We start from the raw sequence: 70,686 nt of genomic DNA, 5'->3' as shown, positions 1-70,686 counted from the left end.
TGCTGTTTATTTTGACACTTTAGCGCAAATAAAAGGGGGACGATCGATTCGCTTTCGGTAACATTCGGTTTCGATGGTATTTTCGAACGCTCGCGAAATCCCCGATAAGAACGGTGACCGAACGCTAATATCAATATTATTTCCCCCGAAAAATGACCACTTGTGTGGATCGGGTTTGCGACGGTTGGACGGTTGTTGTGTGACTTTATAACTTTCAAGATAAAATTTCAATTTAAAACCAATCCAATCCACCCGTTGGTCACACGCACCGATGTCCTTGGGCCGAAGAAGGATTGGGCACGAAAAAGAAACCCCCTTCAAGAGCCCAGCCTTAGCACATCAGTGCCACATGGTGGAGGAACTCGGGGCAGAAAAGGATCAAAACGTTCATTTTTACGACGTTAATTGATATTGATAGGAAAAAAGAACAGGGGAATATTGTTCTTTATCCCATTTTGAAAAGGGTGGCTCTGATTTAAAGAAACAGAAGCAACGGAAGTTCCTTTTCTTCGAGGCGAAAACACCAACAAGCAACGAAACACGAAACGAAAAAGTACGGTATATAGCGGAAAACCATAAAAGATTCCCTAATTTAGTTGCCGGAAATGAAGCAGCAAGAAAAGCAGTTAAAAGAATGGCCCAAAAAACTCTTCTGAATCTAAGGAAAAGAAAAGCAAAATCAATCGAACGGAGTGTGGTAAGGATTTTCTGGATCAATGCAACGATTTGGGGAGCCGGTGCGGTAGTCATTTTCAAAAAACGATTAAGGCTGAGGCTACGTGGAAAGGTATTGCAGACAAAAAAAGGTTTCCCATATTGTGCCCTTTTTTATCTCTCCTTGAATGTGGACTATCTTCTTGAATACTTAACCATCCCAGTTCATCACGATTGAAGGATGCTTCAAACTTCAGCAAAAGCTGGCCAATGTTAATGGCTTACTTAGGGAAAAAGGGTTCGCTTTTGATGCCAACCGAAGCGTTGTTTATGGATCTAATTCGATGCCTTATAGATATTCATTAAGTGCAAATAACATTATTGGAACCGTACTGGAGCGCTATTATGGTCATTACGAGGGTTGGAATCAAATTACGATGGTATACAAGAGCTCTTTCGCTTTCCTTTAAACAGTTTCCTTCGATTTTTTTTCGATTCCTTTCTTTTTCTTTCATTTCTTTTAGATAATGTATAAAAAATACAGCTCAATTAAATTAAAAAGAAAAAGGGGCCTTCAAAACTCTCTTGAACAATAAATTCATAAATATTTAATATTATGTTAAACATAAGCACCAACTTTTGCTTCTATATCACGCTGTCCCTGTGAAAATTCAGTCAAAATATGACTATAAATATTGTATAGAGTTCATGCCCAATCAAACAATGATACAGTGTTCGCATCTCCTTGAAAGGATCTTTCGCAAGGCAAAAAGAAACAAAAATATCTCCTTTAACAAATGCCGCCACACAGCAACATCCTAGTTTTCCAACGTCGTGAAAAGTCAACCTCCCATAACGACGGCAATAAAATTCCAAAATCAAAAGACGCTGAAACAACCCGCCAGCGCTGGTTCTTTACCGTTCCCTTCCGAGCAATTTTTGCAACAACCTGGCGTTACTTTGCTAAATTATTCATTAACAGACTGCCACCGGTGAACGCGTTCGAAAAGGGGGGAAAAAAACTCATCCACAAGCATAAGGCGCCCGGTAAGTGGCTGTCCCAGAAATCACCGCGTGCTACGCACGATGCCTTTGAAATGGTAATAACAATCATGAGCCTCTACCGCGAGGACTCGTAAGGGTCTCGCTAAAGGCCAGGAGAGTAAATGACGCCAACGATGCGTGCGCTCGTGAAAAACGAATGAAGCGAAACCAGGAGTCTGGAAGAAAAAATCCGTAACACGAAAGGAGGCTCGGTGGGGTTTGGATAAGTGCTAAAGTGGGTGGAGGAATTCTACAACCACCACCAGCAGATTCAGGCACTGGCCGCATCCTTTTATTGGAACAGCATCAGCATGGGCAGCAGCACCACATACTTGTACACACACTAAGCGAAGGAGAGATTTTGCCTTCTTTGAACCAACGAAGTGAAACAACAGTTGGCTATGAAAGGGCCCAATGTTTTTCCTTATTCTTTCCTGTTTCATTTCCGCCCAACCGCCCGAGAGAAAAGGGCATTATATTTATGTATTTTTCATCAAGACGAATATGGAGTGATAATGATGAATACGCTCAATTATGATAAAAGCATGGCGAGGCGCAACGAGCACACTTTGCAACGCACTTTTAACGCCAACGAGGGTGAATTCTACACGAACCAGAGCAGGGTTATTGCATCGAGTGAGTCCACCCTACAGTAGGCTACTGTTTTCGCTCATACCATATTGTTTGATTTCAAAACGTCAGGTGCTTTCCAAATAAGGCCCCTTCCAGCCAAAATATTTGTCTTTTTGTTTTATTTTTATGTTGGTCCCATACTATTGATATTATGCTTCTGTTTTACTACCTTTTTAAATTACTTTTAGTTCGTCTTTTCGATCCTACAGATATTCTTTTCCGAGTGAATTCTATCTTTGTACTACACTGTAACCATGAAATATTTAATGATAACTCGAGTGCCTGGAAAATTGGGAACCTGTTGTGCCTTCGGTAGAACAAGTGCATTAAAACTATCACTTTCAATCCGCCTCTTGGGAGTTGCAATTTCCTGTGCCATTTATATTTCCATTTGTTTGATCGCCCCTTCGAACGGGAAGCATGCACACTTTCTCTCGTGGGAGAAATTTTCCACCCTATCTCCTTCTGGGATTTGCTTAGTATATTTTATACACTCCTTCCCAGCTGGGTAAGTTTTCTTCACCCGGCTCATCCATACCCACCATTGCGAACTAACCCATCTTGAGAAATGTATGTGTGTTTGATTGCCAGGACTTGTTTTATGGTAAAAACGGAATACCTTTTTCTGACGCCGTTCGCGTGGTGATTATGACTCAATTTATATCAATTTGTTTGTCATATTCTCCGACACCACCGTGGAGCCTTCAGGCTGGTATATCTCCTTCAATCAGTCTTCAGTGCTTCAGCTCCCACCACGGATTCGCTCGATTTCGTCCAGAACGGTGGCCAAATTGCAACGGCAAGACCCCGTTCCGTCGGTCCGGAAGATGGATGTCCTTTGGAAGGAGTTCCTGGTTTATTTAATTTATTACACCAGCTTCGGGCCGTGGTGAGAAGCAATCGTTTCCTGGAGAAATTCTGACTTCAGATTATCGGGAAAACGGGGGTGTTGAAGAAATAGCGCTACAGAATATTCCCTACTTCCGCCGTATAGCTCGGAGTGGGTGAGCGTCGATAATGATTCTGATGATGATATAGCTGAAAGTGGAAACCGAGCGAAATGAGTAGAGGGAAATTAGAAAATTCCTGTGGCTATTCGTTGGCATCCCTTGGAACAGACTTCGCGACTCGAGTGCTGCATATTTTACCGACCTCCAGTGTGAGGCAAAACAGTTTATTTTATCCCAACCGGAAGCCCAGTTCCTGGCTTGGTGTCTGGAATTTGCCCCGCGAGCTCCGACGATAGTGATTCACGAGTCACGAAATATTCGAGCGACTCACTTTGCGGCTTTTTGGGAAACTGCCCCCTCGGAACACGTTGGAAGCGTGCCGAGGGTATGTTGAGGTAATTCTTCTTCTTTTGGAGAAAATTTATAGTCCCGAACCAGAGAGGCTGGAAAGAGATGGCACCCAAAAGCTGGCGATCGATTGTCGCCCGGAAAGATTTGTGGAAGTCAGGGACGGGTTCGCCTCGGAAAAGGTTTGCCTTGATTGGTTGTGGTTTCTTGTGGTGGGTTTGAAAATCCCTCCACCCTTGTGCCGGGGTTTCCGCCGTTTGCCGATAGTTAAGACGAACGGGCATGAAAAGACGATTTATGCCGTCCCTTGGGAAGGATTTGGATTTTCGTCTGCAAATATCTGACTTCGTGTTCGTGTGTGTTAGGGAGAAAGAACTGGTGTATGTTTGCGCGAATTGTGGTTTCTGCCATTTTCCACAAAACCAATCCTCGCGGACCGAAACTACGGGCGGGTTCGGCTTCTCAAGATCTTTGACCAAAAGCCGGTCCAGTTGATTTCGAGCTTTTTCGTGCGGTTTTGATTGCTAAACCGAGAAACGAATTGTTTTTTATGATCTATCGACGGTAGAACTGTAACTGACACTGACGGATGGGAAGGTCGATGCCGGAGCATTTTCATTCACCGAAAACCGTTTATTGCCACCCGGGATGGTGAATGGCAAATTTTAATTGTTTATTGCGGTGGTGGGAAGCAATAAATCAATCGTTCACAGGAGCGATTTTCGTAATGGCGATCGGCGATTGAAATGGTTTGGTTTATGCGCGATCGTAATTATGTTTTGCGAAGCATTTTCAATTTAAATGCAATGGCGGGCCCATTAGAAATGAAAGAAATATGAAGATACTCCAAAGCAAACTTTAAAATAAATTAGAAAACTGATTTAAATTATGTTCGTTTGTTGAAGAGGATATCCATTTAGTTTTATAATTGCACATTGCTGCTGTATTTTATTTATTCTGGGATTGTAATGTTTGTTGGTTTCAACGAAAGTAATTATGTTACCAGATGAGACAATCACTTTCAACAGAGAAGAATTACTTTGCTCATTTAACAAGTCTCAAGAATGTAAACGTTCTAAGCATGTCGGCGGTAATCAATCACAAGCGCTCATTAATCATGGTCCGGGTTTTTTCGCCTATAAACCGTCCTTCCTAAGACATATCAATGTCGTACAAAAATATCACCTGATGCCTAGTTAGAATATTTTCATAACCTTAATTTCAAGATATGTTTCTTTACCATCATGCACTCAAGAAATTGTGGTTGTTTATAAATCAACGTTTTTAATTTGAAATGTATTTTTATACTAAACTATGCTTCGTTACCAGAAACACAATTAACCGTAATGAAAAGTACTCCCACGGCGTACCATTATCGGTTTCAATCTCACTTGTTTGTCATGCTTTTACGCTCACTTTAGCCAAACAATCAACGAAAAATAGTCTCCGGCGTGCAGTTTGGCAACGTTCAGTCATTTTCATTGATTTTCCCAGGTTCGTACTTCGGTGACGTCCCGTTCGGTGGTTCCCCGGGGCCACCTTGAGCCAAACCGTTCAAGTTTGCCCCACAATCTGTTCCGGTGAACCGGAAAAAACCGGAACGTAAAAACTCCTCCAAAGGCTCTACCACGAGCACGACATTGGTAGCAGATTCCTAATCTAAACACACCGCCCAAAAAAAAAACACAGAACGACCCCGAACTGCCTTTTGCCACTTGTTTCCGTATCCTGCTCCTTAGGGTATAAGAAAAATACACTTCACAAAGTGGGTGAAAGAATGTTCAATATTACAAAAACTTATCACCATCACCAGCTTCCTCGTCTCGCGCGATAAAAGGCGATAAGAGTAAGCGCCATGTTGTTCTGTTACCCCCGGACTTAAACGCCACCGCTTCTCGCTTCATTCATTACAATATGCGCAATGCGTTTTCCCGGGCCCACCGATGTACCAGACAATTCACCAGAGAGACATACATTGTGCTTTATGCACAAATCGGCCTACCCTTCCATTCGCCCCTCACCCACCCCTTTTCCGACGGCGATGATTGGCTTCCTTGTTGTCGTCTTCCCTCCGCCCGCGTATCTGCCGATAACAAGATACGAGCTTCCGGAACATGATCCTGCTCAGCCCGCGAGAGCCTATTTTACATACCGCCAGTAAACAAACTCCGCTTGACACGTTCCCCACCCCCTCCAGCTGCACCCCCAACGATAAGGGTTGATGGGGGTTTTTCCCCGCAGAACATCCGCCAACCACCGAGTTTCCCGGTACGGCTTGCGAAAAACTTGTCCCGAAGGAGTCGCGGAAGCACCTCCGGTTTAATCTAGTCCAGGGAGCCCATTGCTGGAATGTTGGCGCTCCATCCCGAAGCCATCCCAAAGCTGAGCGCCACAGGCGAAAAGGGAGGGAGACTCGGTTCCCCACTCCATCCCGGCAGTGCTGCGTTATCCCCAAGGCATATCCAGGTTTATCCGTTTACCGGGAGGCACATTCAGACTCGGGATAAGCGTCGGAGTTTCCAGCCTCCCACGCTTTGACTTTTGCACTTGGCTCCCTGTCTGTTTTCTGTCCTGCGGTTACGGTGGGAGGCATATTTTATGCGAAGGAAATTAAATACTTCCGCTTTTCATCCCTTTTTTCATCACTCGAGGCAAGTGTTGGCCCGCCGGGGGAGAGGTGGTACGGATTATGCTGTCTCATAGCGTTGTAAGCCTCCCATACTGCCATGATAATGTGATATGGGTCCAAGGAAAACCATTGCGCCATTTCCCATGCTCCCAGTGGAGGTCGCTACCTTAAAGACAAATTTACTTGCGTTTTACACTTTTACGCGCCAATTTCTTACAATCCGGCATTTTGTCCCCGAATTCCGGGAAATCTTAACCCAGGATGACATTCTTGGCAAATCCTTCGGAACCCCGTGAAGGTTTAGGAAAAGGCTGGTTTTTGTAAACGGTTTACTATCATGGAAGATTACTTTGGGGCTGCGTAGACAAACAGTTACCTTTCGTTTTACCCTGTATCTCCTTATTATTCGCAAACGGGAGGTTCACCTCGAATGGCTCGAATTAAATACCCCCACGTAATTTCATTAACTCGAGCGAACAGGCAAGATTAAAAACAGAAGAGATTTGAATCCCTATTCCCCAGGCTCAAAAGCTTTTCCGGATGACGTGGCAAGAGTACGGTCCCATTTCCGGTGCTGTGTGACACGTGCTTCGATTTTTACTATTTTTTCCTGGTGACCCTTCCGATACTACTTTTTTTTTCATTCCCACCCCACTACAGCTACTTGTGGAAAGGATAAGAGAATTGTCCGGAACCAACGAACGAGATATCGTCCTATTTCCGGGTCACTGATATGGAGATTTGAAACCACCATTCTGTCACGCTTCGAAGGAAACAGTTCAACAGGAAAAAGTCCTAGGAAGCCCGTGAAAAGATAGATGGAAATTTTAATTGTTACAACCTCGGAAAAGAAACGCCTAGTAACATTTAAAATTAAAAAAATTGGATCGGTGCAAAAAGCTTTAAATTATCTCACCTGACATATTTTCACGATTTTTCTTCGGTGTCGATAGGGATTCCATGCGTTTATTTTTAATTGTTTCAGGTTGAGTAATTCCCGACTTTGCTTGTCTTTTTTTGGCATGGAAAAATTAAAATTTAACTCAAACTCTTTCACCGTTTCCGCTCATCATTGGGATTGGGACCTCACTGAAAATCTACAATCTCATTGGGTGTAAACTTGATGTTGCGAACTATGGTATGGGTTTTGGAAGATTTACAAAAAAATCAAAGCGTTACTATTGAAGTCATGGAACACAATCTTCTCTACTACTTTTACCAGTCTGTTTACTTTCCGCATTGAATAAATGCCTGAAGACATAATGCTGCACTGTTACAATAAGCAGAGTCACATCGGGAAAGGAACATAAAAAGGATATAAATTTCCACCTGTGCACCAATTTCTCACAACGCTCACACTTTACCAACATCGTTCCTTTTGAATTCTCCTACACAAAGGATTCATTTTTCACATCCTTCTGGAGCAGGGAAACTTTGCAGTGAATAAAACAACAAATGTGATGCCTGTTTTGTATCAAGTATTTTATTTTATTTTATATTATATAGTTTACACAAAACACATATTCTAAGTTTACATTGGAAATGAATAGCGCACAGTGACATACATAAAAGAAAAAAAATCAATTTAAGAAATTATTTCAAACAAATAAACATTATATTATTTTCAATCGAAAAGAGAGCGCGACACGTTGCCGTCATCGGTGGTGGAGGACACCTCGATGACGTCGTCCGATTCATTTAATGATTCGTTGAAAATCGAACGGCGTGTGGACACGGTGGCGCTCTCAGTTGCAATAGCGACACTTCCCCGTGATGCACTGGCCTGGGTCAACACGGAATTCCTCTGATGGGTAACCGTTACTCCATCCGTCTTCGCCGAGTGTACTGTAACATTGGAATTAATTGTGAAATTGAAGGTGAACTGCTGAGGAGTGGGCGTTCCTCCACGGACCTTTTTCGTTGGCGTATCGATGCGAATATTAAACACCCCCGGTTGCGTTTGGCTCTGGCTGACCGTTGTAACGATTTCGGGTGATAATTCGTTCTCCTCTTTCTTCATCGCTCTATTCGATCTGCCACGTGGCGGTCCTGCCGCTTGTCTATCTTTGCTCTCGGGTTCATTTACTTTCTTCCTACTAATTACTGATGCCTTGGAACGTTCCTTCTCGGGCGGTGTGTTTGGTACAGTATCAATGAGAGTACCGACATGCGATCCATCAGTTATATGTACCTTCGTGGAACCCCTCTTGGAAACGTTCACCTTTGACGGCCCCGCCTGGTACGTATCCTCAGAGTCCATTGTTTGATGACTTCGTCTTGTTCTTGTCATCATCTGATGCCGGAAGCTATCGTCCAATTCCGTATTCGGCACAGTATCCGACAGAGCAGAAGATCTTTCGGGGCTTTCCAGTGCCTTTCTTTTCGTGTATTTCGTTTTGTTCATTGGTCCCGATGATTGTTCAGCTTGCACCTCCTTGGCGAACGTTTCATCCAGTGCTCCACTGTTCGAAGCCCCGAGAGTTTTAAGGCCACGATCAAAAATTTTACTGAACGCCGCGTAGTTGGGAGTTTCATTGAACCTTAGTTCACACAAGCGTTGCAAAAACTCCTGCAACGGCTTGGGAGCGGGCAAGTGATTACGGAAACACTTTTTCAGAAAGTTTGCAATATCACCCATGGCTTCCTCTTTCATCTGCTGAACCTTGTTGCAATCCTTGAGTATCTTATCCTCTTTCCACGGCAGATTGCCGCCGGCCCATTCGATAATGTTGTAGGCCAAAATTTCAAAATCACCCCGCATAGTCATCACACCCTGATGCGCGTCACGAGACGTGTACTCGATGGTTCCGTTGTGCTTTTTCTTCGGATCCGGTTTAAACTGCTTGTCCGTCACTATCCGATTGGTCATACCAAAATCAACCAAGAACAACTTCTCTTGGCCGCGATCACCCATCCCGAACAGAATGTTGTCACCTTTCAAATCGGCATGGACATACTCGCACGAGTGGATGTACTCCAGCACGTCCAACATTTGTCGCGCTGCCCGGTACACAGTTTGAATCGGTAGGCATTTATTATGCCGCAAATACAGCGACTGGAGACTCGCTCCGTAACGCGGTATCACCAAAAATCGATGCTTAACGTTGTTCAGCAGATGTGTTCCGCTCGCAATGAAATGAGGGATTCCAAGATGCTTCAACTTACGCACCTTCCTAAACCGTTCGATGGCTTCCAGTCTGCAGTTCTTCATGTAGAAGTTTTTCTCCACAAATAGCGGTCCATTGTCGTGTGGTTCCTGCAAGATCAACAATTCACCATGTACACCCTGGTGCTATAACTGAGGATTATGCTGTAAACACTCACGATTTTCACTACGTTTGGATAGTCCGAATGTGTTTTCGGAGCCGTGTCGGAGAAATTGTACGCACAGTAGATTTCGCCAAACCCTCCAGAACCGATCGACGGACCAACCTTCCATTGTGCGTGTTGTGAATCCGTCAGCACCGTGCCCAGCGGAATGTGCTCCGGTCTGGCGTGCAAGTTGTTTGCCTTCGTGCGTTTCTTCGTGGTCACATCTGCTACTGCCGGAGCCACTTTTCTGCGAGACATGATGCTAGATTTAAGAGATGTTCAACCAGAAACGGATAGCGATGACCGCAAATCAGACGCGCTTTACTCGGCGCCGTTGATAAACAAACGAAAACAACCGCCCGGGACGATTGACAGTTTAAAGGTCTTCTGACAGTTTAGTGACGCTTTATGACATCAGCTTCGCGCGCATTTGATCAATCTGAAAATTAAGAAAGGATATGGAATAATCTCATTTATATATTTAGAAAATAGGCAAATCTATTAAAAAAATAAGCAACAGGTAAGACACAATTTGAAAGCAAACAGAAGGCTGGGAATGCAATGATTGTCGTAAGCAAACTGATTGTTTGAAGATCGTCAACATAAAACGATCATGAAGGTTGACAAATCAGCATTCTGACAGATCAGCTGTTGTTGTTGTCTACTGTCTTTTTTAATTTAAAGTGATCGGTTTGTTTACTAATTGTCGTGATCTCCACGAAACATTTCTACATTTTTTATTCTAAACTCCAAATTCGACAATATTATTCGTGCTTCTTTTCTTTCTAAATTTCATCCGCTCAATTAAACTTCTATCACAAGACTGCTCTTCGTTTGTTCTCGTTTCAATATATATACTTTTTCTTCCAATGTTCCAAACGCAGATCTATCATGAACATGTTAAAGTTTGGTGCAATAAGTGTGCAATAACTGCAAAGTGCAATAGACAAAGCAGTGGTTTCATCAAATGCAACGCGTTTTAACATGGATCATCGGTCTTACAATACGTAAGTACAATACGAATAAACCGGTTGTAATAATAAAAGACTTTACCTTTAGCCAGCTTATAGATAGACGAAATTAAAATATGATTGGACAGACTCAACCAGTATGATATCCTTGGGTCTGTAAAGAATGTGATACGTTTCATGGAGTCTTTGCTCAACTGAACATTTACTGGTTTGGTCCTAGATATTAGAATTTTTAGAGTATCCTTCGACCGACTCAAATTCTGGCTTCGTTTCTATTGTTAGAATTAGAGGTATATGGTCTAATTTCGGATCGGGAAACAAGGAACACGTGCGACCGATTCCACTATACACACAGGAATGAATTCTTTATTCAACAGTTCCGGTCATTTGACACATGCAGTGCTGCCAGTGTCATCAATTCAGTAGTTGTTCAAACCAGCTTGGTTCAACACTTCTTGTCAAACCAGGTTGGTTCAACACTCCTCCTCAACGCTGAACGTTTTGATGCCGATTGCCTCCCGATGTTGTCGAAGCTTCACCGCTTGCAACGGTTTCGTGAGTAGATCAGCTTGCATGTGCTCGGTCGGGCAATACTGCAGTAGCACGATGCCGTCCCGAACCATTTCTTTCACAAAATTGAATTTTGTATCGATGTGTTTTGCCTTGCGTTCAGCTCTGTCTCCGCTAACCATCGCAATGCAACTTTGGTTGTCCTCATTGACCACGACCGGACCAACCTGTTGTTCGCCAATATCTGCCATTAGCTTGAGGACCCATTTTACCTCCTGCAGACACTCGGCAAGGGATACATACTCGGCCTCGGTGCTAGATAGTGCCACACACTTCTGCTTATGGCAGCCCCATCCGATGAGCCCGCCGCCGAACTTAAAAAAGAACCCTGAGTTGGATTTGCGGTCGCTCTCGTCTCCTGCCCAGTCGGCGCCCACAAAACATTCCAGCTTCTGTTCGCTTCTTCCGAGGTAAAGTACGCTGTCCAGTGTACCCCTTAGGTAACGTAGTATTCGCTTAGCCTCATTCCAATCCGCTTCTGATGGATCTTGTACTCTCCTTCCCAGAATGGCTGTAGCTATTGAAATATCGGGTCTACTGGTCACAGCAGCGTACAACAGAGCCCCAATAAGACTTTGGTACGCTTTCGCCGAATCCAACTTCTTGCCAATCTCCTCCTTTCGTTTTAAGAAGCCGGGATCCATCGGATATTTTGACGGCTTTGCATCTTTCATGCCGAATCTTTCCAGAACTCTTTCCAAGTAGGCTTGCTGATCAATACAAAATTGTCCTTTGTTTAGCCTAACACGTATTCCAAGAAAGAATCTTAGATTACCCATGACACTTATTGTAAAGTTCTGTTCCAGGACGTGGACCACCTCAGAAAATTCCTCCTCCGTGTAACAAATGACAATTACATCGTCTACGTAAATGAGTACAAAAATGGACTTATCCGCTTTTTTGCAAATGTATAGGCACGGGTCCGCCGTTGATTGAATGAAACCCTTAGTTTTCAGTACGTCGTCGATTTTCTTATTCCAAACACGAGCTGCCTGCTTGAGCCCGTAAATACTGCGACGCAGCCGGCAGACTTCATTCGGTTTACCACTCTCGTACCCTGGTGGTTGTCGCATAAAAATCTCCTCCTCGAGATGACCATGAAGATACGCTGTCTTTATGTCAACGTGTTTCGCCAACATCTTCCTTTTGCTCGCTAAAACCAGCATCGTCCGAAAAGTTATCTGTTTTACGACTGGAGCAAAAACTAGATCATAATCGGTCCCGAATTTTTGGCAAAAGCCCTGCGCCACCAAACGTGCTTTATAACGAACGAGATTGCCGTCTTCGTCCGCCTTGCATTTGTAGATCCATTTCGACCCGATTGCCTTCCGTTGTGGCGGCAGTTCCACTAGCTCCCACGTATTATTTTCGCGATGGGACTGCATTTCCTCTGCCATTGCCGACTTCCACTTGGTGCTCTGTGGACCGGATACAGCTTCCTTATACGTCCTTGGTTCAGGCAAACTTTCCATCACCAAATTCACTTCCTCGTCGTATCTTACCGGCGGAACGCCTGCTGTTTTCCTCTGTGAACGACGAACGGTATCAGTAGACTCCGGAGGTTCGATCTCTGGCACCGCAGCTCCAGCTTGAACTTTACAGTCATCATCATCCCACAGTCCACGAAGCCAATTGTTGTCGTTGTCGTTCCAAAACCCTCGTGGCCAACCATCACCTGGACAATCCTTGCCGTAGAATTCGGACTCAGAGGTTGTTTCGTGAGTCAAATCGGGTTCAGCTTCCTGTTTCACTGTTTCATCGAAAGACCACTCGATTTCTTCCCTTCCAGTCGGACTATCCTCCAGTTTGGGTTCATCGTGATGATGCTCCTTAGATCCGTCGCTGAATTCGAGAAAACGAACATCCCGACTGATTTGGATTTCTCCCGTCCGTGTGTTTAGCATCCGATACGCTTTATGTTCCGCGGAATAGCCGACGAACGTCATTCGTTTCGCCTTGACGTCTAACTTCTTACGCTTTACCGACGGAATGAACACGTAACCGACGCATCCAAATAGTCGCAAGTGGGTCAAATTTGGTTTTCTTCCGAACCAGATCTCGAACGGCGTACGGTCTACTGCAACAGATGGCAAACGATTTTGCATGTAACAAGCGGTGTTGACTGCCTCCGCCCAAAATCGCTTGTGCATGCCCGCGTCCTGAAGCATACACCGGGCCATCTCACTCAGAGACCGGTTTTTCCGCTCCGAAACCCCGTTCTGCTGTGGTGAATGCGACGCAGTGTACTCCACCTTTATTCCTTCATCCGCGTAGAATCTCCTAAGTGTCTTGCTGGAGTATTCTCCACCCTGATCGGAGCGAATGATCCGCGGTTTACGTCCGAACTGATTTTGAACCAATTTCACAAATTCGCGAATCTTATCCTCGACCTCAGATTTTTTCTTCAGGAAATAGACGAAAGCATAACGACTGTGATCGTCTATTAAGGTCATAAAGTAACGACATCCCCCTGGCGTCGTCTCCTCCATTGGGCCGCACACATCACTATGGATTATATCCAGCACTTTAGTCGATGTCTTTTCTGCAACCGATGGAAATGATGGTCGAACCATTTTGCATTTGATGCAGCATTCACAGGTCACTCTGACTCCGCAGTCACGAATGCGAACACCAGACGCCAAGTTCCTTCGTTCCAACTCCTCCAGAGCTGCCGGGTCTCGGTGTCCAAGCCTGCGATGCCATGTATGAAGGCAATCCTTGGTGTGTCGGCTGTCATTCACCAATAAGGCCCGTTCATCAGCCATATTCAGTCGGTATAGGCCACCCACTTTATCAGCTGTAGCCACGACTTTCGCACCGTAAACAAGCTTGCAATTGCTTTTGTCGAACACTGTATGAACACCTTTACTGCAAAGTTTGGGCACTGATATAAGGTTGCACTCTATACCCGGGGCAAAAATAACGTCCGTTAGTGTTATCGACACGTTCTTTCCATAGTCATTGTCGCACGAAATAACCACGCAATCCCCTATTCCACCCGTACGGATAGATTTGCCGTCCGCTGTAAAAATCTCAGGACGCACACTTCTGTCTAAACGGCTGAACAACTTTTCATCGTTGGCTAAGTGTGATGTTGCACCAGAGTCAATAAGCCACGCACGCGTAGTTCCGGGAACACTGGAACGCACCGAAAAAAGGAACGACGCTTGGTCGTTTTCGCGCACTGTTTTTGCTCGTTCTATCACCTTTTTCTTTTCGCTGCTTTTCTGCTTCAGGAACTGCTTGCACGCCTGCTTCTTGTGACCGGGTTTTCCACAAAAGAAGCACACAATAGACTCCTTGTTCGTTCGGCTGCCCGTTTTCAGCGCCCGCTCCTCCGCCGCATCACCGCTATACAATTTTTCGCTTTCATCCAGTAGCTTGGACCGCACCAGCTCCATTGTTAGATCTTCGTCGGAGCGGTTTTCCAAAGCGGTGGTGAGGGTATCGAAAGCCTTTGGTAGGCTCCGCAAGATCATAGCTACTTGCATGTATGGTGACAATTTTTCTCCAGCATTCTCGAGACGAGAATACAATTCCTCCATGCTGTAGAGGAAATTCTCCATACTCTCTCCTTCACAGAAATTTGCGCTGCATATTTCCTTTAGAAGTGCCACTTTTCCAGTTAATGTAGCTTTATGGTGGTGAGCCTTCAGGGCATCCCACGTGGATTTGGCGCTTGTTTTATCCAGTATGAGGTTATGTTGGTTGTCCTCAACCAACAAAGCGATGGTAGCTCGCGCCTTCGAATCCCCTTCCGTCCAATCGGAAGTTACCGGTGCCGGCGCGACACCCGGGTCAACGTATTTCCACGTTCCCTCCCGCATCATCACCATTTTTACCTTGAACGCCCACGCTCGGTAGTTCCGATTATTCAATCGAACAACACTCACTTTAGAGAGATCCATTGTATTTTTTGTTTTTCTGACTGCGACTAATTTCACTTTTAAAAAAAAACTTCGCCCGAAAGATTAACAACACTTAATACACACCGCGTGGCCTGGGCCCATAACCTGTTAGAATTAGAGGTATATGGTCTAATTTCGGATCGGGAAACAAGGAACACGTGCGACCGATTCCACTATACACACAGGAATGAATTCTTTATTCAACAGTTCCGGTCATTTGACACATGCAGTGCTGCCAGTGTCATCAATTCAGTAGTTGTTCAAACCAGCTTGGTTCAACACTTCTTGTCAAACCAGGTTGGTTCAACATCTATGCCTTCTCATAACCTTAAGCTTAAACATGTTTTGTTTTGTTTTCATACAGTTTTTCATGCATTGCTATAATTTGGCTATGAATTTCATCGTGGCTCGATGAGTCTCGGTGCTTTAATAGTATCTCGACAACTGTATTTTAGGTAATACTGGTAATGCGATAAAACCCAAACGCAATCTTCCTCAGCGAGGACATCCTCGGGATGAAATTTGTTGGGCCATTTCACTTTCGGGACTAAATCACGAAAAGGATGGGCAAAGAATTTATTTCTCGTATCGCTTATCGCGCTGCATGCTGCGTAAGTTTCTTGTACTTGTTTTTCATTCTTACAGTCTCCATCGTTTGCCCACCTCCTGTTCCTGTTGCAGGACTGCTTGTTCCGCCTTTTAGCTGTTTATCGCAAGGCTTCCATGCCTCCGCCCATTCCTCCGGATCGTTCTTTTTTTTCTGTGCCTTCAAATCTCGTTACTTCCGCCACATTAAGCCCTGTGTCATTCCATCATCTACGATATCTTGCAGCTAACGCAGGGACAGCCGAAGCGGTGAATTTCCGCCGTTCTTTTCCGGACGGATTTTTCCTGCTATCAAATGTCACGATCATCACAGCGACTGCTTCCCCCGTGATGACGAGGCGGTTCGTTGTTGTGCCTCCATTGCTTGCAAAATTCGCCATCCCAACGGAACAGACAAAACCGACACAAACGTGTTGATCAAACTCTGTCGTTCCATAGGATAAATGAAAAAATAAAGCAGATTTAGAACCCAACCAGATTTTCCTACCCGTAGATTAGGAATATATTTTAATCAAATGCATCAAACGACTGATGCGTATGCGAACAGGCTCCCCTCTGTTCGGCCATCCGTACTAACAGAGCAAAATTTGCTTCGATACACAGAAAGCGAAAATGAGGCCACTCCCGGACAGTGAATGTACTTGCTGAAGAATATTGAATTTGGACCACTAGCACATACACCATCATGGTGTCATCATCATTCGCGAAAATACTACTTAGTACCAACGAAAAGGTCGTTTAAGAGTTGATAAGATGCCGTCCAGAACTCAAGAAACTGCCTTCTGCCAACAGAATACAAAAAAAGATGATAGCTTACCATTCTTTTAGCATGTGTATAAGATGTTTAGATATGTTGACATGTTTCTCTACCCTCTAGATTTACAAGACCACACTAACAAGGCATGAAGATGGCACAGTCTAACGATATCCCAAATGATGATGGCCGATGGTAGCGATTACTTATGATATGCACGTGGTTACTGGCATCTGGAAGTACACTTGAAAGTTCTTTTCCCTCCACTGCCAAACTACCGCCTAGTCGAAGGGACCTCCACATCGTCGCATTAAGTCGTCAATCACACACCCGTCTTGCCAGGATTGTCCGCTTACGTTGAACGAATTCGGTTGCAAAGGCCCGTGAACACAGTGGATGGGCTGATGAGTTTTTAATTTCTTTTCTCTTTCAGTCGGAATTTCTGATTGCTTAAAGCCATGGTAGAACCAGCATGGATTAGGCCTATCAATCAACTGGAAAGCAAAACTGATCCATTGGTACAATTGATGGACAGTACGGTGATTAAAGGATTACCTGTGAGACAGCTGTTTTGATCGGTTCGAAAAATCGTTCTTCTGCCGCATAAATCCGACTTAATCTTCCGTTTCATTGCAAACTACGGGAGAGTTTTGCGGAGTACGTTGTCCATCCAACCATCTTCCGGAACTCCTTTCTTACGATGACGTTGATTTTGCGAGATCCATGGTCGCCCATTATAAGAACGGAACTCGTTAAAGGTATATGAAGTGTATCTTTTACCTTCCGGAACCACGTCTGCTAATTCCAACGGGTGCGATGCCGATGGAAAGGAGGTTCCGTTGTTTGAAAACGCCACCCCTCTCCGTTCACGGTCGTCCATTAGGCATCGCAGGGAAGCACCCATTAAGATATCCCGGGGGTGCTGCTGTCCCAACTCTCGGTCGAAAGAAACACCCGGGGGAAAAATCTCCCTTTCCAACCGGTTTCCTGGCTGTGATGGAGAAAGGACCATCACTGTCAACACGCCCCCGCCCGAACACTTTTAAGTTGTCTCTCATTACCGGAAGTGTCGTACAGTGAAGCGACGAAGCAACGCGCAAGCAAGTGCCTACACAGTGGAAACAACCCACTCACCGAGGGACATTCATCCTGCGCCAAGCAAATGGTTCGGAGAAAACCTTCTTGGTAAGCCCTCGACGTACGGCAACATCATTTACGGCACCGAACGAAACAAACGACACACCCATTCCAGGCGTCCTAGTTTCATTTCCTTGTCTGTGCCATTAGTAGGGCACAGACAGCAGGACAACGGGCATGGAAGCTGCCAAAAGGGGCGACGGAAGACACTGTGCACTAGCTCGTTTCACTAATGTGGCTCGTTTCCTGGTCGCCGTGCGGAAGGGGAGTCATTTCTTGAACTGTTTAGTGGAGCTTCGCACTGTTTGCACGATGGCCACAAGTAAACACCACCGCTCAATAGTGGTTGCTTGGCCGTAAGATTATGATGATGGATGTAAGAAAATTGTGTGAGCTATAAACGTACACTTGGTACATGGACTATAGTGCCCTCTCCTATTATGTAGTGTTGATGACTTCTGTTTTGGAGTTCCTTTATTTTGCTTTGAACCTCCATCCTTGAAGGCGACCACTAATTTCGCAACACTGTACAAGTTGTTCGTGCTGTCCGGTGGTTAGACATTTGTTTGATGTTCTGAAGGCAAAGTGTCTCAATTATTCGTATGCCTTTCTATGGGAGTTTTATTTGTTGTGACATCAGTAAAAAATTAGGAAAATATGAATTTTGTGTCGAAATCGTACAATAATGAAAATCAAAAGTAAAACATCTCGTTTAATTTCTCCTAGAGGAACTAAATAAAATAAAATTCCATCAAATTCTCTATTACAGTGAGTCACAATTCAATCTCTCTCTGCGGAACACAACGATATCTTTCGCTGGTTAACTAACTTTTCCACCAATTTCCCTTCTACCGCGACCATTTTCTACACACAGGACATGTTTCGCTCGAGGACATACAAAAAACCAGTTGCGTCGGTGCCGGCTGCTTGACTCATTAACTGCTGATGTTGTCGGTTACCGCCGTCAGCAGATTTGTTTGCCACCCACTCGAGCCGAGCTCGATTATGTTTGCTCTCGACAGATTCGTCAACCGTTGCGCATTTGTGGCGTAAGGGCAAGGGCAAAGACTTGCCACAGCGTGTGGTGGAACGCGTACGAAGCGCAATTTCAATATTGACTTGCCAAAGCGAAAGCGATTTATTAATATACATTCTTCCTGGTACTCCCGGCCCGACGACGATGGAAGTCAGCCCCGGGAGAAGGAGGACATTTTGAATGCAAATATTGATCCTTCTGGCTTTCGATCGATTCGGTTTCACATCGTTCCCCAAAGAGGAAACTCACCGGAAAAATGTTAAACGAGGACCGAGGGAATTGTGAGCAGGGAAAAGTGAATATTCTGTTGACAGTTTGAGTCCCACTGGAGCACATCGATTGATGGAAAGGCGTCCTGCATTATGTACATGTCACCCCGCATGACGATGGTGGAGCATGTTTGCATGTGAACTTTGATGTCTAATGAAGTGGGTCCTTTTCCACATTCACGCAGTAACAGTGCACATTCTGGGTTCATTTTAAAATTGTCAAATGGGTTATTTAAAAAAATTATTCAGAGAACTTGTATGACAAAACGGAAAGCTAATGGATATTGCTTTTTAAGTTACTTCCCTTAGACTTTACAGGTATTTCATTTACCGGTATAGGACATTTTCATATTCTTTTCTAGGGAAGGGATAACAATCCTTTGTTTAGGTTCATGCAGGTTGGCAAACATTTATATTACTTACGAGCCTCAATTGTAAGAGATGAATGAATGAAATGTCCGTCCAGTTCTCCCCTTGAATCCCAAACATTCCCATTACAGTACGGCTCACGTGCGTTGTGGACTTCGTTGCCTAGGAGGAGCATGATGCAGTAAATTGGACGGCGGAATCAAGCCGGTAAAATCTTGCCCATAAATTTTAAAACAAAACAGAACCCGCCTTTGCAACAACCGAAAGAAACCCGTAGTTGGCCATAACGGTTTCGGAGCAACATAACCCAAAATCATACAAGAGTTCGGTTACGGGGTATGAGGCTAAAGGGGACACCGGGAAGTTCGTTCATGCGAAACCAAACCCACGCTGGATGCGAAGTTATGCCGCACCGAAACTCCTTCGAGACATTCGATTTCCCAATTCATCTTGTGTAATATTCTTTTGTTTCCATCATCGAGTGGGTGGATGTAGTGGAGGTTTGCTACAAAGAAAGGGGATTCCTTTGTTTGTTTCCGTTTGGTCATTTGTATTGAAACCATCCCAAGCAAACAATTGGCGAAAGGGATCGACTCCATCGGGTTTGTTGCTTTTGCGCCAAAAGAGAGTTAATGAAAAATGCACGAAGGTAAATTTATAAAAATTGCTAGAAAACTCAGAGGGTCAAAACGGAAGGTTTCTTTGTGAGTTTGGATTTAGTTTAACCAAAATAAAAAAAAAACAAATCCACATCCTGTTCAAACAATGTTTCTTAATAGTGTTGCCACTACCAGATTGCCCAGTCTTCCGCAGAAACCCAAACTTATCGAGAAAGAAAAAGCCCAGAGCAAAGTCTTGTTGTTTGGTTTTGGCAGTTTCCAAATGAATGGTCGGGAAATTAATACATTTTCCTTCGACTCACAGATGTCTTGAAGCCCAATTGCCCAGGACAGCTCTTTGCAAGCCATGAGAAACGAGATGGATTAATCGCTGGAAACGTCTTCATTTCATCATGACATTAGCTGTGTGTTGCTGGAAAATAATATTCGTTCTTGTTTTCTTGCCTTTCATTTCGGTAAAAAAAAAGCAAACAGTCTTTCCCCCTGCTCTCTTTGACTCATCAAGGACAATCCATGCCTTTGTTTTGACGCTCATCTTGTCCACGACAAGTCAAACAACTTTTCCACCAGCGTTTTCCGCCAATAAAGAGAGGAAAAAGTTGTGCCACGAGCAGAGTGCAACAAGAAGGAGAAATAATTTTCCCAAAAACTCATTCGGAGACCCATCTGAAACGTCGGGCGATCGCAAACTCTTTCCCTCGCCAAACTGCAGCGATTATTCAGCATTTTCCTTTCTTTTTTTCCCGTCTTGTTTTGCTTTGAAAATGATGGAAAAAATGGTTCCGAGCACATTTCCGATTGCAGCAAGTGTCCACCGTTTCCGCCGTGCTGGGCAGATTTGCGGCGAACAAAGAAGGAAATTTGCATTTGACCGATGGCTACGGAGCGAGCAAGGACGATTAAGACGGGTTAAAGGATAGGGAAGAGAAACAATGGGACAGGCCGGTGGAAAAAAGTGTTCTACGAGACTGTCTGGCAAAAGGTAAAAGGGCTATAAAAAAGGGAAACCGGGGATGTCGCAGAAACTGGGAAACTAAATTCTGCTGTCTCGTGCAGGGAAACTAAAAACGACCACTAACATATTCAACTTCCCATCCAAGGCTTTACCTGGGATGGAAACATGGACCAGGGACAGTTCCAAAGATAAAACAAGAGAACCAAATTAAGAAAGAAAAAAGTCCAACCGATGGATGCAAAAGTTTGTTTCCTTATTACAGCTTAATTTTCGTTTTTTTCTTCTTCTCTCAACTGATCGTCCAACAACTTGGGATAAATTGAGATTGCGTTGCAGTCTGCTAACGATGCGGAATTTTTCCGGAACTTTGCTTGAAATATACCTGTGCGCTGGTAAATAAAACTTTTCCTCCTTCTTCGGCCACTTTGGGGAAGTTTCTAAGCGAGCTACTATTAAACATGGGGGAAAAGAGAACTTTTTTAATTTTAAAGCTTCACACCGGATCTTTGCAGTCACAGCACTAACTTTAAACCTCTAAAAACCATCTAAATCATAAGTCATCGAGTTTTACGAGAATCAATCTACAGTAACGGCTGCTCAATCGTTGGCAGTTTTATTTGTCGTCGAATGTTGAGTGAAATGTTTGGCTTAGATCCAATTTTATGAGCGCCCTTCGATGCAGCACAGCGATGCAATGTAACAAAAATTGTGATCGGGCCGTTAAAGTGCTGCGCATTCTTAATTTCAAATTATTATTATTGCAGCATCGAAATTGGATCGATGACAGACAGAAAAGGAAAATGATTGCTGCACTTTATGCTTCATGCTTCGGCTTCCAGAAGCATGTAAATCATTTCAGTTTAACGTCGAACGGTTGGAGTAACAAAAAAAACTCCCACAAATCCGATCGCTCCGAAAATCGTCATCAGTGAAGTCGGGCTTCGAACGACGGACTTTTATTGGCAGGCAATTCGTTTCCATTCCGTCCGCTCTACCACCGGAAACGATCGCCCCAAGAATCCCTCCGGCCGCTCGTAAGTGGAATGAAATTTTTATCGACACTTCGATTACTGCAAACGACCGAAACTACCCGACACACACACACACAAGCCGGCAGGTCCCAGGGGATCCGCGACGTTGGGGACGTTTTAAAATGCACTGGCGGAAACGGGCGTATCGATGCCGCTCGGCACGTTCCCACCTTGATATCGCGGTTTTGGGGCGGAAGTCGAAAAACTGTGAAATAAAATCCGATTGAAGGTGGTCATAAAAGTTTATCCTTGCCCTAGGAGTGCACGCCCGCTTACGCCCTCGGTAGGTGTGAGGAGCCGGGGCGAAGACAAGAATCCATAAAATGCATCCAGCTGAACTGCACAACAACGTACGAACGATAAGCGCACATGGGAAAAAGCTGGTCGCGGGCTGGAGCATGCAGACAACATTCGTGTTCTAATCTATCGAGCTAAACTCGACCCGACTGTGCCGGGCACGAACGAATGGCGGGCGGCCATAGTTGGCGCCGTTTCGATTTCCATTTCGTGAATATTAACTAAACGATTCTCCTACCGCCGCCGATTTCGAACAGGGAGACTTGCTGGCGTTTTATAAAAACAATCCAATTTACAGCTGCTACTAAATTGTAGCGCAGATTCCGAATTTCCTGCCCAAAAGGGTGCTTCAAAAACGAAGCCCAAAAAAAGGGAACAGGGAAGTAGTAGTCTCCGTTGTCTCCCGCACGTACTGCTCATACATTCGGTTTTATTTTCTATTATTGCACTTTATTTCCGTTCCGATCCAACATCTCTCTTTCTCCGAAGACCCGCTGTGGAAGCTAAGTGCCCTCCGGGAAATAGCTGAGACGGTGGCTAATGGAACTGAGGTAGAAGAAGGCTGGAAATCGGAAGAAAGGCAGCGCAACGGTTGGATGGAACGACACGTGATCATTTTTAGTGCGCTGGGTGTGATTGTTATTATTGCACAAGTGTTTTATGCATATCGTTGCACCACGTGTTAGGAGGAGTGGACAAAAATCAAACAGATAGTGGCACAAGTTCTTGTCCATTCAGACCAACAAAATATCTATATATGTAAGGGATATTTCCAAAATCTTTGCTCAACAGTATCGGCATTTGTTTTATAGTAGAATCGAGATTCCTAGAAATCAAAATATTCAAAAACTTGTTTCCTTAACGCAATGTAAAGAGAAAACTGTGCTGACGTTCTTGGAGGTCGCATGTGGCATTCTTCCAACCAGGAAGAACCGCCAAGACGAAAGTTAATGCACATCCACTCGACAAGACACAAAGCGAACCACCATTGTATGCCCTTGGCTGGACCATTTTCCAATCAAACGTGAGTGTTAGTGTTCGCTGTCTCGCAATCGAAGTGTTTGAACACGATTCTACCTACCGTTGAAACTAGCCTTCACCCTGCTCTAAGGCATAAGGAACCTTAGAAGCGTCGAGCTAAGAAAAATGTTAGCATCGTCTTTTTTTAAGACGACAAAGAAAAATAAATTGTAGCAATTTCGACCGATTTGCATGCTTTGAGTAAAACAAAACAGAGAAGTAATGGAAGGAAAGATAAATGAAAGAGGAAACACCACGTTCCAAACATCGTTTCTTTTTTATGGCTTTGTGCAGAAAAAGCCAGAAGTCTTGTTTTGGGGTTGAGTAAAAGAAAGAACCTTCTCGTTTCCAAAGGGTTAAGGAAACTACCAATCAGTGTGAGGTTATATCGTATTTTATCAGTAGTTTTGATTTTATCTCCAGCACGTTCCGAAGGCTCACACTACTCAACACCTTAGTATCACTTTCCCAGTAATTTAAACGATAAGTACATGAGAGAATAGTAGGTGTTGATTGGTATTTGTGTTATAACTATCGGTTTTATCTAATAGACAATAAGTAGATGCGATCATCTAGTATATACCTCAATCTATTAAACGTGGCAATGGTTACAAGTGGGGTTGATGATTTTTTTCTTAAGTGAAATTTCTAGATAATTTCATAATATATTATACAATAGCAATACATTCTAACTGCTTATAAGAAAAAATCGGAATTGTTTCTCTAATGTACCTTCCAAGTACAAGATGACGTGTGTTCGAATCCCAACTTGGCCCATAAAAGCTCTAACTTTTTTCTTAATGGGTATAACGCCCTCCCTTACGTAATCTCTTTAAAAGGCTTGGTTTAAGTTCCATCATTGCGAAGTAATACATTTAGATTATCAATTTTCTTTGTAAAAAACGTGTTAAATGCTACTTTTACCTGGTTTTCTTTATTTAGCACTCGACTCGTTCAACACAGAGCACTCGGTTTTACACGGGTTGACCTTCTACTGACGGGATGCGCAGTTCGCAATCTCTCTCCAAGTGCAAGAAAGAGAGAAGACGAAATTAGAAAAGAGAAGAGAGCTCTTTCATGTCCACCTTTCTCTTGATGTGTCCTGCAGGACTATCGATTTCGAAGGACAATCGGAGTCTGGTAAACTATTTCCATCGACGGTGACAGACAATGTTGTAAAAGAACAACACACTTATATCAACACAGGGTTGAACGTTTTCTCAAGAACATAAGATGAAGTGAATGCAGGCGTTCTTCATGTTTGAAACTGTCTCATCGATCGAAAAGTTGGGAGCGCATGGTTCGCAAACTAATTAAGCTGTCTTTGTATGCAAATAATATTATTACAATTCAATTGGAACTGGTAAAACCTCAAGGAGAGTCATCTGATACAGCCGTCAAAGAGGTTGTAATTGATCAAATCAATTTTCATCGAATCCGATCCGTGTCAGGACATGCTGGTTAGACTGATGAATCCTTAACCAGCAAAAGCTTGAAAGCTTTTGCACTGTTCCACCCGAGTGGGGGGGAGGGCTGAATAAATAAGACCGCTCCAATGCCTACTAGAGATAATTCCGTAAGTCATCCGAATTGTTACGAGAAGTTCCCGCGTGCAGGATCTTTGCCACGTTTCGCACAGACCGCATCCGTACGATTTTCTGCCTGCACCAGTTGGGACCCGGAGGGAAAATGTACCATTTGTATTCGGTCTCGGGAAACTCTACACAGTGAGTTTTCCTAAGGAACCAACTCCCAATGGAAACAAATGGCACAAATGTTTCCGCTTGCACACCGGCCCACTCCCAATGTGTTCGTTCCAACGAACCATGATGAAACCCATTCCCGGTGGGTTGTAAACTTGCCTCCCACACCAACGTGTGCCAAGTATTGTGTTTGGTTTGTTTAAATGCTGGAAAATGCTATTGATTCTAACAAGTCCCAACCGAGTTGCCGGCTCCCAGAGTGGCTTTTGCTATAGCGTATCGGAGTTGTTGGCCCATTTGACTTTCTTTTCCCATTCCATGACTTTTAAATCAACAATGCAAAACCACAAAAGTATGCTAGAGTTTTGCAAACAATATTTGAGAAATGGGTAATTTGATATAAAACTAAAAGAGCGGTGGTTGAAACAAAAAATTGCCGTTTAAAATGTAAATACAAAAGGTTTTAAAAACATTTTAGTTTTGTTTTTAGTCTGTATAAATAACATTTAAATATTGTCATAAATTCCGACAATTTCGTATCATCAATAGGCGCCTTCCCGTTTCTATGGAGCGTTGTTAACCCATGCCAAGGAAACCCCATCTAAACATTGCTTCCACAAAACACAAACACTATGTTGAAAAAGCAAAGTAACAACATCAACAAAATTCGCAAGCAAATCAACAGCTTTTCCGACCTCCTTTCGAGGGTTCCCTTACCATGCCTTCGAGTTGTATGAGAACAATTTCCTAGAGTATCTTTGCCTAGAAGTAGTGATTTTCTACTGGGGAGAGGTTGTGGAAAAGTTTTTAGTAAATATACCAAATGAATGAATAATAATTTGCACTCTTTCATATCAACAAGCTGTTGTTTGAATTTTTCTCATAGACGGAACTTCCAATAAACAATTTCCCATTTTCACATTGAATAAAAAAACAAATAATGAAAAGATTTATTAGTTTAATTTTCAAAGTCTTCTGTTTTGCTAACCACTAGCTTCGATGAATCTTTTGCAGAGAGAAGAATGAGTCCCCACACACCAAAAGCACTAACCCAGAACCAAGACGGGCTATGGACTCATATCCCGGATGTGCAGTCCTTGTACACGTTCTTGTCTGCCCGAGCAACCGGTTCAACATTCGATTGTTTATGGCATTGCGGTAGCACTCTTCCCGAAACACTCTGTTGCGGAAAATTTATGACAAATTTTGATCTATTGCAGGCGTTTTCGGGCTGGGCTGGATGTTGTTCCTCCCCTCGTTCGTAGGGGAATTGAAAAAGGGCGTTTACGCGGAATGGACTTTTCATGCATACGATGTGTTAATCATCCCACTAACAAGCCTTTGTACGTGCGTCGTCCGAGGCACCCAACCCCAAAACAGACCCTCATTTTCATTAAATTGCGAAAGGATTCCATTCCCACCCCGTTCGCATACACTTCTGTAAAAGATCTCCGGTCGGGTTGTTGTGTGCATCGGTGAAACATGAATCCCATCGGGACACGGCCTGCAGGTTTCGGTAGGGAACATGTTTTCCATATTTGCCTACCATCCCGACGTAGGTCAAAAGGTCTAGATAAATTAATAAAACTTGGAAAAGTTTGTTTCTTCAGATGGAGTTGTTAAAGGCACACGTAGACAGATCGTTGGCCGAAGGACGCCAAACCGGAGGGCAAAAGCCACAAAATTCCAAATCCAAACGATAATTAACTCCCATCGGTCGGACCCGATGAGGTTCCGCTTTTTGAGCGCATCGAAAGGTCGTGCTGGATAAATGGGAAAACGTGTGGTCCCGGAGGAGCACGCAGGGATTTTTCCGAAGAGGGTTGAGAAAACGTTGAGCGAACTCTTCAAGAGCTGTTACGAACGGACGATATGTTTCGTTCATTTTTTAGGATTTCGCTTAACCAAATTATGCAAGAAATTAAATTTGAAGGAATGTAGGTAGAATACCCCCTTTAAAGTGCGACGAGATCGCCAGGCGCAGAAAATCGCGCCGGAAACATATTTTTTATGTTTTACGATAGGGAACCTTCGGAAGAACTTGCGCGCTTAACTGAAATCTACAACGATAAAGATCGTATTTCCAACGCCCGTTAGTTTAGGACAGCGCGAAGGATACGAGAATAAGGATAACCGGCGATAGCCGATAACGCGGTACCAACGGGACCGCCCGTAAACTTCGCTAGGCTTAGATCCTTTATGTAAACTCTCGGTACGTTCGCGATCGTGATCCTAAATAAACACAATAATGAAAGGACACGACGCGTCGGTACCAAGAGGTTTAGGCGATGCGTGTGGTCGACTAACGAAATGAAACGAAGATAAGACCCACGCAACGATGCGTTCGAAAGCGAGATCAAACTAAGATCATAAACGTCGAAACTCGCAAGGATTCTAGAAAGACCTAAGTAAACAAGATAAAATCTAGGTCACGCTTTCCACGCGGAAAGAGCAGAATAGAAGATTGCGTAACGAGGATCGAACCGTACCAGGAAATCTCGCGTGTTAGAGCGAGATCCTCTATCTCGCTTACGTTCATTAGAAGATAAGGAGCGTTTTAGTATATAAGCGCTCAAAACTTTGAATAAATCAGTTATTTTCACCAGGACACCTACGAGTAAAGTACCCGAAATTCTTTACTCCAAGCACCGAAAATCCGAAATACCCCTAAACCCTTCCAAGCTTACGCTAGATTCTGCTCTGTTCAGCGGCACGTCACGCTGCAGACCGGCTTCTCGTAAGAACCTTCCTAAAAAACTTAGAGAAAATTCCGAAGGCTTCTCTCCGATGTCGGCACGTCACGGCTCGGACGGAACTTTGGAAAATTCGACAAGTTTCCTGCTTTCTGCGTGGTCCTCTCCGTTGTCGGCACGTCACGACTCGGACCGGTCATACTAAAGCACCCCAATTCCTCGTCCAAAAAGAGTTAGGATAACTCGCGGAACACCTCTCCGTTCAGCGGCACGTCACGCTGCGGACCGGGTTCTCGACTTGCCCTAACTTCAGATCTCCGTATCACACGTTGTTTGCACCGTTGTTGGCACGTCACAACACGGGCCGAACACGTTGATACGCGAAATCGACGGACCTCCAAATCCGGCGAAAATTCTCGCGTGAGAAACGACGACGCACTCGGTCGGGTTCACCTTCGCGCCCGCTCGGATAACCGCCTCGTTACATGGTGGCTCCAGAGAGGAGTACAACATCGCGCGGGTTGTACTCGGAGAACGAATTCTCCTAAATAGGTGTGCTGTCGTCTCAAGAACAGCAAAAAATTTAAACATAAAGGTGTGCTGTCGCCTCAAGAACAGCAAAAAATTTAAAAATAAAGGTGTACTGTCGCCTAAAGAACAGTCGTGAAAGGTTTTCTGTTGCCTTGAGAACAGAAGTGTCCGTAGTTTCAAGTGAAAACAATAAGTTTGCCGTTGAGCCAAAGGGAATGCCCAAAAAAGGCCGTCGGCACACGGACACATAATTCGTCGTAAGGGGCTCAATGCGCTTGGCGTCAAGTGCTATTTAAAGTTTCACGGAGTGTAATCGTCGTTAAAAAACGGCATGTTAAACGGGCAAATTACGCCCATGTGTATCTAGTGATTAACAATTCAAACGAGTGTTCAGTTCACCGGTGAAATTGTCGTTAAATAACGACACATTAAACGGGCAAAACGCCCAACTAGGACCCAGTGATAACTCGAGTGAAAAGTGACTCCTAAATAAAAAACCCGTGAACTAATAATGCATTAAGCCTTAGGATAAACGGAAGTGATTCCTCAAAACGTGAAAAATTCGTTACAAGTTACGACAAGGGCTGCTTATATCCAGAACGGAATAAACCGCCAACAGGTTTCATAAATTTGAACCTATTAAAACTCTCAACTGAGAGGTCGACGACGCGCGTAGTCGATACGCAGGTACTCCTGCAAGAACTGGCTTAAACTTAGGGCTAACGCGCCCCAGTAAGTGTTAACCAGTTATGTTGAAGAGTGAAGTGCGTTTAAGTAAGACTCTCTGAGGAGAACTCTTACCGGTGTTTGCGTCATCACGACGACGCAAAAAGAAAATATCTTCGGTCAAACGGACCGCACCACTGCCATTAGGCAAAAAGGCGGCCGAAGTGTCCGTGATTAAACACGGACAAGTGAATGAAGGTTCAACTCCTCTGAATTGGATGATAACTTCTAATTCATTAATAGAGAGAGTTCGAATTAGTAATTCCTTCGGCGTGATAATTATCACCAATGCCAAATTATTATTATAATTTGGCTAACGTTGCCATTTAACGCACAGTAGCATCAACAATAGGGAATTGCGATTATCGCACCCCTAAAAACGATCAGAACATTGATCATTAATCTTGTGAGGAAAATTCCTGCAAGGACTAATTAACCTAGGATTAGTGTTCCCAGTGTTATAATATAATTCGTGTAACAGTACGCGATCATCTTTAAACGGAGCGGTGGCGAAAGCGCGAAAGGCGCCGTTCCAATCAATTATCCGGCGGAGTTTCCACACCAATTGCGGCGCAGCCCTCGGAAGTAAACCCACGCTCCCAGCAACGAAGGACGCCCAAAAGGAGGAAAGGTAACGGAAGTTATTTCAAATTCACCGGAATTTGAGTGGCAGGTACGTGGGTTATTTTTCATTTTTTCTCTGTCACTCATTCGATCCTCAGAATAAGGATCTAAAGTCCGAACGGACAATAAAAGGGAACCAAAAGGGATCCCTAAAATATTTACGTAACGCCAAGAAGGGCGCGTAAAAAGTAACGAAAAAGGGACGTATAAGGGTATCATTATGCCTTCCCCGGTTTTCGTAATCAACCCGCACGGCAATTGCCGTTTATGTCAGAAGGAAGATGGTGAGGATTCCGCAATGCTAAGTTGTGATCATTGTGATCATATGTTCCACTTAACTTGCGCAAGGAAGACTCGTAAGCCATCGGAAACTGAACCATGGCTATGTCCAAAATGCCATGCCACTCAATATTATACCTATAGACTCGAAGCTCGAATTGAAGAGCTACTAGATATTATTAAAAGAATTCATACAGTAGCAGTCAACGATGAGCAAGCGGAATCTTCAAAATCTCCTTGCGCCGACCAAAACCAAGCGGAAACCGCTTCAGTAAAAAGTTCTTCGGAAGCTCAAATTAAAGAGCCAGTGAAGACGAATTCTCATGCACCCTCATTGGACGATGAAGAAGTTGAAGATTCACTATTTGTACGAGGCTTGGTCAGTGCTCAAGAAAGAGCAGCAATGGGAACAATGCTAAAGAGACAAACTTTAGCGCAGTTACCCAAATTTAGTAACTTTAAAGAATTGCCAATTTTTGAAGGGACATACAATAAAAAAGCAAATGAGATTTTAAAGAACACTTTAGAATTCGTTGACGGGCATTATCAAGTTGGCCAATCGTGGAAACGAGATAATCATAAATTTCCCGACAGGCTCCTTTACAATATAAGTAGGTTTGAAAACCTTGAACACAAGATCCGCAAGGATCCTGAATTAATTAAATGCGCCATTTATACAGTGAAGGATAATGTTGAGAAGGGATGTTCAAGAAAATTATCCCCAGTAGAAGTCATAAAAGATTATAAAACATTGTTTTACCTTCCCATATTCATCGTAGTTAACAAAAACAAAACAGATGGTAAGAAAAAGAAAAACGAAAAGGGCCCTAAAATCAAAATGAAACAAATAGGGGTAAACAATAACACAAAAAACTCTGAGGTAGACGCGAAGGCGAAAAATACGACAAGGGTAATTGTCGATAGTGAAAGTGAAAAATTTGTCGCTCTTCACGCGGAATCTCATAAAAAAACCACCCTTGAATCAACGGGCAGAAAGAGGTCTAAATTAAAGTCAAGCATCAATCCATGTTCATGGAGAAATGGAGAAATGCAAGCTGACACGAAACACGCCAAGGCATCAAAACGCAAGGCGGACCCTTTAGAAATCGATTATGAACGCCACGGCAATAATCGAGGATCAAAGGTATTTTCATTAAATTAAAATCACTCGTAATTTGACATTGCCTTCCATGATTACGAAGGTATTAAGAATATCTTGCAAGGATTAATTGCCTACGATTGCAATGATATCAACATTAACAGCTACTCGTTGATGGGAGTAGCGGTTCGCATACAAAATAAAATTTGTGACTCGGGTTTCGGCACGAGAACATACAATAATTCTGATTCTGAAAATTACACATGATCCAAAGTAAATAAACTAATAGAATCTGCTTTCAAGAGATTTAATTCCAGGAACACACCTCTAGTGCAACTACAAGTAACTACATCGACCATGAAGTACAATTCCGAGCCGGTAACGGCAAAGGTAAGAGCTGAGACGCAGAGTGGTCAAGGCAACCAACATAAAGGAAAAGGAAGGTTGAAATGCAAGTATAAACAAGCTCAATCAGTCAGGATTGAGAAAACAGCACCGGCTTAACCGGTAAAATATCTGCCCGTGCTTAAAATTCTTGCCAAGAAGTTTAGAAAGGAATTTCAAACAAACTAAAAAAGATAAATAATTAAAAAAGGTAGTTCACTTATAGTAAAAATGCAGTAAAAATTATTCTAAATACTGCATACAATTAATCTTCGAAAATGATTAAATAGATAAAACATCGAAGAAAGATAGGAAGATCATACGATAAAAATATGCCAAATATAAAGGGCATTAGAAACAATTCTTGAAAGTAGTTTAAAGGGATTGATTGCTCACGATTGTACGAATAAGAAGTTCATCACATCGAGTTACTCACTGGACGACGAGGGCCGCACCAACAGCATGTGCTACCATCAGACATCCTGGACACGACGACGCTGAAGTCAACTGGCGACTTGCAGCAACATTCAACGGTCAGTCAACCTATGCGTCAGGTCTTGTACAACACGTGATTCAGAAGGAGCAAAAACTTGTATGCTGAGAAACATCATCTCAGCAAAAATTCGGTACCAGAAGGCTGCTCAATAGATGACGCAGCACGCTATCAGCGGAGAAATGTTCCATCGCAGTTATCGGTTAAGGACGTGGTGGCCACACGATACTTCAGCCGCGAGCCTCGAAGAACCTACACCCGTGAATGCGTTAAAATCACATCAACATTCGCGACTACCAGAAACAATAGATCGAGAAGAAGTTTCCATCGAGACATCTTCGAGAATCGTATGCAGCAGACGACGTGTCAAATTATGCAACGGCAGTGCCTTGACGACATTGGCATTGCATACTCAACAGGAGATGGATCATCCGCTATTTACATCCATCTCGCTGATTCCGACGACTATCCACATACTTCATTATGGATGCAACTTACCTACGAACCGATACAACGATGTAATCGTATCAAGTATGATGACTTAGATACGCTACCCACCAATCATCCGGTGAGCCGTACAACACATCCGGTTTCGTCGAAAGCATCCCTTGAAATCATGCATCCGCAAACTCGTTGCTTCAGCTAGCACAACGAAAGATTTACGTCGACGGCAGCAAAACAACTAGTCGAATTGATTATCGGCGTCCAAGATCGATAGAGGCATTAAAGTACAGTCATCTACGATCCTAGAACAATCAATCGACGTTAAATACATTCATCAGCATACGACTAAAAAACGCATCAAGCATCTGTATCGACAGGCGGAGGAGACAACGTCACGTCTCCTTCCGGCATCTTCGAACACAAGAGACGACGATTAGACCTGCCAGCAGCAATATGTAATTGCAAATATTCAACTACAACCGTGTATGAATCGACAGCTTCATCTCGGCAACAAACGGCGGGTACCAAAGAATCACGATCAACCAGCTCCATACGTGTAATTCATCAAAACCAATATTAAAATGACCTGACGCAGTAGCTTAAAGGTTGCAACGTAGCGACGTCTTTAGCAGAACGAAGACACCCAACTACACAGCATCGAAGCAGAAAATGTACGAATCAAAACGAGAATCAATCCCGAGACAAGTTACAACCAATACTAAAATTGAATCATTTAATATCATAAATTGAGGAATATTTAGAAACATCGTCCTATTTTTTGCGTAAAACTTGATGTACGCGTTTTACGAGGGGCGGTGTTACGAACGGACGATATGTTTCGTTCATTTTTTAGGATTTCGCTTAACCAAATTATGCAAGAAATTAAATTTGAAGGAATGTAGGTAGAATACCCCCTTTAAAGTGCGACGAGATCGCCAGGCGCAGAAAATCGCGCCGGAAACATATTTTTTATGTTTTACGATAGGGAACCTTCGGAAGAACTTGCGCGCTTAACTGAAATCTACAACGATAAAGATCGTATTTCCAACGCCCGTTAGTTTAGGACAGCGCGAAGGATACGAGAATAAGGATAACCGGCGATAGCCGATAACGCGGTACCAACGGGACCGCCCGTAAACTTCGCTAGGCTTAGATCCTTTATGTAAACTCTCGGTACGTTCGCGATCGTGATCCTAAATAAACACAATAATGAAAGGACACGACGCGTCGGTACCAAGAGGTTTAGGCGATGCGTGTGGTCGACTAACGAAATGAAACGAAGATAAGACCCACGCAACGATGCGTTCGAAAGCGAGATCAAACTAAGATCATAAACGTCGAAACTCGCAAGGATTCTAGAAAGACCTAAGTAAACAAGATAAAATCTAGGTCACGCTTTCCACGCGGAAAGAGCAGAATAGAAGATTGCGTAACGAGGATCGAACCGTACCAGGAAATCTCGCGTGTTAGAGCGAGATCCTCTATCTCGCTTACGTTCATTAGAAGATAAGGAGCGTTTTAGTATATAAGCGCTCAAAACTTTGAATAAATCAGTTATTTTCACCAGGACACCTACGAGTAAAGTACCCGAAATTCTTTACTCCAAGCACCGAAAATCCGAAATACCCCTAAACCCTTCCAAGCTTACGCTAGATTCTGCTCTGTTCAGCGGCACGTCACGCTGCAGACCGGCTTCTCGTAAGAACCTTCCTAAAAAACTTAGAGAAAATTCCGAAGGCTTCTCTCCGATGTCGGCACGTCACGGCTCGGACGGAACTTTGGAAAATTCGACAAGTTTCCTGCTTTCTGCGTGGTCCTCTCCGTTGTCGGCACGTCACGACTCGGACCGGTCATACTAAAGCACCCCAATTCCTCGTCCAAAAAGAGTTAGGATAACTCGCGGAACACCTCTCCGTTCAGCGGCACGTCACGCTGCGGACCGGGTTCTCGACTTGCCCTAACTTCAGATCTCCGTATCACACGTTGTTTGCACCGTTGTTGGCACGTCACAACACGGGCCGAACACGTTGATACGCGAAATCGACGGACCTCCAAATCCGGCGAAAATTCTCGCGTGAGAAACGACGACGCACTCGGTCGGGTTCACCTTCGCGCCCGCTCGGATAACCGCCTCGTTACAAGAGCCTTTCTTCAAAAGAACTCCAGGCTAAAGTTTATGATAACCGAGTCGCCGAGTACAATGCGAAGGAACAAATTGAAGCAATTGATGCATGAAGCGATGTCTAATTGGAAAAGTGAATTCCGAACGAAATGCAACAGTTTTTCGAATTGGAAAATATCTCAGCATCGGAATAAATTAAAAACTTTTAGTTGTTCATGCTCTCCACCATACCATTTTACATTATTAAGATCCAGATCCAAACGTCGTGTCCAAAATCACAGCTGCAAAGACGGACGGATGCATTTTCCTTGGAAGTTATGTCGACTTCACCCTCTTCACATCGCAAGCTTGACTGCCTCGGAAACATTAAACTCGAACGGAATATTTAAAATTCACCCGGGTGTGCCTAATTGGCCGGGATGGAATGATTTTCTGAAAATAAATAATTACCACACCCGACCCAAAGGTGCAAAAGTTATCTAACGAAGCTTCTCTGGTTGAATGATTCCTTTCGTAAAAGCTGCTCGGAGGATGAAAGTAAACGGTCTCTCGCCACATGCGTCCAGCTCGAGTGCAGAACGGTGGGGGTTTTCTGTAACCAACAGTTAATTGTTTTTCCCCCGAACTTTCGCCAGCGCTCGGGTTTGGAGTTTTTGGGACCTTCCTCCTAACAAAGTTTCGCATAGGTATTTTGCTGCAACTGACACCTTTGGGATGGCTTTTCTCTTCCTTTCATCAGCACAGTTCGGGAGCGTTAGTCAGCACGGAGAGATGTGTTTGAGAAACCCCCATTAGCACAAACCACACACCGAAACGATTTGACTTACGGCAAGAGAAAGATGTGTTTAGTAATTCTACCTTTTCAGCTATTTAGAGATCTGATAACTGATGATTTATTACAACTACTTATTTCCAAAAAACTGAATCTTTATCAAGCAAATGAAAAAAAGCCATAAGCTTAGAATTGATTTTTGGCAAATTTATTTTCAACCCTAGTACTACTTATCTTTTCCCAAACCCTCGCCGCAGTCGCACAACACGGAAACGATCTTTCATCCCTAAGGCCCTCGCCGGAATCCAACGCGAAGGAACAGGAAGTGGTTCACTGGGAACGGGTACCCCACAGTACATGATGTTGATGAGGAGTGCGTCATACCAGGTTAACGTTGCGCCCTGTCCGATTTCCCCGTCCCAACGCACCCGCGGGCGCATAGTGTCCAGCCCGGAATTTCGTACGGAAAATGCATCCCGTTTGTAGTGCATTATGCTACCGAGATCGTAAGGAACGTTGAAGGTTGTCGTATTGGCTGGATTAACCAAATCGAAGTTCATTTTGAGAGCTGTGGAAGAGGTCTTCATCAGTTGCAGACAAATGTACATTCAAAGGAACACTTACATTCGTCGTGGATCATGTTTTCGTAAAGTATCGTCACATACTGATCACGATCGAGTCGATTATGCTCGTGGTAGAAGCCAAGCGTGTGCATCAGCTCGTGTACCGGAGTGGTGAGGGAGTTCGCACAACCTGGCTGCAGATTCACGAAGGTACGTCCAACGCCCCTGCCAACGTCACTCCAACAACCAGCTTCGATATTATCGATCGAAACGTATGCCACCTCTTCCGGGTCCGCGAGGCGACGTCTTCGGAACTTGACACAGGTGTACCGTTCAAACTCTCGCATGGCCCCGTTGATGAAGCCCAGCTCCGACGAGTCTGCAGCGTAAGAACTACACGTAATAACGGTCCCATGTTACTGTATCTTTCCAGCACACTTACTGAAGGTTCCATCGATCGAGTAGATAACGGTTGCGTTTGGCCAACGATACGGTGCGTCAGGACTTCCCGCAAGGGCATTTGCGAATCTGGGCCTCGGCAGTCGCATATCACCACCGACCAGGTTTCCTAGCTCCCACGGTTCTACATCCGATGATGGATCATGGTTACGGACAAGGGAATCTGGCATAAGAACGTATCCTGATTAGATTCTTTCAGCTCTTCAAGTTCCCAATAGAACTAGCCACCATACCTACGGATGTGTCTATCAAGCGATACAACGAACTCCCAAAGAACGATAAATCGATGGGTATCAGGTCCGGCGATACCGCGGAGTTGCCGAATAGTAGGAACCACAACAACACGGCGTTCATTCCGCGACACAATGTTTCATCTGATAAGGAGAACTCTCAACCAAGCTGTACAGAAATTCTTTCCTTCAGAAGGAAAACAAAGACATCCCTTTGATCAAACGCAGTAGAGGAAGTGTATTGCGAGCACGTCATAGTCGGACAGATGTTCTCTCTGGCCTATTGCGTGGCCACTGAACGGGTGTCTCGGTGACATGGTGGGAAGACGGCCCGGATCGATGCTGTACATATCGGGCGTATAGTGTGTGATACTCTCGAAGTCGTATGGCAACGAAAATGCTAGTTCGTTCCATGGTTGAACCTTTTCATAATTGTACAAGGCCACCGGTTGCGGTAGAATGTTTTCGTAGTGAACGCAGAGATGCAGATCGCGGTCGGGTCTGGTGTGTTGGTGCAGAAACCCCAACACGTGCATCAGCTCGTGAAGGATCGTTCCCATGCGCATGGTGCAATTCAGTGCAAGATTCATGTACTAAAAGTTAGGGATAAAAATTGGTTCCACAAAGTTCCTTAAAAGTAGAAGCGTGAACTTACCGTTAAACCTTTTTCCTGTCGTCCTGTGTCAGCCCAGCAGCCTTGGCCTAATTTATTGGTGATAACCAGATATTGCTCCTCCGATGTTCTTTTGTGAAATTTTATGCAGGAAATATCCATCAGTGCTTCCATCGCCAAGTGAATATTTTTTAATTCCCGAGGTTCTGGAAACAAAAATAAAAAAAAATTAGAAGTTTCATTTGCACGAGACCTTGTAAGGTACTTACGAAAATCTCCCTGGAGTCTGTAAGCTACCGCCGTATTCGACCAAATGTAGTTTTTGGGAAGCACGTTTCTTATAACATTTCCATACCGTAACCGCTTCTTATAACACACATCATCAACATAATCAAGGTGTTCTGTCTTGCACAATAGCCAACATGAAATAAAATAAAATTAGAAATGAAACATTTATTGTTTTTTGCAACCCATCATTACCTAGCATGGGTGGAATAATTAAAGCCAACATGAAAAATAGCTTCGCAACCATTTTGGAAGTTTTTTTCAGTTATGTTAAGTTTGCCGTCTTTGGAAGGCAGTGTTAAATTGAATGCAAAACGGATTACTCACATTTAGTCACTTTCGAAGAACAGAAAACCCTGAAGAGTACAATAACGCCATTGCAAGTAAATGGAAAATGAAAAACGTGTATGTCATCCATTCATAAGCAGACACGCTGAAAACACTGAGGGCACATCTATCGGAGTGTAATGTTCATAGGTTTTTTTTCTGGTATTTTTTGTTTTCTTCAAATAAGTTTCCATACAAACAACCAGGTTTTTATTTGTATTTCCTCTCTTTTTTTCATGTTTCCGTTATGTTAGTGATGAACATATTTCTTGCAGTAGTGTGTTTCTTGTGTGGAGATCTTCAAAGGAGAGGACAACATGGGGTGGGAGAAAAGGGAACTGTTTTCTTTGTTTGGTGAAGAAACTACGAAGTGGCAACCATTTTTTGTTTGTTTCTATTCTTATTTAATGTTTTTCTTACACCGCGTCATTCATTTTAAAGTGTAGTTTTCATCTGTTGTGTATTTTTTTGTTTGTTACTTTCTCTTATGTGTTATTGTATCATTCCTTATCTTAAATCAAACTATCCATGCGGTGAAATAACAATATTTTTCCAATGTGTTTTTTTGTGTCCACCCTTTCCAGGTTGGATTATACCGTTTCTTTTTACAGCATGTTTGGTTCCAATTTTACAAACAAATATTAGCTTCCTTCGCTATCATTTAAGTGCTGCACTGCAGTTACTGATTGTTGTATGTGTTACTATGTCAATCAGAATCGGCAATTAAATGTTGGCAGTGTACTAAAACACAACGCAAAACCCACAAGTTGAATTGCAAGATGACTGGAACTAAATTGATCTCTTTACGCTATCTGTCGTTCGTTTTCCCTATGTGAAATATGAATCTTGTGTGTGTGTGTGTATGTAGTTTTTAAAGAGAATAATTTCTTAAATAGAAACTTAGCTCTAACGATTGTTTTTCAATGAGATTCCCATCCCATATGTTAGTCAACTGAAACAAGCTATGATACTATGAGGCCATCATCGTTCACTTCGTCTAACTAAGAAGCTTTCTAACTTCAAAATGGCATTTACTGTTTGCTGAATTTGTCAACTATTATCCAGAATATCAACTACCAGACGCCATGGATTTACATCGTTACACTCAGTTTAAGCTTTCTCTGAATCTGTGTTCTGCTAATCAGGTTGAAGTGTTTTCTGTCTATGATTCTGTTTATATGTTTAATGCGTACATGTATTTTGTTTCCTTCTTTGCGCTCTTATAGTTAGTCAAACGGTCTTTTAAAAATGATTTTCATTTGTTCATACATATTTATCATTTAATTGTTGCTTAAGTTATACCGTACAGTGTTTAGATTACATTGATATTATATTATACTTATTTATTTTATCTGTTAGTGATTAAATACTACGATATAGGGTCATTCTAGTATGTTTCTCTTTGTATCTTATTCCACTTGTTTCATGCGATTTCATGTTGTCATTTATAATCATTTTATTTTCATCATCTCTTCAAACACCATCCCCTTCTTAATGTGTATTTAATATGCGTATATTCTGTAAAGAAAGAACTACTTTCTCTTCCACTCATCCACAAACTATTTTACCGCACAATGACGCAACAAACACCTCTGGCTAGGTTGGTGAAATTTATGAATACGAAGAATTAATACCGCCAGTAAATTCCCCCAGCATCTTTTTTGCGTATTCCAAGTGGTAGGGCCCTAGTTGAGTGGCATTGATTGACTCGATGTAGTACTCCACAGGCCGCACGTGTATCCTTTGTGTGTGTTTGTGGTTGTGTATGTGTCCGGCGGAGCCCTATGTGTACAGTTTAGAGCAGGGTGGTTTCAAAACATTTTGTTTTCCAAAACTTTCCTCTAATAAACATACGTCATTAACGCTCGATATCCACTTTCTTACACTTTAATATACTTTTACCGAAAGCTTTATTCGCAAGTTCCCCCGTAGCAGACAATTCTAAATGTTGTGTTGTTTGTAGTGTAATATTCCTCATTCATATTCATTACTCTCTGTACTTTGTTAATGTTAATAAGGCAATGTCAAAAAGAAAATTATTTTTTCTCCTTTTTCTTTCTAAATCCATCGTTTGTTGTTTCGTGTTTCTTGTGATTCTTTGCTTAAGTAACAGTAGTTATTAGTCATGGATGTTGGGGCGTTGGTGTAGAGATGGCTATGTATTATCCCTTTTCGCATTCCAATCAAATATACTTCCCAACCGGATTCACCATTTAATTCACCATTCAGATTTTATTTTTCCCTAATGCATTGCTCATGTCTTTCGTTTACTTTTCCGTTTGCACACTCTTCAAGTGTTCGATGGAGTCCCTGGTAAAACAATGACAAATTAAAATAATGGAAACGATAAGCTGTCCGTTATCTAGCAGATTCCAAACCATATCGTATTCCTCTCCGGGGATGTGCATTGCTTAGGTTTAGATTTGAATGGATGTTCTGATCGTTCCATTTAGCACAAGCTTAGTGTTTTATTAACATGTTGGGTCTTGAGCAGTATTTCTCACTTGTAACGGCCATTACCATGTTGTACCTATTATAAACAATAATCATTGTATAAATGTATAACATACGCAGATTCAGTTCAGTTGGTATGTCCTTCTTGGGATCGTTTGTCCTGGTGTGCGCGGTGATCGAAATTCCACCTGATCCTTAAACAGCACCAACAGTGTGCAATTCGACGCCGTTAGAGCAAAGGTTTAAAATGTAGCTTACCGCTAGTTTAGGAGAGTAGTAAGGGTTTGGTTGGAAATAAGTCAAACTATGCCATCACGGGCGTGTCCCTTAAAAGTAGTAAACAGACCCCCTAGAACTAGACGTCTGTAGGCGATGGGAGTAAACCCCCGGCAGACAGACAGGCGACGACTCCGGCACACACCACCCTCCGAAAGGTCTGTGAACTAGAAGCCGATCGACAAAATCGTGTGTTTGCTTGTTACGCTCCAAAAATATATCTCTGCTTAAAACTCTATAACTTTTGGGGTGTGTCTTAATTTTCCACCGCTAGTTTCAAGTGTCATATGCCTTAAAATGGACACTCGTCGTGTACGACTTTATACTTTCGTACTCGCTTACCACTCTAGAACACCCCCTCTCCCGTACCTAGATAAAGCGGGGAATAAGGGAATGACCACACCAAAATGAAACTGACAGAGACCGAACCGAAAATGCTTACTATAGACGATCGTCGTCAAAACCTAATCCACAGCCATACACGTTTTAATTTTAACTTCCTTTTGAAGCGTTTTTGGGGCGATGAATTCAAGCTTATCGTAACCTTACTCCGAGCGATACATGATTTCTCTTTTCTACACTTCCTAGTAAAGCACGCCACTACTTCCTCGGTCAACCAAATGAAGTCTTTCTGCGGATGGGTTGAAAATCAAACATAATGTTAAATACATTAACGATAAGATCTAGTATTGTTCTGAGTTGGCTCTCGAAAATTTTTAATTTTACCGAGTATATCCTGCATTCTGAATCAATAGATTTATCTTAATTAGTTAACCAGTTCTCTTATGTAGCCTCCCGCTGTGTGCCTGTCGTGTAGTAACAGATGTAGAATTTTATTTATTTCTAGATTTAGTTTCTCTCTTTCTCGTTCTTACTTTCTCCCTTTGCACTAACTTACTTAACTTGGGTTTTGAGTTTTGGGTATTACAAGTTTACATTCTCTGTACTTTTGTCTTATTTAGTTTATTGATTATTAGTTCGTACTTATTTTTTGCATTCCCTATTCGGCTTACTAGTTACGGCTCCTTAAATTCAAAATTGATATTAACCAGTCTTTTCAATTTCAACTTACATGTTTACCATTTTGTTTCTATGTTTAACCACGATTGTGAATCGATTCAACTGTAGTTCGCTTCGTTATCGGACTATTTGCTTGCTTATATATTGTAAGTGTCTAAACCATGGCGTGTTTTACTTTTATTTTGCCTTTGCCTCGGCCACGTTCCCGCTTGTTTTCAGGCTGATGTCGACCCAACCCGTTGCTGTGCTCGTTTGATGATAGTTCGATAGTTTCATCACATTTTACGCTACTGCTTTGGTGGCTTACACTCCCCCGGACAGGAAAACGCGATTGGATGGTACTGCTATGGTTTACGGTTGATCAGCTCTCTACTTTCACCGTTTCTTTAGCTCTAGGAAAAAAGTTTTCAATGCTAGAAAAAATCAAAAGTGTGAGTATATTTAACAAAACCTTGAAATAAAAATTAAATAACACTTTTCGCAATGATTTTTATATTTTGACAAATGAAAAAATTTATTAAATTGTCTAATGTTAAAAACGAAAAAAGATCAAGAATACGACAGAATGGAAAAAATATAAATCAAAAGTAAAAACGGAACCACATAATTATAGGGTGAAACCAAGCGAAACTGTTCTAAACAATGAAAGTTGCAATTTTGATTACAACTCAAGACGGCCGACTGTGGTGTGTGTCCTGATCAAGAAAAATATGAAACAAACACTGCTTTTACGAGAAAAACAACCTCTTTACACAATTGTGTTTACCGAACAAGAGTGTAGACCAAGTGAAAAAAAATCCGTTACAAGACACACACGCACTCCAACCAGTTCCATCTTCCTAAAATATCGTACAAAAATAATAACGAAACAATACAGAAACACAAATGGGTTTTTTTGATGCAAAAGAATCATATTTTATCTTCCATGGGGTACGTTGTGGGATATACGTTCAAACGTGTACGTTGTTGGCGGGCGCAAAAAGAAAACGATACAAAATCGTACTTATGATCGTACATGCCTAGGGTTATGTTATAATATTAATTTTACGCATAAAAGGAGGAAAAAAGATAGCAAATACAAATAAAAAAAAAGCAGAAAAAGCTTGTACGCAAACTGTAGCGCGCTGTAAGATTAACGAATTCTTTCCTCATAGGATCGGGTAGCACACATGTTTTGTTGCTGGTTGTTTGCTTTGACTTCTCCATATCTGATTCGTTTTTTTCTTCTTCTTCAGCTTCTTTGTTCAGTTCAGTTCATAACACTTTTACACATTAAGAAAGTACTAAAAAAAAATCTATTAAGAACAAAAATTATTGGAACGAGTTCCAGAGCGCAACGGATCGACCGGGAATAATGGGGATCTTGGTGGGAGCGGTGGGACGGAAGGAGCAACAAGGACCAGATGGGTGGGAAAGGTGGGTGTGGATGATAATACACGGGGCGATTAGACGGCGAAGGGGGATTTTAGCATTAAAAGGATGGAAACAATCACTAACTTCTAACTATTCAACTTCTTCACTGTACCAATCGCTAGGTAAAGGCCAGATCGGAGGAGGCGAAAAAAGAACATCAACACTACTATTTTCACGCGGCGTGCGGTATTCGATACCGGAAAACAACAAAAATTCACGCTTCCTTAGACTTTTTACCTTACTTTTCCAACTTTCAGTTTCTCTTAATCACTGTGTCTTAATTATTGTTTGCTGATTTTACTATACTTTCCTTACTAAAGAGGTTTGTCTCTGCTTAATGTTTCCATTTTTTGCTTAATTCTGGTTGATTTTCTACTTATATCGGGATTACTTTTAGTTATGTTACTTTCTTTGCTAGTTTTTTTTTAGTTTGCTTTAAAGTATTTTACTTAAACATTCAACTTACAAACGCTCCCTCTCTCTCTCTCTCACTATCGCTCTCGCGCTCACTCGCTCGATCACTCGCTCAGGCATACTTTACCTAGTTAGCACTATAGTTTGTTGTTTTTTCTTTATATCTCGTTTACGTTTTTGCTCTCTAATGTGACCGATTACTATTATCGCTTAACTTTCGTGGCAAAAAATCTTACATTCGCACACCCCACCAACCCCACGAGCCGAAGCCCACGGGGAGGCGGGAGGGCAGTTTGCACTCAACTCTTAAAACACATGTAAACGTGACTTACAAAAATAAATCCTTATAATTCCTTATACTGTGGCTGTGTTGGTTTCTAACAATTTGCCTTTTTCTCTCTTTGTTGTAAATGTTACTGCTGTTCCAAGAAGAGAAGGTCAAACGCCTCCGCCGTAGCTGGCTAGTTTTGCTACCGGCCGTTAACGTTCCTAGTGTTTAGAACAGAGAAACTCGAAACCTCGTCCAAATCCAATCTTCGTGTCTCTTCCTTTCGCCCGTTGATTACCGTCTAAAAAATCCGCATAAGTCTAGGTAAAAGCCCGTGAACATTTGTGTCGGTTCGTTTTCCCCTTGGTTGTTTCCTAAAAAAAAGTTACACATTATCAGTTCGCTCTCTCTTATCGCATAACGCTGCGTCTAACTAGCGTGCTAGAGTTTCTTTTTTTGATGTTGAATTTACTGTTAGATGTTACGCTTTTCTCTGTGTATCTGTGTGCTTCTTTGTTGCAGTGTTTAGTTACATTTTGATACATGTTTTATGTTTTAAAACAAATCTTATTATCGAAATTTGCAGTTGGTTAGGATGGAAGGAAAGGATGCGTGCCAAATATCGATGGATGTATGGAAGGGAGAGCTCGGGAGCTTGTTTGGATCCGTTAGGGAAGGGAACAAAGGCATTCCTTACTACAGGCAAAACCACGAGCGCAGGACAAGGGTACCTTTCCCACCTCTACACAAAAGCCGGCCCGAGGAGGGATCGAGGCCATGAACAAGAAAACCCAAAATATACTATTCCTATGCACAAATAAACCGAATTTAAAAAGAAGGCTTCCCTCTTCACCGATCGGTGGTTTAGTATCGCTCTGAATTGTTACTTCCTAAAAGTTCTGCGTCGCTTACCCGGTGGTTCTAACGTTAGTATCTTCTGGAGTTTGCCTAGCCTTAATAAATGAATCTATTCACGGGACAGTCGAACTTGCTTTTGCCATGCATCATACACTATTCATATAAGGGGGCTGTCCAGTCAGCTGGTACGGAAGCATGTCTTCTTAACGTCTCGTGTGCTACCCACATTGACCACATTAGAGCTTAAAAGGAGGGGAAAGAAGGGGGGGGAGTAGGGGGCGCAGATTTTCCCAGACTAAAACACAAATACAAAATCCCGAGGCACGGCAAAACGCCGTACACGAAACCGGTGGAAGCTCCTGGGAAGAGGTTGGACTTGATGGGACCGTACGATATAAAGGGCGCTACAGAGTACAGTATCGTTAGCAAAAAGTTTAATGAAGAAGCTATCAATAATAGATAATTATAATAAATGTTCTTTTTAAAAATAAAAAAATGGAAAAATAAAAATAAAACGAACGAATTCGATCGATTGTTTTATGTGTAAAGAAACAAGAAACAAATCTCCCACATTTGCTCTAATCGCTCTTTTCTCTCCTTCGCCTAGTTTCTGTCTTACTAGAAGCTTTTCAATGATTTAAAACAACCTGTTTTTTTCCTGTTCGTTCCTCACGTTTTAAGTTCTATATGTATTATGAATTCTGCTACTAATGAACGGTACAAGCGAAAATCCGAATTTTTCTTTGTCGATTCGCTCCAAAGAGCGAGACTCTCATTAATCCAATATAGGCAAACAAAATTATCAACTGTACACTGTGTTTCTCAACGGTCGACGTTCGTCCTGGAGCTTGCCAAAGTAGTTAGAAGATACAAAAATCCTACGTATCCTTATACGCGAAGAATATTGGCGGGGATTCTACTAGGAGCGTGCTATCACGTTTTGAACAATTTTCCTCCAACACTAAAAAAAGAAACGAAAGACAATCCAATACAGTACACACACTACTGTGATTGTTTCTACCTCGGAACGGAATCTTTTGGGTACAAAATCCATCCGTCTCCATCGCAACGTTGTAAACCTACTACTATTCGCCCCCTAAAAGAGTCTTGCCGTGTGAGTTTCCGGTTTGCTTTACTTCTCCTTTCTCTTGTTCTTGTCTTGCCAATTATCCTGATGCTTTTACTCGTTTTATCTTTTTCTGTTTAGTAACTTGCATGTTTTAGCCCATCTCGCTACACATCGGTTTTACATCCGTTAATCTTCATACTTGCATTAATTTGTAAATTATCATACTCTTGTGTGTGTCTGTGTGTTTCTTGTTGGTTTTGTGTCTGCTTTTACGCTAGGTTTGTTTCGTTTTGTTTCTTATTACTGATGCTTTTTCCTTTTCCGCTACTGTAGAGTTATAGTTATTTTCTTATCTCATCTGCTCGTCAAGCATCCGTTTTCTTCTCTCGCTATTTGAATCATTTATCTCACAATGCTCGCCCCCATTTGTTTGTTTGTTTATATGCTGTGTATCATTAGTATATATTTATATATAGGTTTTTCCCTTTTTTTTAAAGGTTGTATCTAAACCTCCGCCCGCGTTGCTTGATAAAATAAAACCGATCCGTTCCAAAGGGGAGTGGTGCGCGTACGTTGCGTTTGTTTCTTTGTTATATGAATGCAAAGATGTAGCCGTAAGTTACTGTACTGTATGAGCTTTTTGAGTATACATTTGAACATAAAAAAGTATATATATATGAGCCGAAATTCCACCGCGCCATTCCATTCATTTCCTTCCGCTCCTTGCCCGCCAACCCAAAAGGTTGGCCCGTCCTTTTTCTCTCCGGTGGAATCTCGGAATATCTTAACCAGCTGAATTAAATCAAAAATTATAAATTTTGCAATTCTGTCTCTCCTGCTTCTTTCTTTTGCTTCTTCTGCTACTTCTGGGCCGCTACCATCACCACCATCACCACCAACACCACCAACTGGTGCCTCTCCCCTTCCCTCCGTTGGACGCTTAGAAGGCCTGGTAGGGAGGCTGAGTGGTGGCATCACTACCGGCACCGTACACCGAGCGCGGCCGGTTGTTGTACGTGTTTTGATCGTTCTGGTAGTAGTTGTAGCCGGTTGCGGCCGCCGCAGCCGCTGCCGCGGCCGAAGCACCGCCACCGTAGGCTGATACACCGCCGTACTCCGAGCCCGGTTTCGAAGGTCCTCCACTCGTGGGACCAGCGGATGCACCCGGTCCACCGGTGGGGCCCGATTGCGGACGCGTGTACATGTCCGCGGTCGAGCCGGCAGCCGAACCCGCCGTATTCGGTGGCATGTTCCACGAGTTCCAGTTGCCCGATCCGTACCCACCGGCACCACCGGCGCCCGAGTTGTTGTACACGTCGTACCCACCGTAGCCCTGCGTTTGCTGGGGCGTCGTGTTGTAGTTGCCCCACTGCTGCGGTGGCGGCGGAGCGCCCCAGCCCTGATAGGCATTGGCGGCACCGGCTGCACCCGCTCCGTAGCCACCGTAGCCCTGCTGCGGCTGCGATGCGCCCCAGCTCTGGTAGCCCTGGATCATGTTCGACTGCATGTTCATCGGAGGGCCGCCCATCTGGCCATTGCCCATCGGAGGCGCCTGCGGCGAGCCCCACTGGTACGAGTCCGTGCTCATGCTGTTATTACTGTTCTGGTTTCCATCGCGAGGCTCGGCCTTTTTCACCTCCACCTGCTTGCCGCTGATGTGGACGAAGTGGTCGCTAGTTGCCCGCTCCACCGCGCCCTCGTTCTCGAACGACAGAAAGCCGAAACCGCGCGACTTCTTCTTCTCCTGATCGTACATGATCACCACCTCCATGACGTTGCCGTAGCGACAGAAGAAGGTGCGCAGGTCGGTCTCGGTGATGTTCGGTGGCAGACCGCCCAGGAACACCTTCGGGTAGCCGCCGGTGCGCTTCGGTTTGTGCTGCGAGCGCGGATTGCACGGCTTCGGGTCGATCGTGCGACCGTCGAGCGTGTGCGGCCCGTTCTCGAGCGCACGGTCCACGTTCTCCGGGTCGGCGAACGTCACGAAACCGAAACCGCGCGAGCGACCCGTCTCGTTGTTCTTCATCACCACGCAGTCGATGACCTCGCCGTAGCGGCTAAAGTAACGCTGCAGGTTCTCGTGCGTCGTCTCCCAGGACAGCCCGCCGACAAACAGCTTGCCCTTCTCATGATCGTCCAGTTCGGCAGGGATCATTTTCTTCGATGGGTGCATTTTTTTCCACCTCGGACTCACACCACCAACGCCGCGTCCTTCGCACTTCCGGTGCAGATGGGAGGGATGATGGGAGCGGTTGCCTGAGGGATGCGTTGTGCCTAATGCGGGACCCTAATTATCCGTCGTTCACGTCTGCCAAAAATATGTTCACTTACTGCAGATAATTCACCACCGGAAGGAGCCGGGAAGTTGAGTCAGCGCGCGCCGTTTTCCACATGAGTCATCATCGTCGGCGTCGGCAGCAACAGGATAATGTATATATTTGTTATCAACAGGCAGGCAGGGAGTAGAAACGAAAATCCGACAGCAACCCGGCGAGAAACGTGGTAAGAAAATAATGCCGCACAGCCGATCGAAAACACCAAAATGGACGCCAGCAGCAGGACACGCGAGAAGAGGGAAGAGAAGAAAAGCAAAATAAAATATCCATCAGTGAGTGTGAGTTGACGACGTCGACGGCGGTGTAAAGGTATGTGTAGGCCTCGAGACGACGACGACGTAAGGGTGATTAACCGCATCGTCGTGTGTGCCTGGTCCGCAAGACGAAAGAAGAGGAAGAAGCTGATGCCAGCGTTTCCGCGCCACGGACCAAAAATGAAACTCACGTAATCACGACACCCCTGGCTAAATGACCTGGTGTCGTATTACGAGCACATTTAACTGACCGTTTCTCCAAAATAGCGAGTTCCGGCAGATGCGTTCGCGAAAATTGAATTCACTTTCCCTACCACTCGTCAATGTGGCCGTGAAAATAAGACAACCCATACGGTGTCGTAGGGCAGCTACACACGATGCCCGGAATGGCGACCGAAAAGCAGGCAGCGATGCGGAGGACGGGTTGCTGCGTGGCCCAAAAAAATCTACAAAAATCCGATATGTAAGCACTTTCTACACTTTTACACTGATGAAATGTATTTCGGGCTTTCGGAAAGCTGACTATACACGGCTACGCACTACACGTATTTTTTCGGGCACCATGTTCCGGATGCGCCACGACGGTACAAGCCATGGGCTACGGGGGTTCTTCTTTCGCCTTGCTGGCCTTTTACAACGAATTTACTTACTTTCTAGTACTTCTAGCGGCTTCTTTACGTTTTAAGGATTAAAATTATGCTTAGCGTTCCTGGTTTAATCTTATTAAGATGCCTTAAATACTAATTAGAAAACTAAAAAAGATTAAACTTCTTAGAAATCTAAATAACATTAAATGTGCTGAGCATCGCTTTTCCCTTTACACCTTTTCGAGGTTAGGATTGTAGAGTCGCGAATTCCGACCCGCACCTGGTAGGTTCGCTCAGTTCCAAGAGGTTGAGGGGATCAGTTGGTTCCGAAAAGATGCATTAGACAATTTAAAACAAACTTGCTTCGGATTTATATAATGAACTGAGCGATTTCTAATAATTTAAAGAACATGGAATGATGCTCACTGTTATTGAAATGCAACAATAAACGCCTAAAATCCAACTATTCTGGCGGTCGGGTTCACAATTTCCGATTCTGAACCTTCTTATGCCTTTTTGAACCCATTCGAGTATAGGTTCATAAACATCCCTTTCCACCACTAGTCAGGACTCGGAAAAATCCCATGTCATATTTCGCCGGGCAATTTCGCCACGTCTATCTGGACTATTGTCGCGAGAGCAATTTGATCCCTCAAGGTGTTTGAATAACCTTTTCGTAGCAACCTCGGGCATTGCATCGTTGCAGTATCCTTGGTCGCTTTTCGCGCGCCAAAACAAAACACAAACACTCTGTGTTGTGCGTGTTTTCTCCGTTCAGTTTAAGAAAAAATAGATTCAAGTGAAGCACCAACATTCCCAGTTGGAAAACAGTTTTGCTTTTCCCATCGATCGTACTTGTATCAGCTGGAGAGAGAAAATGTGCGACTCACCAGGTACGAATATTCGTAGCGGTCCATGATCGTTGGTGCTACATATTGTTTTGTCTTACCGAACCGACAGGATCAGAACAACGATCGAAGCGGCGACGTATCGATAAGAATGGCCGTTTTGCTGCGCTCGAACGGCTGAAGAAGCAGAAGGAGGTCGGTACGAAAAATAAGTACGAAGTTTCCGAGGTAGAGAATGTGTACGACGAAGTGGACGAAAGGGAGTATGCTAAGATCGTCAACGAGCGAATGCACAACGATTGGGTTGAGGATGACGGTAGGTGCTGGAAATGTGTGTTTGGGGGAAGGGCAATGATAACCATCCTCATAACTTTTCAGACGGTTTTGGGTACGTCGAGAACGGGCGTGAAATTTTCGACGAAGATGAGCTCGATCCTGCACCGACCGGTGGAAGCCGATCGGCCAGCAAGGCTGCCAAAGGCGATCGGAAAGGAAAGAAACGGGTCCGGGACGATGCCAACGGAGAAGGCCCGGCGACTGGTAGGAAATCGTTGAAAAATTACTTCAACCGTGAACAGGCGTCCAAGGCGAAGATAGACGATGATGACGCATTGGCGGATATTTTGGGTGAGATCAAGTCGGAAAACACTGGCGATGGTGAGGCACCCGACGCGGGGGGATCAATATCAACTGCGTCCGGAAACGCGCCAAAGGGTGGGAAAGAAATACGCCCTTTGGTGATGAAAACAGCAGCTCCGGCCAAACCGAAGGAACTGACGGCCGAAGAGGAAATGAAACGGTATATGGCCAATTTGAGCAAGAGTTTGAAAAAGTCGGAATTGAAGGCAGTTAAAGCGCAGACGGAGGAAGATAGCGATGAAGAGATGCTGAAGAATGTACTGGCGGAATCGGAAGCGAAACCCTTCGTTTCAAAACGCCCCGCGGCGACCCCGAAGCAGGCCACCATCGTACCGAATCCAGTTCCGGTGGAACCGGTTTCGATCGCTCTAGAAGCTCCTATCAAAGAAGAGCCTCAGGTCGACGAAAGTCACTTCCTCGACGACATGGATGATGATTTCGGCCCACTGCCGGATGTCGAAAAGACCGAACCACCCGAAAGCAAGGTGGAGGCAAAGGTGGAGAAGGAACCCGACACGTCCCCGAAAAACCTGCTCAACGGTTGGGATAACATCTTCAACGACATGGAAGACGGCGATATGTTGGATGAAATGACCGAAGCGGATCTTGTAGAAGGAGGTGCCAACCAGATGGAGTCTGGCTCGTCGGAGGTCATGAAGTTTTGGTTCTGGGACGCCTGGAGCGATCCGAACAAGTGCCAGGGGGAGCTGTACCTGTTCGGTAAGATTGCGGCCGGAAAGCGGGACTTCAAGTCGATTTGTGTACACGTACAGAACGTCGATCGTTGCATGTACCTGCTGGCCCGGGAGCACAACACGGAGACGGGCGAACCGGTCAGCATGCTGGACGTGTACAACGAGTTTTGCAACGATATTAGTACCAAACTGAACATCACCAAGTACCGCACGAAGGTGGTGACAAAGAATTTCGCTTATACCAGCGCTTCCAGCGGGTTGCAGGTCCCGGTCACAAGCGAGTACCTGGAGGTACGCTACAGTGCGAAACTTCCTCCACCATCGCTCGAGAAGCGCTACCGCACTATCGGCCACATCTTTGGATGCAACTCGAACGTGGTGGAACAGTTTCTGCTCGAACGCAAGGTCAAAGGTCCGTGCTGGATGGAGCTACGCAAAACCACACCGAAGGAAACAAAATCGAGCTGGTGCAAGCTGGAGGTGTCCGTGCCGGATATCGGTTGCGTATCGCCGGTAACGGACGCTACGTCGGCTACACCACCACCGCTTGTCATCTGCTCGATAAACGTCCGCAGTACGCTGCGCAATAGCACCAACGAAATCGCAATGATTACGATGCTCGTGAACGACGGGTTTTCGCTCAGCAAACCACCGACTAATCCGCCCTTTAGCCGACAGTACTGCGGCGTAACGCGTCCCTCCAACACGATCTGGCCGCTCAACTTTAACCCCGAGGAGTGTAAGGCGAAGGTGACCAAGTGCGAGAGCGAACGAACGCTGCTCAGCTGGTTCCTGTCGACCTTCCAGGTGATCGATCCCGATCTGGTGGTCACGTTCGATTCGTACGATTTTCAGCTCGATCTGATCTGCCAGCGGCTGATGACGACCAAAATGGCGCACTGGAGTCGCATTGGGCGGCTGAAGGTGCGCAGTCCGGCCAGTAAGCGGGTGGATGATTTCTTTGTTGGGCGCATGATCTGCGATGTGAAGACGTCGGCTGAGGAGTTGATCCGGTCGCGCAGCTACGACCTCAACACGCTCTGCACCGAGGTGCTGAAGATTGGTGAGGGTGAGCGTAAGGATGTGCTGCTGGACGAGATTCCGGCGATGTACGAACGGGCGGAAAGCCTCGTGCAGCTCGTCGGCCTAACAATGCAGGATAATTTCTATACGCTGCGGTTGATGTGCGAACTGAATGCACTTCCACTGGCGCTGCAGATTACGCAAATCGCCGGCAATCTGATGAACCGCACGTTGCACGGTGGACGGGCGGAGCGGAACGAGTTTTTGCTGCTGCACGCATTCCACGAGAAGGACTACATCCTGCCGGACAAGATCCCCTTTCAACCGGCGGCGCGTAAGGGCCAAACTGGGCAAACGGAGACCGAGGCGGAAAAGCGCAAACCGAAAAACAAAGCAGCCTACGCCGGCGGGTTGGTGTTGGATCCGATCAAGGGTTTCTACGATAAGTTTGTGCTGCTGATGGACTTTAACTCGCTTTACCCAAGCATCATTCAGGAGTATAACATTTGTTTCACGACCGTCCTTCCGCCGGCCGTCGGTGCGGAGGAAGGAGCCGATGGTGCTGATGGAGAGGCACTGGAACCGACCATTCTCGCCACGAATGAAATCGGTATCCTGCCGCGTCAGATTCGCAAGCTGGTGGAAAGTCGTCGGGCCGTGAAGCAGCTGATGAAAGGGTCGGATCTCACGCCGGAGCTGGCCATGCAGTACAACATCCGCCAGATGGCACTGAAGCTGACCGCAAACTCGCTGTACGGATGCCTTGGATACACGCGGTCGCGTTTCTACGCGCAACATCTGGCCTCGCTGATCACGCAGAAGGGCCGCGAGATTCTGCTGAACACGAAGTCGATCGTCGAGCGGATGAACTATCAGGTGATTTACGGCGACACGGACAGTATCATGATCAACACGAACATCACCGACTACGAGCAGGTGTTCCGCATCGGAGCAAACATCAAGCAGCACGTTAACAAAACCTACCGCTGTCTGGAGCTGGACGTGGACGGTATCTACAAGTATCTGCTGCTGCTGAAGAAGAAAAAGTACGCCGCCGTGTCGATCAGCAAGAAGGGCGATGAGTACACATGCACCCAAGAGCTAAAGGGGTTGGACATAGTGCGGCGCGATTGGTCGCGTATTGCCGTGCTCGCCGGAAACATGATTCTCAGCCAGATCCTTTCCGATGCCCCGATGGACGAGCGAATCGAGAACATTCACCTGCGGTTGGAAAAGCTGAAGGACGATCTTCAGGCTGGAACACTGTCGCTGCAGCTGCTAGAAATTACCAAACAACTTACCCGCCCTCTGGCCGAGTATGCGGACGCGGCGCAACAGCCGCACGTCCAGGTGGCGATGCGCATGAACAAGCAGCGCAATCGTAACTTTAAGCGGGGCGATATGGTGAACTACATCATTTGTCAGGACGGAACATCGTCGCCCGCCATGAAACGGGCCTATCACATCGACGAGGTGCGCGATCCGGCCAACAAGGAAAAGCTGACGGTGGACGTGGAGTACTATCTGGCCCAGCAGATTCACCCGGTGGTGTTCCGCATCTGCGAGCCGCTCGAAGGAACCGACGCGTGCCGTTTGGCGATTTGTCTCGGGCTCGATCCGAAGAAGTATCGCACGATGGTGAGTGGCGGCGGTGGCGGGGATCACCAAGAGCATGGTGGCGGGGAACACGGAGAGAGTCTCATCAAGACGGCCACCGAGCGATATCGGTTGTGCCATCGATTTGAGTTTACGTGTGTGGGATGTCGGGCTAAAAATCCTGTCGCCAGCGGATTCCGCCCGTCGGCCGGTGGACGCCATCGGTCGGTGTTTGAGCGGTGTGCGAACGAGGAGGGTGGCTGTGCCGTGCTGCCGGTGCAGTATCTCCCGTCGATCGTGAATGAGCTAACGCTGGCCATACGCGGCGACATCAAGCGGTTCTACCAGCGATGGATGGTTTGCGATAATCCGATCTGCAATCGCAACACCCGGCTCTATTCGCACGTCGCAACCAGGAACAACCCGTTCTGTCTGCACTGCCAGAAGGGACTGCTTGTGCTGCAGTACTCCGAGACGGACTTGTACAAGCAGCTATGCTACTACAACTACATGTTCGACCTGGAGCAGTACAGTGCGAAATGTAAGTGACTGCCTGCCTAATCTTCACACTCAAAAGTTGAGTCCTTCTAACCCTTTCTTCCATTTCAGTTACGAAAGCACTCGCGCCAGATATACGCAACGTGTACGCCCGGCTAAAGGAAACCGTTGAGCGGTTCCAACAGCGTTCCAAGTACGGTGTTGTCAATCTATCGACGCTGTACATGGACTATGCCATACCGGCTCCAAAATTGATGGCCGGTACTGGGCCCGCCAAGTTGCTCTACCCGATACGGGATTTCACCACCCATCTGGCGAAACGCTTGGAAACCGGCGAGCGAGACGGTGCCCGGAAGGGTGAAGCGATGGATCGAAAGACTTCACTGTTGACGGAAAAGTTTATCCAGTGGAAACTTTATCTCGAGTAAGCGCAGTTTGTCGCAGTGTTGCCTTTAACGCTAGGAAAAAAAGTACTATTAATAATTTAGTTGAAGATAACCTTTAAGCTGGATTTGAACATTGCAGGAGTACAACATATTTCATAAACGATAATATATTTCTAGAAAATAAACCAATGGGGCAATGCATGTTTTCTAAATTTGAGAAAATACATTCGAATTCGATTGATTGAAGTCGTGTAGCGTGGAGGATTGACTATTTAAACCTTTTCATCGTGTTTTAAATACTATACCGTTGAACGGTACTGTTGAATTTCAAATTTTCTCTGAAGTCGCCGGTTCTTGGCGCGCTGTCATTTTGAAAACGAGGTATGACAAGCAGGTTGCTGCACCTCTTTTTAAACATTTGTTTTTCTTAAAAACTAACGAAAAAAAACTGTGTATTTTGTTACAAAAATAAAGTATTTGATCTTTGAACTACTTTTCATTTGAGGGATATGTCTTTCGAATCTACTTAGGGACTAAAAAGTTATACACAAACTAACCTTTCTATGACTGTGAGTTCAACAAACCGTGGTCCATCAACGCTGCTGTCAGTTTCGTTCTGTCACTGACACGCGTGTTCCGAACAGCCCGAAAATTCAGTCGTTCCATCGGAAGTCCATCGGTTCCCCGGTTTCCTTCCAGCGCCCGTAGAGATAATCTTCGCGAGTTTCCAGCTTCCCAGCAGCCGCAGGAGCAGCAGAAAGGTGTGTTAAGTTGCTTTTTCTCCATAATCCGTTAGTTGTTGCGGTGAAGCATTTTCTTCCACATTCATTAGTTTTGTGCGTTCCATTTCGTACGGTCGCCGCAACCGCGTGCGTTAGTTTTTTTTCCTGTGTGCGTGTGCTGCGGCCGGTAAATTCCGGTTCCTGTTGTCACGGTTTCCGCGAGCCCGAAGACGGTGTGAGTTTTGTACATCTCCATGTGCTTTTTTTGCAGTCCGAAGATAATTTTCGTCTCACCTCTGGTACACTTATTCTTATATCGAATGCCTGCAGTTCAATGGCGGTCGACGCTTTCGGGGGTCTGGTCTTCGTTGTCTTTCCGGCAGAGATCGTCGGCAGCAGCTTGTTCCGCTTGCTTTGTCCTGCTGGAATACCAATTTACCTTTTTGCGCTGCCTGCTGAAATGGCAAACGTTCGATCTGAAACCGAATTCTAACCTCAGCTACAGCGTAGAGGATGTGGTAGGCTTCTTCGCAGCAACTGCTTCGTATTATCGCCGGTCCCTTTTTTTGCGTTTCGTACTCTCCATTGTGTCCGCCGGAAAAAGACGGCGTGGCGGGATGAATCATCTGGCGCATGTGTGAAAGCGAGAAGCAACATGGGCATGATGGAAAAGTCAAAGAATCGGATAATAACAGGAAGGGAAGGAAGGAAGCAGTTTGGCCCGCATGTGCTTCTCCACCCCGTGTGGGGTCGTTGGCGGACGAAAAAATGTAATGCGTCATAAATGGGAATGTGAACATATTCGTAGCGAAAACTAGCAACCTTTCCGGATTCGTTGGAATGGTAGCAGCAACCTGGCATGCTTTGACATCGAAGTAGACGTGTTACGCTGTAGTTTTGTTTTGGCGAACGCAACGAACGACGTCACACTGGAAATAGTCTTTAAGCCATTATTGGGTAGTTTATATTGGTTGGTTTCGCGGTGGAACAATACTATTTCAGTACATTTCCCAGTTGCTGAGGATTATATTATTTATTTTTTCTGTTGCTTTGTCCCGATTCCAGGTTGCCGAGTAAGCATTTAGAAGGCGTTATTAGCAAGGAACAAAAGAAATGACGACCGGAGCCAAGACCGAATCGTCCTCGGACTGCGAGGTACCGGACTTCCTCGATTCTCCCGGCTATCTGGATGCCATGTCGCGCCGGTACATGATGAAGCAGTTCATCGCCGGGCTGCCAGAGGCGGCACAGAAACGCGTGAACGCACTGAAGCACCTGCAGGTTGAGTTCACCAAGTTGGAGGCAAAGTTCTTCGAGGAGGTGTACCAGCTGGAGTGCAAATATCAGCAGCTGTACCAGCCCATCGTTGACCGACGGAAGGATATCGTGATCGGTACGGCTGAGCCGACCGAGACGGAGGCGGTCTGGGTGGATCCGCCACGCAAGAACCAGGACGGCGAGGAGGAGGAGGAAGAGGAGGAAGATGACGAGATCAATGAGAAGCTGAAGAAAATGGCGCTCAACTATCACAAGGACCTGCCGGCGAACGGACAGGGTATTCCCAACTTCTGGCTGATGGTGTTCAAGAACACGGAAGCGATGGCCGAGCTGATTCACCCGCATGACGAGCCGGTCCTGGAGCATCTGCGCAATCTGAACATCCTGTACGAGAAGGATCCGATGTCGTACGTGATCGAGTTCCACTTCGACACGAACCCGTACTTCAAGGACACGGTGCTGACGAAACGGTACTTCCTGCGCTGCAACCTCGACACCGAGGATCCGTTCAGCTTCGAGGGTCCGGAGATCTACAAATGCACCGGCTGCCCGATTAACTGGAATCCGGGAAAGAACGTCACGGTGAAGACGGTGAAGAAGCAGCAGAAGCACAAGCAGCGTGGCGCCACCCGCATGATCACCAAGACGGAACCGACCGAGTCGTTCTTCAACTTCTTCTCACCGCCGCGCGTCCAGGAGGACGAACCCGTCGACCCGGAGACGCAGTTCGTGATCGGGCGTGACTTCGAGGTGGGCCACTTCCTGCGTGCTCGTATCATCCCGAAGGCCGTTCTGTACTACCTCGGCGAGGTGCAGGACGACGACGACGATGACGACGACGAGGAGGAAGAGGAAGAGGACGAGGAGATGGACGACGAGGAGGGTGAGGAGGAGGCCGAGGAAGAGGAGGAGGAAGAGGCGGGTGGTAACAATGCGTTGGTGCCGGTAGGCGCGCCGGCGGCCAACAACCGACCGAAGCAGACGAAACGACGTGGAGGAGGCGGCGGTGGCAAGAAGAAGGACGCCGCGAATCCGGCCGAATGCCAGCAGCAGTGAGCAGCAGCAGCAGCAGAAGAAGGAAGTGACGCCGCTGGTGGAACCGCACAGCTTCGTTGTCATCACCATCATCACCACCACCATCATCGTCATCGTCTCCGTCGGTAACATCCGGTCAATTTTTACATTACTTTTAGCCGCAACACTCCCCGACGTTGTCGTTTCATCTTTACGCGAGAGAAACGGCCGACATCAGGGGAGTAAAATCTTCTTGTTAGTTATACTGACACTGTAAACTCAGAAAACGGAAAGGAGAGAAAAACGAGGAGGGAATAAACAAAAAAAAAGGAAAATCAGAGAAAGCAAGTGAGCGCATATTCTTACTTCATCCGTTCGAATTATTTTTCCGACCTCTTAGTAATCATTTCCCAAACACACACTTTCGCTTCAACCAATATCTCCGTGTGTATTGTATTAGCTTATTAAGTTTTCCTTATTTCATTTACACCACATAAATACACGCACTAGAATTCTCCCGTCGTGAAGGCAGGCATATCGCAAACGGACGCGAAATGAACGGAAATCGGGGATAGGAAAAACAGAAGTAGCGAAAGAACACCAGTAAACCAGTTAAGGCCAGTAAAACTGCCCGCGCCAGACTAAATAGGAAAGAGAAAGGAATGACTTCGGAGAAACAAAGTAATTGCTTATCAGGAATTGTAACCGTACGCTAGAGTTCGATCCGTAATAATTTCTAACGGGAGCGAAAACAAAATCCTGCATAATCCACTCTTTTTGCGCATTTCCAACGAGTAGGGGAAACGACTAATCTTTACACTAATAAAACCTTGTATTTATGTTAATGGAAACAAATGATCTGGGAGTTTTTTTTTTATTGTGATTACAATAGAAAGTAGTTCACAAAATTCATCTTGTGAAAATATATAATTAGGGTGCACATCATCATTTCAGCTTTTGTTGAGCTGCCTATTCTGTTTGGACTTGACCAATCACATTGGCAAGCAATTCGTATGAGAATAATTAACATGATACATACAATTGTGTAGCATTCATTGAAGCCGACTAAAGGCGATCTATCGTGAAACCATTGTCATCAATAAAGAATGAATTTTTCTTAAATTGTTTTTTCTCAAATTTACTTAATCATGTTTCTACTTCAATTGACTTCACGTTTGAACTAACAGAGCTTTCCGCCATTTTTCGAATAGCAACGTGTAGATGACGCACTAAATACATGAAAGCTTTGCTATCGGAAGCTCCAAGATTTGAATTTCGTAGTACATAACGGTCGTAGAATGCACGAAATATTCAAAACAACTTTAACCGATTTAAATCACACCTTTGGTGTTTCATCAAAGTATGCTTACGGTTTATCCTTTTTTGTTGAGTGCACTTCATGAAGTCACACTACATCTAATAAACAAGCACAAAATTTATGTAACCATTCGGCGCAATCTGACGAATGTAATGAAAGTAATGGTGTCACGGTTCAAAGTAACTTATGTATGAAAATGTAATGTTAGTGAGTGAATTTCTCATAACTCGTTAAATTATTCATTCGGGAAAGTATTTCCCTCGAAATACCATTCCAGGCAACACTACTCAGGTAACAGCCCGGACGGGATAAGTTTACATGAGCCAAGATTGCAGCGGATGATTGACGATCGTGGTCGTGGGAAGGGCTCACCGTTTTCGCATCACGTCCCCAAGGATAGGGAGGAACGAGTTTGCGATTCAATTATAGTCGCAGAATTCTGGCACACGTTCGCTGGAGCTTTGATTGAATGGTTAATTGAGAACTTGCGTCAATTTTCTCGCGAAATCAGGAACCCGGGACTCCCGGCCAGGGGGGTTCCGACTTTCTCCGGTATGAAGCGCATTGCGATTCGCGTAATATGTATCTTTTCCTCCGAAAACTCGTTAGTGCGACGTGCCGGTAGTAGTTCGCGAGGCGGAAACAAGCACGAAACAAGGCCGTCAGCCCGCTGTCACAAGTGTCGCCCGGATAAAGTTCGGAATCGAATTAACGATATTCATGCAATGCGGCCATGTCAGCTCCTGTGTGTGTGTGTGTGTGTCGCAAAGACGTTTGGCCGGAGGTCGAAAACCGCAGCAGGCTCGGGGGTCGCTTTATTGGGAAATTCCTGGCGCTCGTAAGCCCACGCTCGACACCCCCTTTTCGATGGACCGGTGTCACCTGATTACGCACTGCTGGTCGTGGTGGTGGGCAACATTTTCCCCGAGATGGCCGGTACCAACGTCGTCTGCGGATGGAATGTAATTTAATTTATCCAAGAAAACTCACCAAGCCAAAGACTGGAGTACAGCTGGGGCTGGAAGTAAGAGGCGGTGGCTCTATTTTGCATTCGTCGTAGCCTGCTGCGAACGCAATTCCTTTTCTCGAAAGGAAGAATCTTTACCGCCTCGTCGATGCTCGTTTGAAATGTCATTTGACGCAAGCATGAAGTAGTGAAGGCTGTTGGTGATCGGCAAGAAACGTTTGAGAATACATTTCCCTATGCAATTGGTTCCAGTGTCGGTGGATCTCCGATGGATCGATGTGGTTGGATCAGTGGGCATATACGGCTGAATAATAATAATAAATAACCAATCGAGGCGTGGAAGACACAAATAGGAAATAATCATCCATCTCGACACGAAGAGTTGGTGCAAGAGATGCCAAACATCGAATCGAGTGATAGCGATGGCAAGGAGAGAATTTGAATAAACGGACGGCCACTATCGTCCAACTTCATGCAGGGAGAAATATTGAAACAACGGCTCATGTTACTACCTGGTTCCATTTTCACACTTTCAAACATTGACCATGCCGTGTCGAATGCACTGGTCACGTTGCAATGAATGTTGTTGTGGCCGGAAACAAACCTATAAAAAATTGGAATTATGAATCAATATGTAAACGAAACGTATTCCAATCGATACTGATGATTGTTTTATTCCACACCCAACTTTCACACATCTATTTGGTATGGTAATATCTTTATTAAATTCATGCTGGTTTTGTTTTTTCAATTTCTTTAATGGGTAATAATCAAGCTGATGCAATTGAAAAGGAAAACTAATAAAACACCCGAGGCATCCCTTCGATGCAATTAGGTGCCGATTCTGGATGGGGAACGGTCCTCTATGAATTTCACTCCGTTTTCGTATTCGTGGTGTCGAACGGAAATGAATGTTATTAATTTTAAATGCGATAACACTCATCCAAAAACGAGTGGATGAATCAACTGAATGAACAAAGCTCGATTTAATTGAAGTGAATCCCGTCCCTGCTGGGAAGGTCCGGAGACTAGATATCGGACCTAGTGTACCAATTGGACAATCGGAAGTTTGCGTATAATTTCATCTGGAACTTATTAGAATCTTTGCCTGTGAATCTGGGCCGGTTCTCCTGAGAACCTCCCGCGGGGGCTTTCAGCTTTCTTTCCAGGTGTTGGAAATCTCTCTGTGAGTGAAAGACTGTAGCAAGAAATACAGTCAGCCTCAGCCTGTGAAATCTATGATCCCCAGATTCCTAGGGTCGTCTCAGCAGGGGAATGGCAAAGACGATGATGCATTTGTGCATGTTCGGTTGAAAATGAAATCAATAATTATTGTTCATGCAAAAGGTAGGCAGACTCGTGCAGGTGTACGTCTGCGAGATACCGGCCAAGGCCTGCTGCCCAACGTGTTCGCCATTAGTCATTCGTCATTGTCGGGGTCGTTCTTCGGTAGGCAAAACTTCCTCCAGGGTTTCAACATGCCGAAGAATTGGGGATCCAAAAGGCGTGGGAATCCTCTAACGGCAATGCGGAAGTCAGCTTCAGTTTCCGTAATTTCCTTTTCCCTTCATGCACGAGTCTATGCCATTTCTTGGGACTATGTGCTGCAGCATAGACTAGATGCAGTATTCGTGTGGTTGCGGTGCGGGATTCTGTTTGCCAAAGATATTTGTGGCCGAATCCGTCGAAGTCGTAGTCTGTCAGTGGTCTCGGCCCGGAGCAGACATTGGGGGAACTCCTGACGGGAGGGTACTACTGGTGCATCGGTCGGTTCGGCATCGATAACCTCAAAACCCGTACTATACGGGAGGCCCATTATTTATGTTTATTCAATAACCAATTTATTTCCGTTGCCCCGGCACAATCAACACTACAACAGTACGAAAGGGGGATGTTTGGGATGTTTTGCGAAGCCGTAAACACCGAACTAGGAACGTTCCCGAGACCCTCCATCTCCCCCCGGGGAAACGTCGGTCGATAAACATTGGATTTATCCCACCCCATAATCGTCTCCATGATACGTTTGTCAACTCCATCTACGGTTGCATGATGGAGGGAGGGTTGAAGAATTAGTGCACAAGTGCCAGTGTCGTTTGTTGGCCGCGTGGAGTCGGTTTTTCGGGTCAATATTTTTAACCACCGGCGCCGAAACCATTTCTCCCAATAGGCTAGAAGTTACATGTCCCCCATGCTCCACCAACTCCCCATCTACAAACGGTTGCCGTCGCCATAATTTCCCAGGAAAATCCCATAATGGATTGAACATCGCAGGAACTGGTTGTTTATGGTTATAGCCCATGCACTGTCTAGTGTTTCCACTTAGTAGAGCGCGCGTTGGGATAGGTCGAACTAGCTTCCATGTCCTTCTGAATGCGTTCTCGTCCGATGTCGAGGCACAACAAAAAGGATATTCACCGAATTGCCAATAACCTGATAGGGGTTGCTCGGTCGCCTGAACGAGCATTTTTTTACCATGAGGACCAGGTTTACGGTTCGCACTCGTACCATAACTCTCCCAAGAAACATGGCATAACGTCGTCCAGGCAGAAATCTAAAATTTGCTACCCGCTGGCCAAAAGGAAAAACGAAAGCGGCCCGAAGTCGTTGCACAAAAGTGGGAAGGAAATTAAACCATTCACTCGGTCGCTTTTCCACTTTGGCCACATCGATCGAAAATGGCTCACATCGGGCGCTCCATCCAACGGATGGAATGGATGAACGGATGAAAAATGCACCAGATTAATCAGTGGATCACCGTACGCCAATCATCGAGCCGGAATGGGGACAGAGCATGGTCAAAACCGCCATCGGTTGTTGCTTCAGGAAAAGGTTCGCTTAAAGTCTCGGTTTAGGTGGTTTTAAGTGAGGGTTTTCTTCTGTATCGATTTTACGAGCTCATCTATGGCGTGTAATGTAAACTCCTCCATCGATTCTGAACAGATAAAAGATTGAAATAAGTCTTATAAAACCGTTCAGTTAGCTTTTATTTCTTTCTTTTGCATTTTTCTTTTGTTTGAATACTATGTTATCATGGAGAAAATTCATTCAGTTGCGGAACCCTGTTGTTTTAATCGATAAATAATTTAATTGATAAATAATTTCTGATAAAATAATTTCATTCTGATGATGGTTATGTCGGCAGAACTTACGAAAGAACTTTTTCAAGAAAATCGTTTAACACGAGAAGTGCCGGAGATTGGTGATTTTGGAGATGCGAGTTTTGAAGAGCTGGTTTATGTTTTAACAATTTATTTGCATTAAATATCTTAACTCATGTTTGACTACTTTATTGAGTTTTTGAAGAGTTTGATAAGGTCCAATACTGACTGGTTCTAGTGTTAAGAGACAACTTTATTAGAATTAAGTCAACTTGTTTCAGATATGGATATTTTTAAAGCTTTCTACACTATTTTCCTGTTTTTAATTTCACCACAAAACATCCTTTTCCTTTTGAATGTTCTTCACACATCTGCCTTTTTTTAAATGATATTACATCTACGATCGTTCTCCTGGAAAATATTAGATTTAATTTTCTAAGAATCTGCTGAAAATTAATTAAACAACAGCAACAAGCAAAATGAAATCAAAACGTCCAACAAAAGAACACAAGTAGAAAAGTAATTGAATCTAACCGCAAGCAGATTGACAAAGTTTTGACAATTTGTGGAAAAAAACATTACCGTGCCCAAAACACTGTACCAATGAAGAAGGCCAATGGACACCGACTCCCGGATCGGAGCGGAACGGACCGGAGGCCGGGATAATCAGAGACGGGATGGAACGCGCACGGCTTCTGGATTTGTAATGAACAGAAGTTTCATCAAGTCACGCCCGAGCAAGTCGCTTCTGTCCGCTTCCATGTGCCGGTGTGTGCGAATGCCGCCAGATGCGACCAGAATCACGGCCAGTCCGATTTTTCAACTATACGAAAACCATCCCGGAGCCTGCAAGGTCCTGTGCTCTTGTGTTTGCCATACCGATTCGCCGAATCTATTCAACATCCCCGAGGCTCGATTTTGGTGCATCGTCGTCGTCGTCGTCGTCGTCATCCGGCGTTGGTTGATGTTGCTTTGTGAAATAAATTGTCAACTCACGACCAGGGCCGGTGCGGGGACACAGGTAAGGGGGGGATCTTAGGGCATGACAACGTTTCCCGGGACCACCACTTGCCCAAGTCGACTAAGACTAACATCACATGCTGCTGTTTTCATCATGCCTTCGGCCATGGTTCGAACCCATCTTCATCCGGGACGTTCCTGTTTCTTGAAGAATAGCTCCTCACACCCGAGGTATGTCCCTCTCATCGCTCCTTTTCGCTGCCCGAATTCGAATTCGCTTGTCGGAAGCCCCAGCGTCTAATTGTACCGTTTGTCATATACCGCCTTTTGCGTGTCGTCTTCCCTCTCCCTCCCCCTTCCTCCGGGTTGGACACGACATTCTTCTTCCTTTTTCATGCGTGTTCCAGGCACAAACTGTCCATTCTTTCCCAGCACGCTCGTCATCGATCCAGCGCATCCGTCATGGTCCGATGAGAAGTCTTCCAAGAACTCGCCAGGCTCTGGTGGACAAAATGTTTGCCGGCCCGAAACTAATTGGACTCCTTCCACTTCGTCGACAGGACGGCGTGTCCCAGGAAAACGGGTCTTCAACTGAAGACGTGTTCTTGTGAAGGTCGATGACAACTCTCGGGAGCTCACTTCTTTCACACTTCTCGATTTTGAATCTTTTTGAATCAAAGTTTCGATACGAAGTAAGATATGAATATATGACTTAAAACTGACCGCAGCGAAATCCTGAATATTTTCAATCAATATCTTAAAGGTAGAATTTATGCTCTGATTATGAAATACGCGCTCTTCGAATGCATGAGAAAGAATTGTTCATCTACCATCAACCACGTGTACGCCATGGCCAAGACCTTACAGGATGGTGGTGCCGAAAAGGTTCCAATCCCAAAGCAAATGACAGCTTTCAGGAAGTGTTAGGATCTTTCTTAACATTCCCCCCCGACAGGTGCTGTCAATTTCAGAACTCCTACGCAAGCGGATGGTAGAAATGTCCATCATTTGCCGCACGATAAGCTATCAGTGGCTGAAATTAGAACCGACCGATCCCGGTAGTCCTTTCCCTTTCCCACGCGTGAAGGGATCCTGTTATCCATCCAGGAGTAGTTTGTGGACTTCATTGGCTTCATAGAACGTCCCAGGAATTTGCGCACCGGGTGAGGACATTTTTACGCCCTCAAACCCTCCCCTCCCCGGCTCGGCATGCCATTGGAGCCATGCGACGGCGATAAGTCATCGTCGGCCGTCGTCGGTGGTTGCCATGGTCCATGTCCTGTCGACAGCTTCATCTATGAGGATGCCGTCCCCGAGTCGGAACCGGACAATAATACGGACGGATGGAAGTACATAAATAGAGATTTTCTCGCCTGATTTGATTTGGCCTGTGTTTGCCGGCGGGTACCGTTTGTTCCATTATTTCCTCCCCCCCCCCTCCCCCATTCCTTTCCACCACACCCTACGTTTCGTTTTGACTTTTTGGCAGGCTCGTCGATCATTTCGACTCCGGCAAAGTTTTTCGCCATTTGTTCGTTGGCGGGCATTTCTTCTGGCTTCTGTTACTGTCCATTCTTCGACAACCGGTTCCTTCGCTTTGTCCGGTCGACATGAAACGGTTGGTCGGTTCGGTCGGATTTGGATGGGCGGTGTTTGAAGATATTTGGCAGCAAAATTCTATTCCTCTGGCTTCCACATTCCGCGCCGAACTCGAAGGAAGATACATCAGCGCCGACATCCTACCCGGAAAGAACAAATCACACCATCGTCTCCGGAGGCGTTGGATCATCAACCTCCTCCTAACTCGGGAGGTCCTCCTCCCAAAAGCGTCCGGCATTTGATTGGCCGGCAATGGGCAGAGAATGGGCCGAAATTGAATTGGAAAACTTTACGCTTACGCGTTGCGGATCGTTGTTTTGTTCCACTCTGTTTCTTCATTCTTTTGGACAGTGAGTCTTAAAAAATAGTGACATCTTTGTATGCTGGAAAAACAAATGATAAAGAATCCTCCCTAGAGGACGGTTTTGGTGCTCATATTGAGAAAATTGACAGACAATAATTTTATTGCGTTGGTAAATCTGATAACTTTTATTAAAACTACCGATACTCCGGAATACGTCCTATCATAACTTCCCGGAACACAAACCAAACAAAATCTAAAAGTCTGATTGATTATAGACTCTTCAAACGTCTCACATGCTTTCGGCTGTCAATTTTGTAATTAAATTTGGTCGTGAAATCACTGGATAAAATTGTTATGTTGCCCGTTCGGGGGCGTTGCAGAAAACCCGAAATGGAAGTGATATTTCTCTCCAGAGTCCACACACGATCCGGATATGAGCGATGTCTGTTTACCGGCATCATTTCTCGTCCACCGGGAGCAAACTTTGGCCAAGTTTTTACGGTGGAGAAATGTCGGAGAAAAGTGGAATAACCCTATGACGGGTGGAAAATGGAGGCGCCTGGTCGCTGGTGGGAAAATAAAATTCTCCCACACAACACCAAAGCAGGAACTTTCTCACAAACTTCCGATAATGTATGGGTTTGGATTCGAACGGGCTTAGCTCGCCGATCGGCGTGATTCGTTATTTACCGAGAACTGCGGGAGCGCGTGGCAAGTTCAACTCCCTCTTGTGGCCAACGGAACTTTTCCCCAGAATGGTTCAAAGGCGTTTTCTCGTGTGAAGCGGCTAACAGTAAAAGCTAAAGAAAACGGCGAAACTAAATGCCGGTAGGGGATGTGAATTGTATTTCTCACCCTCCTGAAGATGGTTCGAGTGCGGTTTGGGGTGAAGGTGAATGATGCTGAAGTTTGATTAGTTAGGCAATGGGTGAGGAATTGAATTTTTCTCATTATGAAGTCGAGTGGAGTTGTGTGATCGTGTTTGAGGGGTTTCGAGCCCATTGTAAACGATTCCGGGGTTTCGTAGAAAGCTCAGCCAAACTTACCAATGAAATCTAAAAGTATGGCTATAAATAGCTTCTGCGGAGTCAACTTGTAAGAACATGGAACCTGGAAAGGGGTTATTTGTGCTGAATCCTTCCCTATTTCATTATTAACGCGTCACTCGTCAGGACGGGGATGAGTAAGGATTATCGCTTACGTAGTACAACGTCATTCGGAGCCGCTATACACATCGTCGAAGATTGATTACAGCTCATCGGAAAGAAGCTGTAGCACAAAAGAGCAAACGCACCCTCATGTTAGGTGCGTTTGTTTGCCTTTCTGTTGATGTCTCCCGAAGGATAACACCCGCTCGAATTAATACCGTAATGTATGATCACTATTCCGACTGAGCCGGAACAGATGTTGGAGACGAGCACGCGGGAGCAAATAGTTGTTTGCGCACCGGAAAGAAGCCGTACGAAACGACGATGCCGATGTGGTTGGCAGAAACCCTAATCGGGATCGTCGGAAATCTTCCAAGTTCTTGTGGAAGGCGCATCACAACATGCTGCGGTTGTTTGCGGCGGTGGTTTGGGGAAAAGGTGTTTCCCTTTTTTTTCCACACACACCGTGGCAATATTTGTTCAAAGCCCAAGCTTTGATTGCGGCCGCTAGACACATAGTGTCGGCTATGATTAATGTTGTTTTAAAATTTACTTTACGGTAATGATTATTAAGCATCAGTTGTTTTAGAGACCTTGGTGAGTTTCACAAACCAAGCGTTTGTTTACCTTTTCTGGAGCTTAAATTATTCCCAACCGAGAATATTTAAGCGAGCGGTGTGTATTGTTAGTTCACGAGAAAAACGTTGGCAGGTCCGAGACGAAAACTTGTTTCATTATTTATTTACAATCCATGGACTGTGCCGAGATGGACTCGGGATTAAAGGTGGCGAAACAAAGGCGTACTTGGGAAGAAGAAGAAATCCGACGGAGCCGGATCACAAACCGGGCGACAAAATGAATTTTTCCTATTTCCACCATCCACCGTTGCAACCTTTCATCCACGCCGTGGTTTGTGTCCTGTTTGCAGCTGACCAGTGGAACTTCTACATCGGTTCCCAGCCGGCAGCTAGCGCCAGTACCAACATCATCATCATCATTCCCATCAGTGATGAGAACATGGCAACCGCCCCATCCCGGAAGTGGACACCTTTGATGCAATGGAAGGCGATGGATGAGTCTTTGTCTCTATCTAGGGGAGGGAGAAGTGTCGGTAACCACAAAACTGACACCCGTACACCCGTCGTTGTGTGGGATCGGGAAAGCTCGGGGAGAAGATTGGTAAGATTTATGCAGTGGACATAATTCCCAACATGTGTCGTTTGTTACGCTGGCTGCATCGAGCTGGTCTTCGGTGATCTTTGGGGGGGAAGATGGACATTGCCAGCAATGGAAGCATTACAAGATTTTCATGAACAAAGGAAAGAAAAGTACCTTATTCGACGATCCTTTCCAAGTTCCCGATAAAAGCAGTAACCGAGCGGCTCGAGAAAAATTTGACATTGAGCAATTTTTCCTTTTCTCAAACCAAGCAAACACCTGGCATGAACTCTGCATGAATAAATCAATATGTAAACTTACCACATTTATTCATTGCTTAACGAACAAATCGAAAGGAGTTACACGAGTGCGGGTCGGCAGCTTCCCGGAACTGGTTGTTTGACTATTGAGTTTTTCCATTTTCCGCACGTCAGAGGATTTGTCAATTGGAAGGTTTGTATTTGACTTCCCGGCCACTTTATTTCGCTTTTCCGCAACAAACACTCCAGCTTGGAACTTCCACTTAGACTTTCTGACCTTTCGAAATCTGCCGGAAAATGGCGCAAGACCGAAGGATAGGCGAGCAGAAGGCTTCCTGTTCCTTTTGCGGCCAAACGCTGCAAGTTGGCATTTCGTTTGACCGTTTTGATTTATTTCGTGTCGTTTGGCCTGTCGTAAGTTTCGAATCCAATTTCCCGTCGAATGTTGGCCTCCGTGTGCTCCTCGGAGGCATCGGACGGACGCAGCAAATTGATTTTCACGAGCGTTATAAATCATCAGGCCCGTGGCCTGAAGGCGGCGAGATTGTGGCTGGCCTTAGCGTGGTATGTGTCCTGTTGCCGGCAGATGGCACCGAAGGACGTCCGTCAGTTTCTTCGATTGGAGGCAATGTCTTTGGTTTCGGGATTACATTGAAGTTTAGCAATTTCTGATCGTTTAATGATAACTAGTAGCCTGTTTAACCGTAAGAGATTTTTACGGTCTAAACGACGGGTATTATTTTGTCCAAATAAAGCATGACCATAACTAAATTGAACCAAAGAAAGCGCGCTACTGTGGCGCCTCTAGTGGTGTCAGCCGGAAACTAACATTTTTAGTAGTATTAGTAAATGGTAACAATGAAGTTGTGAAAGTTTCAGACCTGTACTATTGTTTTTCGCGAAATGCCGTACAATGGAAATTGAACGACCGAAAATGAATCCGCACAAATAACTGGAAAACCAAGGTAATTGAGCAAATTGAATAAGCCGGGAACCCATAAAAAAAAACAAAAAAAATGAGTATGTTTTATATAGTATTTTTCTTTTGTACAATTATGCATAACGATTGTTATAAAAATAGGTTTTTAGTATTCTAGTGTTCACTGTTCTTATAAATTCACGTATTTTGTGTTTTGGTTCCTGCATTAGCGCTCGTATCGTGGAAAGGGACACCGTTTTCGCAACCTCCGTTAACTTCCTCTTCCCAAGAACATCTGTAACTGTTTCACCACTTTGTCTAAGATGAAGTTTTGTGATTGCACAGATTTTTTCCATGGGTTGAAACGCTGGGAAATTTGGTTTTGGTACCAAGTGATCTTATTGGCCCAGTACCACTCCAAGGCAACCTTGGAATAATGGCAGGTAAACAAATCAGCAAAAAACAGGGAATATGTAAATAGTAAAAACCTATTTTTAAAACAAACCTTATGTATAACAGTACAAATGAAAAATACTTTTAATTTTTCTTTGTTTTATTATGGATTCCAGGCCTTGTCAATCTGTCCACCGACGCTCCAGTTATTTGTGCGGATTCATTTTTGGTCGTTTAATTTCCATTGTACGGCATTTCACGAAAAAAAATAGTACAGGTCTGAAACTTTCACAACTTTATTGTTACCATTTACTAATAGTACTAAAAATATTAGTTTCCGGCTGACGCCACCAGAGGCGCCACAGTAGCGCGCTTTCTTTGGTTCAATTTAGTTATGGTCATGCTTTACCATCGCGTTTTGATGTGCACTATGTTCTTCATGTTTTTTTTTAATTTATCTTATTGCCAAAAAAATCGAATAAAATGGTTCTTTTAGGTACAAATATGTTTATCTGATGCCAATTAGCGACAAATAGTTAAATCATACGCATAAGTTGTTGGCAAAGGCTGTATGATACACAAACTGTCAACTCTTCCAAAGAGAGAAACAGAGGAAGAGAGTGACTATCGCAATTTAAATGTTAATGTAATGTAAATATATCACATCCGTCGTGCAAGTGGCGGCAGATAACCATTAAGCAAACTAAGAACATAAATAAACGGTAAATTCATAATTCATTTGATTTGATTCCATCATCAACGCAGCTCCTGTTCGCGTTTGAACTCGACAGGGCATTAGCGGAGATTAAATTTCCATATGTTTCGCTGATGGCACATTACTTTATACTAATGTATAAAAAAAATAATAAAAAAAAACACTGATAACAATCGTACAATCAAATTGAAAAAGTTTCAGCCGATGGGAAAGAACGAACCCTACCTCCGGTACAAAATTTAAAATACATATATTTCTCTCCCGTTTGCCCGGCTTTCCCAGTTACTTGCACAGTTTTCTGCATCATTTCGTTACGGTTTGGTGTTTAAATAATTGTTCCGCTTTGCTGGTGAAACATGGCCCACTCCTCCACTTCCGCCCTCAGACCAGGCCGAATGTTTCCCGGGCAGCCGGCCGTCATCAGTGGGTGATGCTCATCAATATGGAAAATCGAATGGTAACAAACGAAGTGCGGAAGTTATGCTATTATTTTGCCGTTCCGTTATCACTGCGGCATTGGGGGTGAAAAAAATGTTTTTCTCGCCCACCCATTCCAGCTTTTCTTCTCGCTTGCCTGGAGCCGGAATTTTCCTACCCCAACCCGGCCCCGTGGCGTGCATCATTATCGGAGATTGTTGGGTCAAAATTGAACAGTACGCGCCCTCCCCATTGTTATCCAGTCACTTCGATGAAGTGTGGAGCTGCAGTGACGCTACTAGTGGAATTTTGGACGGCCCTA

The 70,686-nt window shown here is 44.6% G+C and overlaps 6 protein-coding genes across 6 annotated transcripts; 2 read left to right on the top strand and 4 right to left on the bottom strand.

Moving 5' to 3' along the window:
- Positions 1-7,844: 7,844 nt before the first annotated feature.
- On the bottom strand, positions 7,845-9,890 carry LOC131286756 (serine/threonine-protein kinase VRK1). Its single transcript, XM_058315754.1, has 2 exons — positions 9,583-9,890; positions 7,845-9,514 (listed from the first exon to the last, which is right to left on the bottom strand). The coding sequence occupies exons 1-2, from the start codon at positions 9,826-9,828 to the stop codon at positions 7,883-7,885; spliced, it is 1,878 nt and encodes a 625-aa protein (XP_058171737.1). The 5' UTR covers positions 9,829-9,890; the 3' UTR covers positions 7,845-7,882.
- Positions 9,891-35,213: 25,323 nt separating this feature from the next.
- On the bottom strand, positions 35,214-36,359 carry LOC131289355 (hatching enzyme 1.2-like). The gene is made up of 4 exons (XM_058318591.1): positions 36,239-36,359; positions 35,989-36,168; positions 35,608-35,925; positions 35,214-35,551 (listed from the first exon to the last, which is right to left on the bottom strand). Exons 1-4 carry the CDS (start codon positions 36,357-36,359, stop codon positions 35,214-35,216), a joined length of 957 nt encoding a protein of 318 aa, XP_058174574.1.
- Positions 36,360-36,453: 94 nt separating this feature from the next.
- On the bottom strand, positions 36,454-37,380 carry LOC131289348 (high choriolytic enzyme 1-like). The gene is made up of 4 exons (XM_058318584.1): positions 37,329-37,380; positions 37,118-37,249; positions 36,891-37,054; positions 36,454-36,828 (listed from the first exon to the last, which is right to left on the bottom strand). Exons 1-4 carry the CDS (start codon positions 37,378-37,380, stop codon positions 36,454-36,456), a joined length of 723 nt encoding a protein of 240 aa, XP_058174567.1.
- An 8,575-nt stretch (positions 37,381-45,955) lies between these two features.
- Positions 45,956-48,633, bottom strand: LOC131288541 (heterogeneous nuclear ribonucleoprotein 27C). Its single transcript, XM_058317681.1, has 2 exons — positions 48,473-48,633; positions 45,956-47,562 (listed from the first exon to the last, which is right to left on the bottom strand). The coding sequence occupies exon 2, from the start codon at positions 47,403-47,405 to the stop codon at positions 46,173-46,175; it is 1,233 nt and encodes a 410-aa protein (XP_058173664.1). The 5' UTR covers positions 47,406-47,562; positions 48,473-48,633; the 3' UTR covers positions 45,956-46,172.
- A 653-nt stretch (positions 48,634-49,286) lies between these two features.
- On the top strand, positions 49,287-54,205 carry LOC131289921 (DNA polymerase alpha catalytic subunit). Its single transcript, XM_058319269.1, has 4 exons — positions 49,287-49,302; positions 49,370-49,573; positions 49,636-53,751; positions 53,820-54,205. The coding sequence occupies exons 1-4, from the start codon at positions 49,287-49,289 to the stop codon at positions 54,134-54,136; spliced, it is 4,653 nt and encodes a 1,550-aa protein (XP_058175252.1). The 3' UTR covers positions 54,137-54,205.
- Positions 54,206-55,032: 827 nt separating this feature from the next.
- Positions 55,033-57,703, top strand: LOC131288504 (nucleosome assembly protein 1-like 4). Its single transcript, XM_058317646.1, has 2 exons — positions 55,033-55,051; positions 55,882-57,703. The coding sequence occupies exon 2, from the start codon at positions 55,930-55,932 to the stop codon at positions 57,148-57,150; it is 1,221 nt and encodes a 406-aa protein (XP_058173629.1). The 5' UTR covers positions 55,033-55,051; positions 55,882-55,929; the 3' UTR covers positions 57,151-57,703.
- The last annotated feature ends 12,983 nt before the right edge of the window (positions 57,704-70,686 follow it).

This window comes from Anopheles ziemanni, chromosome 3, assembly GCF_943734765.1.
Source record: "Anopheles ziemanni chromosome 3, idAnoZiCoDA_A2_x.2, whole genome shotgun sequence".
Taxonomy (NCBI): domain Eukaryota; kingdom Metazoa; phylum Arthropoda; class Insecta; order Diptera; family Culicidae; genus Anopheles; species Anopheles ziemanni.
Note: the sequence above shows the minus strand (reverse complement) of the source record. Positions and strands in the feature narration are given on the sequence as shown.

What these genes read in the sequence shown, in the direction of transcription:
- LOC131286756 (XM_058315754.1), bottom strand. Translation starts at nt 9,828, where the DNA reads ATGTCTCGCAGAAAAGTGGCTCCGGCAGTAGCAGATGTGACCACGAAG. An exon ending in ATCCAAACGTAGTGAAAATC is followed by an intron (nt 9,515 to 9,582) that starts GTGAGTGTTTAC and finishes TTGATCTTGCAG; the next exon opens with GAACCACACGACAATGGACC.
- LOC131289355 (XM_058318591.1), bottom strand. Translation starts at nt 36,359, where the DNA reads ATGAACGCCGTGTTGTTGTGGTTCCTACTATTCGGCAACTCCGCGGTA. An exon ending in CTTGATAGACACATCCGTAG is followed by an intron (nt 36,169 to 36,238) that starts GTATGGTGGCTA and finishes TTCTTATGCCAG; the next exon opens with ATTCCCTTGTCCGTAACCAT. An exon ending in AAACATGATCCACGACGAAT is followed by an intron (nt 35,552 to 35,607) that starts GTAAGTGTTCCT and finishes CCTCTTCCACAG; the next exon opens with CTCTCAAAATGAACTTCGAT.
- LOC131289348 (XM_058318584.1), bottom strand. Translation starts at nt 37,380, where the DNA reads ATGGTTGCGAAGCTATTTTTCATGTTGGCTTTAATTATTCCACCCATG. An exon ending in CAGACTCCAGGGAGATTTTC is followed by an intron (nt 37,055 to 37,117) that starts GTAAGTACCTTA and finishes TTTTGTTTCCAG; the next exon opens with AACCTCGGGAATTAAAAAAT. An exon ending in GACAGGAAAAAGGTTTAACG is followed by an intron (nt 36,829 to 36,890) that starts GTAAGTTCACGC and finishes CCTAACTTTTAG; the next exon opens with TACATGAATCTTGCACTGAA.
- LOC131288541 (XM_058317681.1), bottom strand. Translation starts at nt 47,405, where the DNA reads ATGCACCCATCGAAGAAAATGATCCCTGCCGAACTGGACGATCATGAG.
- LOC131289921 (XM_058319269.1), top strand. An exon ending in CGATTGGGTTGAGGATGACG is followed by an intron (nt 49,574 to 49,635) that starts GTAGGTGCTGGA and finishes ATAACTTTTCAG; the next exon opens with ACGGTTTTGGGTACGTCGAG. An exon ending in GGAGCAGTACAGTGCGAAAT is followed by an intron (nt 53,752 to 53,819) that starts GTAAGTGACTGC and finishes CTTCCATTTCAG; the next exon opens with TTACGAAAGCACTCGCGCCA.
- LOC131288504 (XM_058317646.1), top strand. Translation starts at nt 55,930, where the DNA reads ATGACGACCGGAGCCAAGACCGAATCGTCCTCGGACTGCGAGGTACCG.